Below are 63112 nucleotides of genomic sequence, written 5' to 3'. Positions count from 1 at the left end.
GAATGATCTGCGTCGGGGGCATCCATCCCTTCGGCGTGCCATCCTTCTCAGCCTCAAACAGCCTCATTGCCCGCATTTCGTCCTCTTTAAGATAGACCCTCTGGGCGTCCATCTTAAGTTTATTACGGGAGACATATTTATCATGCTCCCCCTGATTCTCACACCGCAAATTGACGCGGCTCTGGAAGGACCGGGGCAGTGGATAATCCTCCGGAACCTCGACGTACACCCACCGCCCCTTCCAGTCCTTGCAAGATGTCAACTTGGAAACGGTAACGTAACCCGGCTCCGTCTGCACGCTGTACCACCCCGTGCCACCTAGGGTAGTCTGCCGAAGATGATGAAGCCGGCGGAACAGGTTAACCGTTGGGGCCTCCCCCTTAAAAAGACAAAGCCACACAAAACCAATAATCGTCCTGATGGCCAACGGATGCAGTTGTGCCACGACGTCGTTCATGGCTTTAATTATGGCAGCAACGTGTGCATTCAGAGGAAACCGGAGCCCATACTCCAGGTGTCTGATGTACACGCCGATACAACCCTCGGGAGGGCAACAGACTACCTGATCACCCTTAGGGACAATAATTCTATACTCCCTGCCGAAGGAGTAATGGTCTTCAAAAAGTTCAGGACCGGAACAACTAGCGAACTTGTTCGTCCAAACACGATCGGGATGGATCAAACAGGCTTCACCGTGCCACAAGAACTGCGGCCTCTCTACATCAGAATGGGTCGCCTCATCATCCTCATCATCAAAACCCTCCAAAAATTTTGGATCAATTTCAGGAGAAGGCGACTTGGGACCCCCAAACCCTATCGGGGTGACAACCAGTGGCTCCTGTTCATCAGGATGCGACGGTTCGCCCCCGGCGAGGTCTTGGGTTGAGCATCGCGAAGACATGGTGACAATAAATAAAAAATAAAAGTTGAAAAATTTGTTTGTTTACCTTGGAAGAAAGTGTTACGCCGAGTAACGCTTCGAAAGTTAGAGAGAAAACGCTTCAGAAAAACTAGAGAGAAGAAATTTTTTAAGAAAATGAAGTTTGATGGTCAAAAAAAGGGGCACACTGCTCTATTTATAGAGCAAAGCCCATTCAATTGACCAATCAGAGCAAGGCCCATGAAGCGTCAACCAATCAGCACCAAGCCACGTGTCAAGCATGCAGCCACGGAATGTCAATCGACATACAGTACCAATCTTATTCGACACGCTCCTTGGTATCTACTTGCCAACGGCCAGCTGATCAACCAAGCTTGACAGCACCGGCCTGGGGCAATCAAAAGCACACGACACTCAACCTTGGTCTCGGCCAGCGCCATTTTCTTTTCCACATTCGATGTCCATTACACATCCATGTGGAGGGGGGATATGGTACGGCCTGAACAGAACCAAGCCGAGGAAGAAGTTCAACTTGCGCATAATACGCTCAACACTCATCGAAGGTCCATACCACGACATAGACTACGCTGGGGGCAAATTGATGGGGCATATTCTGCACCTGCTGACCGGGTCAACATATTGAGCAAGGTCAAAGCTAAAAGACAGCAAGTCAACACATTAACATCCTAACCGACGCAGCATGTAGGCCTGTCACTTGGGTCTCGGTCTCGGCAACTAGCCGGCCGAGAAGCATATCCGCGTACTCACATCCAGTCCCCTCGGCATGGAGTCAACCAGGCCTGCCGGCCTGCCATGGGTCCTTCGGCCGAGGGTAAGACAGTCTTTCCACCTGCTCTGCCACTTGGCCACTACGTGACAAAAGGTGAAAGTCTATAAATACTCCACTTCTCTCATTGAGAAAAGGATCCGAAAACTATCGAAATATCATCTAAACATCTCTTAATCTGGTATAAACTCCCTTATCTCTCTACAATATACTTTGCCAAGTTAACACACAACTTATCTCTTTTAAGTTTACTGACTTGAGCGTCGGAGTGAGTACGCTCGGTACCAAGCCGAGCCCTCAGTTTGTTCATCTTAAACAGGAAAGAGTAAAAGGAAGAGACAAGCAACGACATCATTCTACAAGCTTACGTGGTCACAAATCTGCTCCGAAATTACACCCGGAACAGTTGCATTATCTTATTCCTTCACCCTGATTTTTTTTTTCTTAAGGAAAGGAAACTAGGTTAATCTCGGATCAACCTATAACATCCTTGCGGATGAAAAGTGGAAAAAGAAATCAGAGAGATTTTCAAAATATCCACAACAAGAAGGAGGGTACAAAGAAAAGACTTTCACAAAAAAAGTCGGGACACTTTGAAAACCCAAGAAGAGGAAAACTGATACCACAAACGCAACCCAACACACAAACTCATAAGAAGTCATAACACAGCCAAATCTATTCCTTCACCCTGGTGATTGACCATATTTACATGTATTTTTCTTCGTTATTTTCTAGGACAATAAATGGTTTATGGTAAGATACAAAAAATATACCCCTTTAGTATATACTTAATTGACCTTGTAGTCAAATTTAAGAGTGATTAAAGATTAGTTTTGCAAAAAACATGGTAAACAAAACGGTAGAGGTGTAAGGGTGGCGCTTATATGTCGTGGTTGTAGAGTTGAGAATTTTTTTTTTTCCGATGTGAAATTAGCATGGTAGTGACTAGTGAGACAAGTGGAATAGTGTATAAATTACCTTTTTGATTATGAAGTTTTACATGGAATAACACCTTATAAAGAATATAGCTCCTGCCCCCAGGCCCTGACAAAGTTTATTGGAATACTCTATTTTCTATTGTTTACATTGTTGTGAGAATTCGTTATCTTTGTTCTAAGATGGTAAGGAGTAACATAAACTAGAGTAACTTTGAAATCTAAGTCAATTGCTTGCTACTGGAGCAAGAACATTAAAAATTAGATCGGACCAAGGATATTGTTCGTGCAAGCTAATGGTTTTCTTAGCAAAAAAAAACGGTAAAAAAAAAAAACTTGAGAGTACATGAATGACACCTGAAACTTCCGCAAGAGTTGCTAAAAATAATAAAAAAAAAACAATACAAAGATTCACTCAAGATAACATGGGAGATAAATATGACACTAAAAGTAGGGAAGTCTTGGGGTGAGAGTGTGAGACTAGGGATGGCAGTCCCACCCTTACCCTGTGGATATCCATCCACCCGAAATTAAATGGATGGGATATGGATGACGAATTGTTTTTGAATTTAGGGTAGGATATGGATATGGGTGAATTTAGGGTGGGATATGGATTATCGTCTCTCACCCGCTTAACCACCCTGTGGATATCCGAAATTTATATTTATAATTAATTTTTTACCAAGTTAATAATTATTTAGGTCATTAATGATTTCCCTTCAAAAGTATTTTTTTTTATCAGAAATTTTACTTAATTTTAATATCATACTGTTATTTAGGAAAACTAAAACTTGTGTTTATGTGGATATTGTTATTTTCACTAATCAAGGTAACTTACTTTTGTTAGTTTAATCAATAATATAATGCGTTGGTGGTTTCTTTGTTGTTGGCGTGACATATTTGTATGGTCACTTACTTTGCAAAGACACTTTGTTGTTGGATATGTTCCGGGTGTAATTCCAGAGCAAGTATTGTTACCACCCGTGGCTTGTAGAGTAATGTCTTTGGTTGGATTCTTCTCGTCCTTAACGTTCCTCGCGGCCTCTCCTGCAACAATGAACGAACTGAGGGCTTGGCTTTGTGCCAAGCGTACTCACTCCGACGCCCAAGTTAGTAAACTTAAAGGATTAAGCTGTGATACTTGGCTAGAGGTGTATTGTAGAGAGATAAGGGAGATATTACCAGATGAATAGTGTATTTAGGTTAAGTTGTGGGATTTGTTGGATCCTTTCCTCAATGAAGGTTGAGGAGTATTTATAGGCTTTCACCTTTTGTCACGTAGTGGCCAAGTGGCCAAGTGGCTTATCAGGTGGAAAGACCGTTCTACCCTCGGCCGATGGACCTACGGCAGGCCGGCCGAGGGTCTTGGATGTGAGTACGCGGATATGTGCCCCCGGCGGCGGGTTGCCATGCCGACACCCCCACAGCTAGCGGCCGATGGGTTGCATCGGCTAAGCGATCTAAGTCGTTGACTTCTTTGTGGATATCTTTGACCTTGCTCGGTGTGTTGACTTGGTCGGCGGTGTGCGAATATGCCCCATCAATTTGCCCCCAGCGTAGTCTATGCCGTGGTATGGGCTCCGATGTATGCCGAGCGTATATTCTGCAGAGTAAATTTCGAGAATCTTTCTGTATCGGTGTCTTCTTGTGTACCAGCGTGGCTTTTGCTAGGCCGCTCCATATACCATATCCCCCCTCCACATGGATGCGTAAAGGGTATCCGATGTGGAAAAGAACATGACGCCGGCGAGACCGGTGAGAGTCTTAGGTTGATTTGGATTGCCCCGGCCTGCTTCCTGGCTTGGTTGATCGGTGGCCGGGGAGACTAGATACCTAGGAATTTGTTTGAGGGAGATGAACAGTCGAAGAGATGTGAATAGGCGTGTTGAAGACGTTTGGTCATTTGTTGGATTGATTGACATTCAACTGTGCGGCGATTGACATTCCGCGGTTGCATGCTTGACACGTGTGTGTTCGCTGATTGGTTGACGCTTCATGGGCTGTGCCCTGATTGGTCCTTCTTCATGGGCTTTTCTCTATAAATAGGGTAGTTATTCCGTGATTTTGGCCTCCATTTTATTTTCGAAAATTTTTCTCTTAAAACCTTCATCTCTCCAAACTTTCAAGGGTTTTCTTCTTCTTAATCTTCGGAGTATTTGATCCGGCGAGTGTTTTTCTTTAAGGTAAGCAAGCAAACTTTTCATTTTCCTTAAAAATCTGTTGTGAATCATGTCTTCTCAACGATCTTTGGACCTAGTAAACTGCGTCGGGGGGCCCTAGGTCTCCTTCTCCTGAAGTTGATCCTCAAATTCTGGAGGAATGGGAGGATTCTGACTCTTTTGGTGATCTTGGTGATGATTTTGGTGATGATGCGGAAAGGTCTCGCCCTAGTGAGGGGAGACGGTACGTCATGGATCACGGCTATGTCTGTAAGATCCACCTTGATCGTGCTTGGTCCCGTAAGCTTGCCCGTTGCTCGTGGAAACTTCTCGAGGATCATTTTTCTTTGGTAGGGGTACGAAATTGTTATCCCCGAGGAGGGTCGGGCCGTATGTTGTCCTCCGTCGGGCAGACTTGGCGTATACCTCCCAGCATTTGGAGTACGGGCTCCGGTTTCCGCTGAATGGGTACGTTGTGGCCATAATTAGAGCCATGAACGTTCTTTGCCGCCAATCGCACCCGCCGCCATGAGGACCATCATTGGCTTTGTCTGGCTTTGTCTTTTTAAAGGAGAGGCTCCGACGGTGAATTTATTCCGCCGACTCCATCATCTCAAACCGTCACTTTTTGGCCGTGTTGGATGGTACAGTGTACAGATGGAACAGGGTTATGTCTCTGCTGACAAACCTTCTTGCAAGGACTGGCAATGTCGGTGGGTGTATGTTAAAGTGCCGAATGACTATCCGCTGCCCCGTTCCTTTCGGCACCAGGTTAATTTGCGGTGTGAGACTAGGGCGGAGCATGACAGATGGGTCACTCGGAAGCATCTTAAAATGGATGCTAGCAGGGTCCCTCTTACGGAGGATGAGAGGCTGGCAATGAGGCTCTTTGAGGTGGACAAGCGTGGGATGCCGAAAAGATGGATTCCCCCGACGCAGATCGTTCTTCAGGATGAGCCGCTTTGCTATGTCGGCCTCATACCGGCCCTAGCACGGGGTGAGTGGGGTCGGTGTGAGGCCCTCCGCCGCTCTCAATGTTTCTTTGTCTTCGAATTTCGATTCATTTCTTCTTCTTGACTCTTGCTTTGTTTCTTTCGTAGACCACTTTGGACCGGACCTATCCGAGGATCTTCTTCGAGAATGGGGCGCACAAAGATAAAACCGTTGCTTGACTTGCATCCCAAGGTCGGCCCATGACCATGGGATGTCGCCGAACGATCTCATGGAACAATGGTGAAGGTCTTGAGCAAAGAGGAGGCGCAGCGAGGTTGTTAGCGGCGTGGTGCGTCGGACGCGAAAACAAGGCCCTTGGTGGCACCGTCGACACCGGCTTCAACTCCCATCCCCTCCCTTAAAAAGATGGAGATTGTTGAGATTCCCGATGAGGGGGATTCTCGACGAGAGGGATCTCCCCTTATCCGTAAGAGGAAAGGGACGACTTCTACATTTGGCAAGGAAGTGCCTTCTCCGGTCAAGAAGGCCAAACATGGTACCTATCTAGCTCGTGGCTTAAGTTCAGCCGTGCCACTAGGTATTTCTGATGGGTCGATACCGATACTGATGTTTTAACTGAATTTCTGCAGATCAGCCGCAGTCGGCTATTGCCCACGTTGGGCAGCAGGCGGTGGGGTCCTCTGCACAGGTTGGTGGTCAAGGCACCATCGTCAACCCCTCATCCCAGAAGGCTTTCGTCTCCCAGCCGCAGGCTAGTGGCCCAGATTGCCACCACCGTCCCTTCATCCCGAAGGCTTAGTCTCCGAGCTTATAGAGGAGGGTACGAAGCTTATTAGGGAGGCGGCGAGGTGGAACGTGGCTACCGCCGCTCGTCTCGGGGAGCAAGAGAAGGCCGTGGCTCGGCCGTTCATGAGCGTAATGCCACTAAGCGGTGGTCGCATCGGCGGCCGGGTCTCCTCAATGAGCGGAGGCTTAGGGAAGAAGGCGAGAAGGCGCTCTTGGCGAGGGAAAACTCAGGGAGGACGCTGAAAAGGAGGTCCTTGCTGAGAGGGCTAAAGCCGAGGCTGCGGCTGCCGAAGCTGCGGAACTGCTGAGGAAATGTGAGCTCGCTCAGGGGCGTGCCGACCTCTACCTCAAGCAGAGGAACGAGTCCCGGGACCTGTTTAAGGCTCAGGCGGAGGTGGTCCGGGGCAGAGATGCCATTATCAAGCAAAAAGAGGCGGACATCGAGATGCTGCAAACCGACATGCTTCCCAAACTGTGCGCCAAGTTCCGGGATTTGGCCGAAGACGCTGCTAGGGAAGTTATCGGGGAGCTTTTCCCTCTTGATGGTTCCTTCCCGTGGGGCAGGTTCGACGCGCTGCTTGATGACAAGCTCGAGGCTAAGGAGAAAGCCGCGGTGGAGGAGGCCAAGGAGGCGGTGAAGGCGAAGATGGAGAGGGAGGCGGCCGCGGAAAAGGCAGCTCTTGCTGAGAAGGCTAGGGTAGCTAAAGAAGAAGCCGAAAGGATGAGGGCAGCTGAGGATGCTGAGGCCAAGGCTGAGGCTGCTAGAAGAGCTGCTGGGTTGCCTGCTGAGGAAGATGCGGCTTGATGAGAACAAGTTTACAGCAGATCTGTTTCAGCTCCTCACGTGCTACCACGTGCTGCTTGATGAGAACAAGTTTACAGCAGATCTGCTTCAGCGTCCGGGGCCAACTACTCACCCTTCCTTCCTTCCGCCGCCTCTTGATACATGAACATAGTGATAGTTTTTGTCTTCTTTTTGTACAATCTCGGTAGGTCGTGTTTCGGCTTATCCCTATGGGGACGGCCGTCGTCCGTATTCTTTTCACTTGTAATTTTGTAACTTATCGTCTAATAATGGTTCGTTTCTTTCGCCTTCGGCTTGGCGAGTCTTTATCTTATCCTTGTCGAATTGTCTTCTGTATTCCTAATTGAGCTCCCCTTTTGTTTCCGCCTCGGCTTGGCCGTGGTCATTTTAGAGTGCGTATCTCAACCGTGTTTCAACGCTTCCAAGACACTTCCGTGCATTTTTGCGAGTGTAGTGTGTGATGGCCAATTCTTGTCATGGTATCCGCCTTATGAGGGTGATTGCGCTCTTGTCGGATGGGCGTGTGGGCGGCATCGGTTTCTTGACAGAGACCGCCGCTCTTGTCGGTTTGGATGTGAGCCGTACGTTTTTATTGATAGAGACCGCCGCTCTTGTCGGTGTGACGGTGTGAGCCGGCGTCTGTTTCTTGATAGCGTGTTACGTGGCGTCTACCACTTGGAGTGATCTGCGACGGCATCAAACCTCTTGGGGTGATCGCAGTGGCGTCTACTACTTGGGGTGATCACGACGCGCTAACTTCTTGACAGAGAATGCCGCTCTTGTCGGTATGACAGTGTGAGCCGGCGTCTGTTTCTTGATAGCGTGTTACGTGGCGTCTACCACTTGGAGTGATCGCGACGGCATCAAACCTCTTGGGGTGATCTGCCGTGGCGTCTACTACTTGGGTGATAACGACGCGCTAATTTCTTGACGAGAGTGCCGCTCTTGTCGGTATGACGGTGTGAGCCGGAGTACATTTTCTTGATAGCGTGTTACGTGGCGTCTACCACTTGGAGTGACCGCGACGGCATCAAACCTCTTGGGGTGACTGCCGTGGCGTCTACTACTTGGGTGATCGCGACGCGCTAATTTCTTGACAGAGAATGCCGCTCTTGTCGGTATGACATGTGAGCGGCGTCTTTTCTTGATATAGACCGCCGCTCTTGTCGGTATAACATGTGAGCCGGCGTCTGTTTCTTGACATAGACCGCCGCTCTTGTCGGTATGACAGTGTGAGCCGGCGTTCATTTCTTGACATAGACCGCCGCTCTTGTCGGTATGACAGTGTGAGCCGGCGTCTGTTTCTTGATAAATAACTGATGGGAAAATTTTGTTTTGATGGAAGGCGCGGGTGGTTTTTCACTAGGTAAAAACATGCGTTGGGGTGTCCACAGCTATCTTGGACACCTCCGTAGCTACATAAATTTTACAAGATTACCAATGCCCTAACGGCTCATCCTAGGCACATCCCCCCCCAATCAGCCACTAGTCGCATCCATGAGGTCGCCTCCCGCTGTGGGACGGGCTTTTTCCTTTTTCGGACTTCTTCGCCTCTTTGAGGGATTGCATGCGGCCCTCGGGCGGCTATCCGGACGTTGACCACCTCATCCTTCTCGTCTTTGGAGACGAGTTTATGCGCTTCCCCCCGGTCCGAGACATACATCAGTGTTAGGGCCCGGATAGACATCACTGCGTCAGCCTCGCTCAGGGTGACTCGGCCTATGAGAACGTTGTAGGCGGATGAGCCGTCAATGACGACGAACTCAGCTAGGATATTTTTAGCCGCGTTCTTCTCGCCGAACGTCACCGGAGTTTAATTGATCCCGGCGGTACCCGGCCCTACCCCGAGAAGGCTGTATAGGGGTTGGTGCGGGGGCTTAAGTCCTTGATCTTTAGGCCGAGGCCGAGAAAGCACTCTCTAAACATGATGTTCGTGTATGCACACTGTGTCAATCGTGGCACCTCTTGACCAGGTGATTGGATATGTCCAAATTAACTACAAGCGGGTCGCTGTGAGGGGCGATGACCCCTTCGTAGTCCTTTCTTCCGATAGTTATATCGGGGATGCTTGCAGAGGGGATCCTCGAGTTGGGCACAAAGTTGATGGCCTGATATAGCTCGTTTAGGTGCCGCTTGTGCCCATGAGCGGACCCTCCGTTCTCGTTGCCCCGATGACAACATGAATCACGCTATCCGCTCGAAGACGGACTTCCTATCCGAATTCTTTGCGTCGGTCTTTTGGCCTTTTGCAACGTACTTGCCGAGGCTTCCCTTCCGGATCAGCTCCTCTATAGCATTCTTCAGGTGGCGGCAGTCGTTGGTTAAATGGCCGGTGTGGCCGTGGTACTCACAGTACTGGCTCGTATCACCGTCACTTTTGGGCTTGGGGGGTCTCTCCCACTTCTGGCCCTCGCTTTTGCTCAGGGCGAAGACTTCGGCGGGCGATACGACGAGAGGGGTTTTTTCACTATACCGCCTCGGTGGTACGTTCTCAATTCCACCGGCACTGCCGAGTCTTGTTTCCGGTCGGATCTGTCCGTTCGTGATCTGTTATTCTCACGGCGTCGACTGTCGGACCGCGAGCCGTTGTTGTCGCGGCGTCCTTCGTCCTGACTGTCCTGCCTGTGACTCTTCTTTTCTGATTGCTCGGCTTCGCGGGGATCTTCCCAGGTCTTGTGGTAATCTTCCACCTTGATGGCTTGGTCGGCCAACTTTCGCGGCGTCCGGGCCCGTGCCTCCGCTCTTGATGAGCTCGTTTTTAAGGCTCCCCGGGAGGCCCTTCATCGATCGAAGGCCGCCAGCTCGGGGTTAATTTCTCGAATCTGCTGGACCTTTCCATCGAACCTCTTCACATAGCTCCGGAGAGACTCCCCCCCCTCCTGTCTGATAGTTAGGAGGTCAGATGTCTCTACGGCCCTTCTCTTGTTGCAGGAGTATTGGGCTAGGAAAGCGCCCTTCAGGTCGGCGTAATAGTACACCGAGCCATCAGGAAGCCCTTTGTACCAGCTCTGAGCCATCCCATGCAAAGTTGTTGGGAAAATTCGGCACCAGACCTCATCGGGCTGCTCCCATACCGACATGTAAGACTCGAAGGCCTCAGCGTGGTCGACTGGATCACCATCTCCCTTGTATGACAGAGGTGGCAGCTTGAGTTTATTCGGCACCGGGACTTCGAGGACGTAGGCGTTGAGGGGTTGCCTAACCACGTGTCGAACGGCACGCGGCGATCGGCTCCGTGGGTCCCTAACCTGGCTCCTCCCCCCGTAGCGGGAGGGGCTCCTTCTTCGACTTGGACTTCTTCTCCAACTTTGCTGAGTCGGACTCCTCTGGCTTCTTCGGGGTGAGCCTCGTTCGTGCGGCGGGGACGCTGTCCTCCCACGAGTGCGGGAAGGACTTAGGTCTACCGCGCCCACTTTGGGCTCCCCTGGCGGCTTGGCTGGGTCAGCTTCTCCTAGTGCTCCGTCCAAATTTCTCGGAGTCACATTTTGGGCCCTGGTCTCCCGGACAGTTTCCGCCGCTCTTGTCGATGTGACAGTGTGAGCAGGCGTACTACTAATTAGGTCTAGGAGCATTTTCAGTTTTGCTATGTCAACCACATGTCCCATGATGGTGACCTGGTTGGCTGGCAGCGGCGTGTCGGGTATCGATGGCATCCCGAACTCTGGTTGGACTACACCGGTGGAGGGGTCGTATGACTCCAGAATTGTTGAAAGTATCATCTTGGTAAAATGCAGTTTCGTCGGTTACGACTGCATCTTGTTGTTTCGACATTTTCTTAGCTTTTTGGGTGGGTTTTTTGTTGGGTTTTTTTTTTTTTGTTTGGGAATGAATGTGACTAGCTTCTAGTGTCTTTCCCCACAGACGGCGCCAATTGTTCCGGGTGTAATTCCAGAGCAAGTATTGTTACCACCCGTGGCTTGTAGAGTAATGTCTTTGGTTGGATTCTTCTCGTCCTTAACGTTCCTCGCGGCCTCTCCTGCAACAATGAACGAACTGAGGGCTTGGCTTTGTGTCAAGCGTACTCACTCCGACGCCCAAGTCAGTAAACTTAAAGGATTAAGCTGTGATACTTGGCTAGAGGTGTATTGTAGAGAGATAAGGGAGATATTACCAGATGAATAGTGTATTTAGGTTAAGTTGTGGGATTTGTTGGATCCTTTCCTCAATGAAGGTTGAGGAGTATTTATAGGCTTTCACCTTTTGTCACGTAGTGGCCAAGTGGCCAAGTGGCTTATCAGGTGGAAAGACCGTTCTACCCTCGGCCGATGGACCTACGGCAGGCCGGCCGAGGGTCTTGGATGTGAGTACGCGGATATGTGCCCCCCGGCGGGGGTTGCCATGCCGACACCACAGCTAGCGAGGCCGATGGGTCGCATCGGCTAAGCGATCCTAAGTCGTTGACTTGCTGTGGATATCTTTGACCTTGCTCAGTGTGTTGACTTGGTCAGCGGTGCAGAATATGCCCCATCAGGATATATACTGGGTTGCTATTTGCTAACACATATTGTTACTTAGATTATGTATGTCTTTTAATTTTATCGCCACAATTTTTTTACGATATATTATCTTTAAATTTTATAAGCCGTAAAAATATCCAACGGGTACCCGCTCCACCCGCTTCACCCGGTGGATATGGATATGGATGGACGAAAAAATATTAAATGGATGAGGGTGGGATATGGATGAACATAAATTAAATGGATATGGATATGGATATGGATATGGCTCCACCCCATCCATATCCCACCCATTGCCATCCCTAGGTGAGACTCTCATGACGGTGGTCGGTGGTAGATATAAAATTCACCACATTGTATCCAATGACGATTTTAGGGTTCTATTAATGGGGTTCGAGTTTTGACATTTTATAGAAAACTAAAAAAATAAAATAAACGAGGAAATTAAAATAAAAATAGTACCCAAAATTAATTAATAATTAAATTAGAATAATCAAACAACTTCTAGTTTGATTTTGAATCTAAGGACTTTGCTTGGATTGAGGGTAAAAAGAAGGAAACGAATTGGGGAGTGATATGTAAGGTGCATTTTCCATGTTAGGTATTAGAGTAATTACTCACCTCCCGAATCTACACAAATTATCATTATAGACGGGAGATATCCGTCTATAGTTATAGACAGACCAAATATCCACCCACTTTAAGTATAAGACAAACAACAAGTTGCATGTTGGGGTAAAAAAATGTCACCACCTTAAGCATATTTGACTCGTCTTTCACTGTAGACGGACATATCCGTCTATAGTGAGACTTATTGCCGAATCTATTACCCTCATAAAAGAGTAATACACTACCCGCCCTCCCCTATGAGGAATGGTTATGAGAGTAAAACATCTCCTTAGTAATCATTACTCTTATATGCTAAATCTATTATATGCCAAACATATAATCAAGGAACTCATTATCCAAGTAATTAGCTTCCCTAGTAATCACCGATTAAAATTTACCAAAAAAAAAAAAGAGAATTCAACAAAAAAAGAGAAAAAAGAAGTAAAATATAGCTACTGCAAGTCAAACCCACAAGCCACAACCTCCGGTGATCATTTCAAAGTACACACTCCACCAACTTAACATTGCCGTCGGTAGGGGCATGGAAAATTTGGTCCGCACCGGAATTTATCGGAATTAAAAATTTCAGTCTAGTCGCCGATCTAATAATTCATAAGATTTCGGTTTCCGGCTTGGATCGGAAAGACTGAATTATTGTTTTTTTTTTATTTGTTTTTTCTAAAATATATTATAATCCGGACCAATAGACCGGAATTTTTGGACCGAAATTTGGAAAAGTGGGCAAATTATGGTCCAATCGGTCCGGTCCCGTCTTGGACCAGAATTTTTGTAATCCGGTCCGGTCCCGGGTTCGGTTTTTTTGTCAATTCCAGTTCCGATCCAAACCAGTTCCAGTCCGGTCCGATTTTTGATCAGTGCATAGCCCTAGCTGCCGGTTTCCTACGCTAAAATGTATCGTAGATATCAGTTTTCAATGGGGGTTCAATTGAACCCCATTAAAAACACCACCAAATGTATCTCATTAAATTATACTCTCCCCGTACCAGATCAATGGTAACACTTATCTAATACGACCGTACCACACAAATGGTAACATTCCTTATTTGACCACAACATTACCAAGTTATTCTTACACCCATTTGATATTTACACAAAATGCCATTACATACCCCACATATCAACTCATAATTAAAGGGGGCTGATTTATATCGACGACGTTTTAGTAAATATCGACGACGTTTTTCATAAAAAAGACGATGAATGCCCTTTTGACTTTATCTCTCTAAAAAAAATTCTCTCAAATTCAACTAATTAAAAAACAAAAAACAACAACAACAACAACAACAATTAACAATATGTCGGATCTCGATTCAACGGTATGTAAACAACTTAATCATTTGCTTAATTTTTCAATTTTTTTTTTGCGCATCGTTCATTCTATTCGATAGTTGAATTAATTGACGTATTAACTTAATAGTAGCGAATGTTAGAATTTGTTGCGTAATCTGAAAAATGTCCCCGAAAGATGAACCATGGCCAAAGTTGGAAACCAACGTTGGACCACGGTCCAAAACGTTGGAAACCAACGTTTGCCCGCGGACCAAACATTGATTTCCAACGTTTGGCCATGGTCCAACATTGGATTTCAACGTTTGGCCATGGTCCAACGTTGGATTTCAATGTTTGGCCGTGGTCAAACGTTGGAATTCAATGTTTGGCCGTGGTCAAACGTTGGATTTCGTTGTTTGGCCGTGGTCAAATGTTGATTTTCATTGTTTGGCCGCGGATTAAAGTTGGTTTTCGTTGTTCGTCCGCGGTTGATCGATGGAAAGTAATGTTTTTCCGCGGTCGTTTATTGAGTCTCGTTGGAATTCAATGTTTTAGGCATGAATTACTCGTTTTTACATGTTTTTCTTTCGTTTTACGCAACTTATGTTGTTTATTAATCCTTTTTATTGTCTTACTATAGTCCTTATTGCTTGTAACAGGAATCGTGGGAGGATTTTGGCGAGAATCCAATTGATTACAACCCGTTGTTCGAGACCACTATAGATTTCAAACGCGTGACGATGCTTTCAATTGGGCTCGAAAAATCGCATTCGAGAATGGGTTTGCTTTGGTTAAAGCAAATAACGGAGCTAAAAATAGGAAAAAGAACGGGTTGTTGGCAAGTTATTTTCGGTGTAAAAGACATGGTAAACCAAAAGAAACGGACGATCTTGAAAAGCCAAGGAGGTCGCAGAAGTGTTCATGCAAGTTTCGTATTCGTGCCGTTCAAAATTTCGTGTCTAAAAATGATAAAGAGGCGGTGGTGTGGAACATTCTAACCTCCGAGGGTGGTGGACTACACAACCACAACGTAGCCGTTTATAAGGACGGGGATCGGCACTTTGCGGGATTGGACGCGGAAGAGAAGGCATATGTTAGGCAACAAACATTGGCCGGGGTTCAACCGAGGGATATTAAAAATGGTCTTCATTTGAGATCCCCCGATAAACCTCAACCGTCAAGCACCCAACTGTATAATGAAACAAGGAAAATTAAGAAAGAAGAAATGGGTGAAAGAAACACCGCTCAGCAAATGTTGGCTCTAGCGGTGGCAGCGAAATACGTCCACTTCTACGAGATTTCTTCCGAGGAGTCAAAAGAGTTGACTCACATTTTCATGGCTCATCCTGAAGCGATTAAGTTGTTCCGGGCTTATCCTTATGTGGTCCTCATGGATTCGACTTATAAAACCAACATTTACCAGAATCCACTCATTGAGATTGTTGGTGTGACACCCACGGGATCGTCCTTCTTAATTGCATGTGCGATGATTCCTTCCGAGTCTGACGTGAATTACAAGTGGCTGTTGAGAAAGTTAGCTGCGATTTTAGATGCCACCGGAGTTGCGTCCCCTGCTGTATTTGTCACCGACCGGGAAATGGGTTTGATCAGCGCTCTTGAGCAAGTATTTCCCCGGGCTGAGCATTTGCTGTGTAGATGGCATGTGAACAAAGCCGTCAATGCAAGAGCCTTGACAACTTACAAAACTGAAAGTATGAGGAAATTTGTCATCTCAAATGATGAATCCGGTTGGTTTAAGGTGATCAATTCAACCACCGAGGAATCGTTTCAGCGTGCGTGGCAGTGTTTCCAACGTAAGTGGCCCAAAATGGTGGATTATGTACGGACAACTTGGGGTCCACACGCAGGGAAGTTCGTTTTATGCTATACAAACGAGGTCTTACATTTTGGTAATACGGCAACTTCCCGTGTTGAGTCAGCACATTCTCTATTGAAGGCTTGGTTGAAGTCAAAGCATCTCACACTTGACTCCATGTGGTCCCGTATCCACGGCATGCTTGAAAGTCAACACTCGAAGATTAAGAAAGAACTCGAAGATGAAATGAGTAAACCTAGGAGAACATCTCGTACTTTCTCCTTATTGCAAGGAAACGTGTCTACTAAGGCCATAGAGTTAATGGAGAAAGAACTTACTAGAGGCCTTGGTTTGGGTATCGGATTGAATGATCGATGCCGACACGTGATGCGAACGACTCATGGATTACCTTGTGCATGCAATTTGGTATCTTTGCACGGAAAAGGTAGGAGGGTCCATCTCGAGGATATTCATGTCTTTTGGAAGACATTGGTGTATGATATTCCTATCGGGCTCTTGCCCGAAATCCAGCCTGTAAGTCCCGTTCGCGGGCCGAGACTCCTTCACCGCAATAGGCATCGAGGCCGGGACATCCTGACGGTACCCAAACTGACGCATGCATCGATCCGGCTGGTACGGCTCTACTATATCAAGATGTCTGATAAAACCCGAGTAAAGCGATACTCTGCAAGCTCCCTGAGGACGGTTCCCGTAAGGCAACCATCGGACATGCTCCGCCGTAAGATCGTCCAAACTATGACGATACAACTGAAAAGTAAGAGACTCGCCCTTACTCCGAGGCAAGTTGGCCCAACCCTCAACAAGAGGACGGTTCTCAAAAAGAATCCAAAGACCGGTCGGAACACGGGAAAGTACTCGTATATCCACGCCCGGAGTAACGGTAGACACCCACTAACACCAAAGACTATCTCGGCGCGATGCTATCCCTAGCTGTCGGTACAAGTAAGCCAAACAAGCCGCACCCCAAGCATATGAACCAACCCGCTCAAGACTATCAAACAAGGGCAACAACTGAGCGGACACCCTATCACCACTCTTATCCATGAAAAGAGTCTGACCCAGTAACATCAAGAGGTAAGCCCGTAACGAGTCATGCTCGTTCCCTAGGTAAACAACCTGCCTCAACTCCGATGTTAGTATACCGCCATTCTTGTAGAGCGGTGGTACAACATCGGACTCAGGAAATCCAAAAAACCTCGCAATCTTGCCCCGCAAACCACTGTCATCATCCTCGCCCGAACCGGCCACAAGAACCCGATCACCACTAACAGGTATCCCAAGAATATGCTGGACATCATGGAGCATGATACTAATCTCTCCAAAAGGCATATGGAAAGTGTTAGTATCCGGTGCCACCTCTCGATAAAAGCACTAAGGAGGTTATCATCTAGACCGGTGGTAAAACACTCCTTCAAAACCCCAAGCCCGCTCGCTTTGTACCCTAGCCGCAACACCTTCATGAGAACCATGTTCCTAATCTCCCTCGCAGCTTTCGGCCTCTCGTAGAGCTTGATCAACGACCTCATATTCTCCGGGTTAGGGTCCGACCAACTCTTGAACGCAACGTGACCACCAAAACTCCGTAGGGTGCTAATGTTCCTAGGACCACCAGGAACGGGCTCTCTCAAGATCCAAGAACTATCCTTCCTCGGCCTCCTCGACCTATCGGTGCTAGAGGACTCTCTAACACTCGAATAACGTCCACTCCTATCCCTACCCAACTTCACTCAACACTCTCGGCGGTGCAGGGTTCGGTTGGACCACATACTCTCCAACATCCTCCTCCTCCTCCCGGAACCGTCATCCGACGCGGCCATCCTCTCTATCATGCTTTGGTAACTACCAAAAACCTCTCGAGACCTCGGCTCCTCCGACTCGCTAACGACGTGACCGGGAGTAGGTATCATAACCATTCCGGACGTCTCTCTCGAAGTGGGGGTGGCTGCTTGGGGCCTCGCTTAACTCAGAAACGACGCTTCGACCAGAACATAACGCCCGTGATACGGTCGTGTATGTTAGGCGGAGCCGAGCATTCATGATTGCCTTTCCTCTCTCATTTCGATCTGCCATCTGCATTAGGAAATTGGAAGTTGTTAGAAAACACGTTAATCGACTAAATATCATATAAAGTAACAAAAAACGGCAAATAATAGCATAAAACACGGTTTTTTTAAAAAAAAAATTAATTTACCGCGGACTAACAAAACAAACCCCTTCTTTGACCGCGGTTGAACAAAAAAATCCCTTACTTGACGGTGGCTAAACATTTTTTTTTTTTTTTTACCGCGGGCAAACATTTTTTATTTTTTTTAAACCGCGGCCAAACATTTTTTTTTTTTTTTTAACCGCGGGCAAACAATGAAAATGGATGTTTGACCACGGCCAAACAATTATTTCCAACGTTTGACCACGGTCAAACGTGAGAATTAATTGTTTGACCGACAAACATTCATTTCCCACGTTCCCATCAGCTTTGACGTTGGAAATCAACGTTTCACCACGCCCAAACATCCATTTCAACGTTTGGCCGTGGTGACGCCAATCGCATCAAATTCGCTCCCAATCCGATTAACAACAACTAATTTCGACTCAAAAATCAATCCCAATCAACTATATTTCGCAAACAACATATAACAATACCAAAATTTACATAATAACAACTAATTAACATGAATTTTAATAGAAAAACTAACAAATTCTAAACTAATTCAATTAATTTTAATAAAAAGCTAACACATAACCTAATTTAGTCTTTACTAACTAATTCATTTCTAAAACAAAATCCAATCAATTTAATCGATTTACAATAACAATAAGGGAAAGAAAACTATTTAATTTCAATTTCTAAACTAATTTAACAAAAAAAAAAAAAAAAAAAAAAAACGTGCAAAAACGTACCTTTGTCACCTGGCAGGTGAGTGGTGTCGGCGGCAGTCGTGTGTCGGCGGCAGTCGAGTGTCGGCGGTAGGGCAGTGGTGGTAGAAGCGGCGGGGGTGTGGTAGTGGTGGTGGGTGAATGGATTGAATGTTGGTGGAAGTTGAATGTTGTTGAAGGTGAGTTTGGAGTTAGAGAGAATAGAGAGAAATGGTGAAGTGAGATAGCAGGGGCAAGGTCGTCTTTTTTTTGAAAAACGTCGTCGACGTTTACTAAAACGTCGTCGATATAAACGAATCCGGTAATTAAATACCCCACTTATTTTCTTCCCTCCTTACCATTACCCTATTTTCTTAAAAACCTCATTTTTTATCATGTTACCATTTGTATAATACGAAAGAAGTATTCATACATATATTCGGCTATTCGCCCCACTCCCATGATTATAGGGCAAGTTTTCAAACTGGAATATAAAACCTACATTAATTAAGACAAATGTTTGATTGTTGTTACTTATTACTCCCTCCATTCAACTCCACATTACATGTATTCCTTTTTCGTCCATTCAACTCCACATTGCACATTTCCTTATTTGGTTGTACTTTTATTACTATAATACTACAATTCCACTATTAAGGCCCACAAATTACACAAAATCCTAACACTTTTTATCCATTTGTTGTACTTTTAATACTATAATATAGTTTTCTTAATATTTGTGCATAAAGCATATATGCAAAGTGGAGTTGAATGGAGGGAGTAGATCTTATGATTGATGACTACCAAGAAAAACGTGACAACTCCAAACTATTCAAAATTTCTCTCTCGAAGCATGCAATTTGCTAGTACTTTTTGTTGGAATTTCTATACAATTGGCCGGTAGTGTTAATAAGTTGTTAACTAACCTCCTTTGAAACGCGGATGCAGTAGTTAGTAGTAACCGGCAACTTGCAACTTCAAAATCCAACTTTATTATTATTATACTTAGGGGTCGTTTGGTTGCATATAGGAATTTGTATTACCTAGTAAGTTATAAAACACGTGAATTTGGAATTCATGTGAATTACAAAAATATGTTTGGTTGCCATGGAGGAAGTGCAATTCATGTAGGCATTCTAACTTACCTAGGGAGGCCTAGGTAAGCAACTTCCTCCATTATGGAGGAATTGGAATTCATGGGAACTTCCAATTCATGTGAATTGTGGTAACCAAACAACATACCCATTTTGCAATTCACATGAATTTAAGTTCCTGCATTATTTAGTGGGTAACCAAACAACTCCTTAGAAAAAAAGCCCCCATCCATTGCACGCCTACTTTCCTCAACGACAGCGACACTGACACACACATACACTGACACCCCACCTTTCAACCAACTCCCCCTCCTCAATTTCACATTCCTCTCGTAATCATCCCTCCCTCCATTATCGAAGAGTAGGGGTGTTCATTGGTCATGATCCGGGACCGGATTGGACCGAATCAAACTCTCTGAACCGAAGACCAAAGAAAGGTTAAGAGGTGGACCGAGGACCAGACCATATTAATATTGGTCCGGTCTGGTCCGGACCATAAAAACACGTGGACCGGACCAAATGGACCAAGTGGACCAAATATTATTTGTCATTGACATGTTTTAGCATATAAAACTAGAACTCGAGAAGTTCGTAACAATCAAAATAAACAACATTATTTTCTTACTAGATCTTACGTGTAAACAAAGTAAAAAAAAAAATTAATAATATTACAAATTTAATTTTTTTTTATTATATAACTTCGGTCTGGTCCGGTCTGCGGTCTATTCGGTTTGGTCCAGGACCGGACCGAAGACCAAAGTAGAGTAAATAGATGGACTGTGGACCGGACCAAACAAAATCCTGACCAAATGATCCGGTCCGGTCTTTAGTCTGAACCACTGAGTGAACAGCCCTACCGAAGAGTTCTTATTCTAGTGGTTAAGACGGTTTTATTTCGACAAATTTCCGATTCGAATCCCCCTACCCCATATATTGTATGAAAAATAAAAATAACAACAACAACAACAATAATCACTCCTTCCTCTCTCAACCACTATCTACCACTAATGGCGTCCGCCGCCCACGGCGATGAGAGAGAAACAACCACCACCTCAACCACCGCTGCGTCAACCTCTCTACAACAACTTCTCCGCAAAATGCTTCCTCCCGGTGCACCATTCCTCGACGAAGATCACCTCGATTACTCCTTCGCTGTTGATTACGACGTCGCTTCGTTCTCTCCTCCTCCTCCCGCCGTATCCTCCGCTGCGGTTACGAAGCCGGTGACGACGAATTTTAGGTTTAAACGAAATGAGAGTTTTCTTCACTCAACTACCTCTAATGGAAGTAGTAGTTACTGTACTATTGAGGATTCTGAAACGACATCTAATTCTAATTTGAATTCTAATTCCTTATTTAGTGTTGATTTGCGCAGTGATCATTCCGAAAATCGACGCGAGGAAATTCGACAAAATATCGATAATTTGAATGAGAATGTGGATGAGAAGCGATTAAATGGAGTGACATTTCGGTCAGATGGCGAGGAAGTTGAGGAGGATGAGGATGAGGACGAGTCGCGTTGTTCTAGCGCACACGAGGAGGAAGAGGAGGAGGAGGAGGTGGTGGTTTCGCCGATTGTGAGCGGAGAGAAGAGAGTATGGAAGAAGAGAGGACCGTGTAGTAGGTGTAATAAGGGAAATAGGTTGAGTAGAAGAGAAATGTGTATTGTATGTGATGCTAAGTATTGTAAAAACTGTGTGTTGAAAGCTATGGGATCAATGCCTGAGGGAAGGAAGTGTGTGAGTTGTATTGGTAAAGCGGTTGATGAGTCGAAACGTGTTTACTTAGGCAAGTTTTCGAGGATTTTGTGGAAGGTTTGCAGTGATTTGGAGGTTAAGCAGATAATTAAGGCGGAGAAGGAGTGTTCTGCGAATCAGCTTAGACCGGAGCAGATAGTTGTGAATGGGAGGCAGTTGGTGATGGAGGAATTGGTTGAGTTGTTTGGTTGTTCGTTGCCTCCTCGAAATTTGAAGCCTGGGAGGTATTGGTATGATAAGGATTCTGGATTTTGGGGAAAGGTAAAATATGATTGATTTTGGATTATGTTTTGTTAATGTACTTAGATTTGATGGTTTTATGCATACAATCAATCCTTTTAATGTTGCATTGCTCATTTTGGCCTTGTTTGGATAGGAAAAAAAGAGGGAAAGGAAGGGGAGGGGGAAGGAGGGAAGAGAAAGGAAGGGGAGGGGAGGGAAGGGAGAATGGAGAAGATGATTTTCCCTCCAAATCTTGCCTACGCTGATGGGGAAATAGTTTGCCTTGTAGGAGGGAAATGGAGGGATCCAATTTCCCTCCCCTCCAAATCCCTCTACCTTCATCTTGCTAACCAAACAATGGATTTCTAATCCTTCCAATTCCCTCACCTCCCTTTCCCTCCAAATCCCTCAATCCAAACACACCCTTTATATTACGGCTGATTGCTTGGTTGTATGCATACAACGGTCTCATTGTGGTTTTTAATGTGGTGGTGTTTGGAGATTATATGTTGATATTACGATTGTAATGTGGCTTTGTGTATGCACGCGTTTTTGTTTTTAGGTAGGGGAAAAACCTGATAGAATCATATCATCAAAACTGAATGTTGGAGGTAAGCTTCAGGCTGATGCTAGTAATGGAAACACAAAGGTTTTCATCAACGGACGCGAGATCACCAAGGTCGAGCTCAGGGTGTTAAAGGTAACATATTTAGGTTCTCATAGAAGGATGATTGCTGTGTATATGGCTTGTTATATGGTGAAGACGACGTTGTTTTACTTGTTTATTTATGTATTTTTAATGATGTTAATCTTGGTACTATGGCGTATCATGGACTCTATTTGAAATAATGAACACACAATCATTAATTTAATTTATTTTTTGTTCTGCGAGGGGTATTCTAATCAAAGGTAAACAAATGATTGGATGAAGAGAGTGTGTTGTATTTTAACGGTATGACTCTCTCTTGGGAATGAATTTTTACGAGCCTGTTGATTACTATACCCCTTCTATAGACAAAGAGGAGTGTAAAAAACAATCCAGGTTCCAGGGAATGTAAAAATCATCAGGCAAATGTTGTTGCTTCTCGTTGATTGTGTAGTCTAATGTTTTTTTTTGGCCACTGTGGCCTTCCTTGCTAGTTGCTATCCTAGTTTGTCTAGCATGTTAAACACGAAAGAGAATATATAATTGGAACTAAACCTGTTATTTCATTATCTGATATTTTACTTTTGGATTTAGTTTTATCATTGTCAGCTACTTTAAAGCGTGTTTAAAGACTGAGCCCAACAACAGGTAGAACGGTCCATAGGATACTCTATGGTGTTATAAATTTTTACCATGAAAAATTAGTTGTGTTCTTATATTTGCTGAACATTATACCCAATTACAACGTCTTGAAACTGTTGTATGTTACTTAAGCATTATTAGAAGTGTTAGTGTGAAAATTCTCATTGAGAAACTGCGCACGCTTTTCTTGTTCCGCCATGGGCAAATGTCATGCATCTGGAACACAGACTGCTTTGGTCAAGTTGTTATCACTGTAAATAAGATATCATCTCACTTGCTCCATATTCTTTTGCAGCTGGCCAAGGTGCAGTGTCCTCAGGATACTCATTTTTGGTTGTACGACGATGGTTCATATGAGGAGGAAGGCCAGAATAATATAAAGGGGAACATATGGGGGAAGGTTTGTAATATGTTTTTTTTTATCCTATGAACTAGGCTAACATTAAGTTTTTCCATTTTACTGCGTGAATCATACAAGTATTCCTCTTGGTTACAAATGCCGGAATGTGTTTCAAAATTTTCCAAGTCACATATAGGGGGTTTATAATATGCTTAATGTTGTACATGCGCAAAATTTCCAACACCCGGAGGTAACATTGCGTAGAAGTCTCTAACACCATGGACATCTTGCATGCAACACAAAATTAGTATCATATGTGTATTCTCTGTCCAATTTCTAAATTTTTATGTTAACAATTTAGAAACTCATGAGCTATCTGTTATCTCTATAATAGTTCTTTTTTCCATTATGATTTTTTCTATAATTAGTTTGGTAGTGGTTCTTAGAATTTTGATGTGGTGTTTTTGCTAGACAGGCATCCACTCGTGCCCTGTGCTCATTACTCTCGTTGCCAGTACCTCATGGAAAGATTGATGATTCAAGAAATGACCCCACAACAAATTCTGGTGGACTAGTCCCAGATTATATAGAACAAAAGAAGATTTATAAACTTCTTTTGTTCGGGTTAGAAGGATCTGGAACAAGCACCATTTTTAAACAGGTACTTCTTTAGACATGTGGTGCTTAAAACTTGATATTTAGTAATGATTTTATGCCCCTTACATTAATGATGTGTCATTAGCTGAAACGACAAACCAAAATGTAAACAAATTGCTGACTACATTTTTCTTCCGGAAACCCCCCTCTCAGTTTTCCCACCCAAAGAAAGAGGAGGAATAGTATAAACTTTCATTGGCCTTATATCGAAATACCATACTTTCCATTTGTAGAATACTGCTCTTCGAAACTTTTTATTTGTAATTTTTTTTCTGGAGCAACTTTGGAAAATGGAAACAGGTTTCTATGCGATTTAGAGTTTAGGCTGGTTTAACACTTCAACCAGCTATTTTTCGTGCTTCTATTCTCCCATTGTCCATTTAGGCTGACAGTTCACGGTTGTGGTCCATAGAGGTGTGGAGTGTAGACTATAAGTGGTTCTTATCTACCACAATTTCCTGGCTTGAGCAGACTGTGGGAAACTAACAGTGATCTTTTGGTCTGAGGACCATGAGAGGTGCGTTTGATTATTCCATACAAGCAGATCTATCAATTCCCAACCTGAAACTGTCTGCTGCCTCAATTCCTTATCCTCTTTACCCGATTTTATCGTCTGCACTACAACCAAAGAGCTGCTAGGATATAGACAATTTGTGCTGCTGTGGTGGTATTGGATTAGGGCAGGGATACCGAAATGCTTCCATTTTGTGGATGTTTTGGAGATCACCATGACCGCACTTTATCGATTTTAGACTGGTTGTTAGCACTTAGCAGGGGATCTTTCACTGTCTGAGTTCTTCTCCTCTGGTTTGTCTGGCAGTTCAACCACCGCCAATGATACACTAGAGATTTCACCCTAAGAGATAAAATTGCATAATTTGTGCCACTAACATGCTATAGTTTCCATTACCCAACTTTGCTATAGTTCTAGTTGAATTAGTAATATCAATTATAGTTACTTGATAACACCGGAGTCTATAGAGTCTCAGTTTGCGGGCTTTTACAATTATTTTTGAAACCAGGTCAATATTGGACACAAGATATACAACCTCTAGCCTTTCTTATACCAATGTTGAGAATTTGAAGGCTTTGATACGAGGAATATTGATTAAGAAGTTAGTAAACTTTGAGCGTATAGAGTATTAATTAATGTGATAAACGGACAGAGATAAGCTCAAATAGAAACTAGCAAGTGCAGGGAAATGTCTAACTAGAGAGGGATAAATGTACAAAACTAGGATAAGTCTCGATATTTAATCAACGTCTAGTAATGTTCGGTTTAATAAATGACAGCATAAATAGCATAATAATAATAATGTAAATTGTGTGAGCCTTCTGTTTGGCTAAAACTTCTCCTGTTTTTATGCTTCTTTGACATGATCAGGTTAAGTTTGTATATGGGAATATGTATACACCAGAAGAGCTGCAAAATATCAAGCTTAAGATACAGAGTAATTTATACAAATATCTTGGTGTTCTCCTAGAGGGAAGGGAGAAATTTGAAGACGAGGCTCTAGATAAGGAGAAAGACACCGAAGATGGTACCGCAACTGATCCAGAGTTTCGCCCAGGTTTTTTTTCCGAAGTCTTTTGTCTAATATTTTTTTATGCTGCATTGTGTATAATTTTAGTCACCAAGTCACTCAAGGTTTCTGGCCACCAGTACTTTGTTAGGGTACATGAGAAACACACTTGGTTGCAAGTTGTAGCATCATTCTTGTTATAGGTTGTACATACTTTTTGATATTGCAACTATGATGATTGTTTTCTTTTGTGTATGTATGTGCTTATTTAGCAATGTTCTAATGTCTGCACTCCATTGCATGTTTTTGTTCCTTTTTGGGCTTTTGTGTACCTTATCAACATGACTTTTAGTCCGGAGTCCTGCAGACTAGAGTTTTCTACTTTTCTTCACGTTTCTTTTGTAGGGTAAATCTATGGGTTTCGTCTTATCATGAATTTGGATGCTGTGTCCTCTCCAGCAATGCTGGGAAACAATTCATTTTTCCCCGTTCTATTTTCAGTTATTGCATAAAGAAACTTGGACATGGGTGTCGACAATGGGCACTACATTCTTAGCCAAAACACGAATTATTTAGCAGGTGTACAGTGCATTCTAAGGTCATAGTCATATATGTTGAATGCTTGCCAAGTACGAGTCACAGAGAGCATGCTATATTTTCATGTCTTCATCAAGTCTCCTGTGATTATGACCACCTACCGGATATGGTTGTCAAATAGCTGGCATGAGAGGTCCACATGCCATCATAACATAGTGTGCATGAGATTTACTTGCCCAGGTGGCACATGTGACTTACTCGATGGAGTGATCTCTTAGTAGCTGTATTTCTGGTCATTGGAAACCTGTTAGTAGCTGTGTTTTACATTTGGTCATTGGAAATCTGTTAGTAGCTGTGTTTTACCTTTGGTCTTTGTTTTTTTCTTCTTTGGGATTCCTGGTTGTAACTTCTAGTTTTATTAATGAATTCAATAAGTAGTAATAATGGGTTGCTTTGAACAAGCAGAGCCATGTATTCAGCAACTGAATGGAAGAGTTTGAAGTATGGTTAAATGATTAGGAAAGTAACTGAATTATTAGCAGATTCAGTTTTTTTGTGACATATCTTGTTATTTATTTCTCTATTTTGGAATCAATAGTGTATCTACTGGCGACTGAATGCACTCTCTGTTGTTTCTTAGTAGAGCATCTTGATGCACATCATTTCTAGTTATTCTAAGCACAAAACTTTAGAACTCATGTTATCTCCATGTCTACATGAGTGCTTCATGAGGTGTGTAAAAGATCACGTGAGATGAGACCACTGTCATGGTTCAATCCAAATTCAGTCATCGTTATTGTCTGGGGCTTGTAATTTCTTCTGGTGCTACACCTCGCTATGGTGGAGGCTGTTTCTCCTGTTTCATATCTTATCCTGTCTATTTTGTTGACAAACTATATGTAAGTTTTTTACTCCGAATTTTTTTCTACTGTAATCCAGTCAAACTCTTGTCAATTGTCATATAATCTGGTTGTCTAAAAGAAAGGCAACTTCGTATGGCCTACGATAACAACATAATCTAGTTGTGAAATTTGAGTTGCGATGAGCAAGCAACATCCTTTTATCGAGTGAGAATTAACTAGGGAACTTTATAATGAATATGCACCTGGGTATTTTAAGGGATATGCAATGTATTTTTACCCTTTTAGTCATATGGTCACATAATTCTAACTTCGTTTCAATATAATTAAGTTTGTTGTTGTCCTCTGTCATAATCAAGTGTTCATGTGGGCGTGAGTGCGTGACACACTAAAACATTTTTGAACTGTGAATCTGCATATGCACTTCACATGATCATACTTGTTTCAATTAACTTAACCCATTTAATAATAGAATCATGCTTATTTGTGAATTTCTGGGTGTAGGTACACCGTACTCCCGCTACTACAATAGTGGATTGCTCATTCTTGGAAGCATTTCCCATTAGATGAGAGATTAGTGTTTTGTAGAGCCTACTGAGGCATGCTTTTGGGGCTTCCTGAACAATCCCTGTCATAGTAGTACAGTTTGATACCATTTTCTTTTCTTTGGCTGCTTTTTTAGTTAGAATCATGGTCTCACTGTGATATTTTTTTCATTCATGAAACTTTTCAAACCTTAGAAATCGATGATGCTTATTCATGTACAGGTAACATGTCAGTTGACGGGAGGAACCACTGTATCTATTCTATCAACCCGCGGCTTAAGAAGCATGCAGATTGGTTGCTACAAATTATGGCCACTGGAGACATGGATGCATTCTTTCCAGCTGCCACACGAGAGTATTCACCTCTTGTTGAAGAGCTTTGGAAAGACCCCGCCATTCAAGAAACTTACAAGAGAAAAGAAGAATTGAATTTTCTTCCGGATACTACAAAATATTTCTTAGATCGGGTAAGCCATGACTGCAATCTGATATTAGCAGTACCTCTACTTTTCTATTCTACTAATTATATTTACAGCTGATATCTGTAAAATCCTGGGTCCACTTGTTGCAATGACAGTTATGCTATCTGAATTGTACTTAGAGACTTAGAGTTTTGTTTAGCTACTCATGATAGTTTGAACTGTTGATTTGTGAAAATAGAAGGTTATGCTAGCTAAAAAATTAGTGATATCAATAACTTAGTGTCTGCTGTGATGATCGTCTTGTTTGATTTGTGACTCATGATTGGATTCATTTCCATATGGTGTAAGAAGTTTTAGTGGTAAAGACACGTCAATTTTATAATAGCATTGGTATAGGAATCTGGAAAAAAAAAATTGAAAGGAAGAAGAAAGGACAGCAATTCACATATTGAAGTTTTAACCTAAGGCAGAATTTTACCTTCTCTAGTAGCCAGTAGGGGACTAGGGTCTGATTGTCACAGTGCCTTCACCGATTTGCACACGATTAAGACTGGGTTGCTCTTTGGGCGTGTGAGCATGTATTATGCTTACCCGCATTATTTTGTCGTCAAACCTCGATTTTATTATTCGTCCCCTTGTTTCCATCCTTTGCAGACTGCCTTCTTACGAGGATTCGTAGGTATTGCAGTCTTGCTTTCCCTTTGTTCTATCGCGGGGAAGTTGGAATGGTATATGAGATGGAAGTTTTCCCAAATAGGTCTTTTCAGACATATATCGGGTGTCTTGGATCCTGTATACTCTAATTTCTTCTGCTGCTGGTATGCGAGTGGGAAATTTGCCGAAATAGGTGTTTGCAAGTTGCAACACATCTTGGCTCCAGTATTCTCATTCCTCATTTTCACAGGTTATTGAAATTTCTAGCAATGATTATGAGCCATCGGAGAAGGATGTCCTATATGCTGAAGGGGTCACTCAGAGCAATGGTCTTGCATCTGTGGAGTTTTTACTTGATAGTAGAAGTCCCTTGTCGATCGCTTACAGTGAGAATCATGACCATCCACCTCCATTAACAAAGTAATTTTCCTTGTCCTATTTTTCTCTCCGTATTTTTGTCAGCGTGATTCCACATTGCTATCAACCGATTTTTTAGCTTTATTCGTATATTGGCTATTTATCGTGTTTACATTTCGTTTTTCACCATCTTTCCTATTTGTCTATATTCTTTTATTTATCTTGTCTGCCATCAACGGTTCAAATAATGATTCACGTAAGCCGATCCTGAGTCAATTTCGGAGTAAGGCTCTCCTGTTGTTGCTTACTTCTAGCTGTATAATGGTCCCTGTTTCTTCTGTTTTCTGATATAGGTACCAACTAATTCGTATTAAATCTAGCGGTCTTCAAGATGGATTCAAATGGCTCGGAATGTTTGAAGATGTTAGAGCAGTGATATACTGCGTAGCTTTGAGTGACTATGACGTATTATGGGAAAACGGTATAGACTCTTTGAGCAATAAAATGTTGGCAAGCAGGCAAATGTTCGAGAGTCTGCTGAAACACCCTTCACTTAGAGACATCCCCTTTGTGTTACTATTAAACAAATACGATGTTTTCGAAGAAAAGATAAGCAAAGTTCCTTTGACGACTTGCGACTGGTTCCAAGACTTCTGCCCTGTTAATCCCCAAGGAAGCAATCAGTCACTTGCACAACAAGCATATTACTACGTGGCAGTCAAATTTAAGGAACTTTATGCCGACATTAAAGGTCAGAAATTATATGTTTGGCCGACTAAAGCGCTTGAGCGTTCCTCAGTTGATGAGGCATTTAAATTTGTTCATGAAGTTTTCAAGTGGGACGACGTGAAAGAAGAACACGTCTACGGTCTTAATGGGGATGAATCTTTCTACAGTACAGAAGTGAGTTCTTAGACGATACAAGGTTAGGTTACTCCTCAATCTCTTGACGACTTCCAGCACATGGGATGCTTGTAGACCTGACAAAATAGAACCTGCCGAAGTAACCCGACCAAAAAATGCAAACATGAATATGACTTGTAACTTCGATTGACCTTGATTCATCCTGGATTTTGCTAGCCCCAAATGGCGTCTTACCCCTGCTTAATTCGATAATAGCTTACCCAAAACATACTGAGCCTTCCGTATCTGACCCGGCTGAACCCATTTATTAGGTAGTGATGATATATGTTAGGTCATGCACATAAAACGCTTGCAAGTCCTGGCTCAATTGATTTTTTGTAAGTTTACAAGAACAACGTATATCGAGTTTTATAGTTGGTTGAGCCGGAGAAGGGAGAAACGCATGTGTTTTATGTGGCGTTTCGACGTTTGTATTTAATTCTTGTAAATTTGATTGTAACCATATTCCTTTGTTTAGTTCACATGATCCATAGTTTTGTTAGCTAAGGTGAGTGTAGTTTAAAAACGGTGGTGTAACATTGTTTGATTAACCGTTGCCAATCCCGTTAATTGATGTATTGTAGCGGTTTAATGAATGGCCCCGGAGTTGAATATCCTTCTCGAAATCTAAGATTTGAAGTGGTCTATAATTTACCGAGTACTCAGTATAATTTGCCCACATTTGTGTACAAACCAGTGCAGACAAAGCAACATAAATATCTCCGGCAGTCAATCTATTTCCATCAGCCGGGCGGTGGGAGTGAGAAAGTTGGGATATGTTTGGTGTTTCTTCCATCAATCATCTGGATCTACACCGTATATTAACAGGGTCGTTCAAGAGGTAATTTATGTGCAACAAATTGAGCTTCAAGTATAATAAAACTCACATGACCTTTAGTAGATTCAATTAAAAATGAACTGCGAAAGATGGAATTTATATACTTATAATGCAATCGATTGACATACGAGAAATTCATAGACGTAATACATATACACATTTTAAAGGGTAACCATCTATTTAAGTACCGGAACCCAGGCTCAAACCAATGCTTCGGGAATGACCAGGGTGATCTTGTATACGAGCATCTTTACAATGGAATCTGGTCAATTTAGGGCCACCGCCATCCATGGTACAAAAGCCACTAAAACAGCCAATGTTTTTTCCTGGGTAATCTAGTCGGGACGTCTGTAACGCAACATAAAAAAGTAAAATCGGAGTTAGCTGCCCCATCAGGAAAGAATAAAGCTGAGAAGAAATACGGTTGAAAATCACTCGTTACCTCCACTATCATACAAGGAATTATAATGCACTTCACTCCAGAAGCTCAGCCAAATCTCTGAACAGATTAAAAGAATTGTAAGACAGGTGCAGCAACAAGTAAATACAGGAAAGCAAATTGAAAACGGCTCGAAGCAGGTGGATTTGCGGCATGCTAGCTTAACATATCAACCAAAATACCATTCAACTCGAATAGCGGAACTCGAAATACATTGGAAAGATGCTAAATCCAGATTATTTCTAGCAGGAAACAGAATTTTATAGCAAGGTTTATGAAAAACATCAAATGCATCGATGTAAGCTACCTGAGACATTATCTCCTGGTAAACGAAGTAGTAATTACATGGTGAATAGCGGAATTCAAAAAACATTATACAGATGCTAAAATCAGATTATTACTATTTATGAGAAACATCAATAGCAACATCTACTATAAAGGTGGAAGCAAGGTCATGTTCACTATTTGTCCAAACGACACAAACACGCAGCAACGTCTAGAAACAACAAAGAAGAATTGATGATCAGTTTTACGGGAGGGAATATCAACAAAATTAGCATCAAAGTGAAATACAACAAGGAAACGAATTATGTACCATCATTTCGTGAAATTCATTGAGATGATTTGATACAACAAGGCTTTGTCTTTAAACATAGAGATTAAGTAAACTAAACAACTGTTCAATTGAACTTATTTCAGACTGAATGGAGAGACGAGAAAGTAGAGCGTATAAAAGAAAACAAGGCTACAATAAAGAGATGTTTGTTTACCTTTAGAGAACTTCTTGTCATAGGGCAAGATCTCAATATAACAAGTCTCTCGAAAAGAGGTCACCAGGCAAATTTTAGCTTCAAACTGCAAAACAGCAACAAGGGACTGAAAGAGTATGTATAACATTACGAGAACAACAGCAAAAATATCTATTCAAAAATAAACAAGCTGCGTCACAGGAAATTTTTAATCTTATAATATAATCAATGGACTCCATCCTAATAAAACTTTGATTCTCATTCCGGTATTAATGACTACGATCTCACCGAAAAATGAACTAGAAACTAGAAATAGAAGGGTTACAAGAACGGAAGAATTTAAACGAAGGAAACAATTAGTCAGTACTGTTAGCTATGAAAACTATATTATGCAGGATGGCCGATAATTAAAGTAGTAGTGACAGTAACATTTACGAAAGGAAAAAGTACACTCACAGAGATAAAAATTGCTCATTTTTCCATAGACCGAAGCAAACATAATTTCTAGGGTTTCCTTTAAACGATGCAACGCATTTGTGTCAGACATCTTTTTCCTCTTCCTTAGAGAACTCCTAATCTATGTCATTTGGAGTCTTCCAATTTTTCTCAATTACAGTATCAAATTCTCATTTCTCAGCCATTCAACATAGGTACAGACACATCAAACTTGTTATAAGGTAAAAAAAATGTTCTATAATAGCCTTCACTATTATACAGCCTCATAATTTGTCTTGCTCTAGAAAGCCCTCATTCTTTATAAACCTTTAATGTTCATGTCGGCTACTGGAAAATAATTAGATGTAAATGATGTTATCTCACGCAGATAAAACCACCTGTTTCATCAATGAACAACATCAAGATTACCAAATATGCATCTACTTGTTAGGATTTGTTATGTATTATTTTTTATTACAGTAATGCGACCTAGCTCTTGTCAATTATCCCGTCAATTAGATGTATCCCTTGTTAGCTCATAGTTGACTATTCTATTAAACAGGTTGAAAGTGTTGAAACAGCTTCAAAGTCCATAGATAAAAAGTTCACAAGCCACAATGACCCACAAACTTCTACATATAACACTTCATGCATTTGGTTTGTAGCAAAAATAGCATTAAACAAGCCGGCAGTTACCCATTCTTCCAGATCAAATCACAAATATCTGTTTGCCACATGATAAATGTGTTCCAGAAACAAACAAACTACTAAGAAAAGTAAACATACAGAACAAGCCCCAAATGTTACTTACTCGATCTGCAGCTGCTTGCAAGGTGACGTGGTCTCCCCATTCCCCATTTCTGCAAATGAATTTGTGTGATATGAATAATCAGGAATATAGTCACACTTTCCAGCATAACTAAAAAAAACTCACATGAGCACAGTGGTTCAACCTTTTCATCTTTTTCAAGTAATCCCCATACTTCATTGGCACATAGCTTTCATAAAGCTTTCTAAAGTTCTTTAGCTGAAAATCAAATGTAAGGACAAATATAAAAACAAGGAAGACGATATCTTTTATTGATGTCTAAACTCCCAGGAGCACACATTTCCCTTTATATGTCTCGTTGTCAATTTGAAGCTACAGTGCCAGATAACGCGGCCACACAAATTTCTGTTGCTAGTTACATGTTCTAAACATACTATATTCAAAAGGCTTCTCCAAGGAATCAAGTGTTTCTAATCTTAAGAAACACATCTTTATCTAAGTGAATACGGAAACAACAGATTAGTCACCACTCACCAGTGTGCAGTGTACATTGCACCAAAAGCTGTCTTGTTGATTTTATGATCTAATATGGTGTTAGCGTTCATGTGATATTTGCTTGCATCAACTTTTATCTTATTTAAACTCGCATTTCTAACCTGTTTCACAACCTGCTTTCTCACATGCCGATGATATTCTGGATTGTGGAACAACTGATCTGCTAATGCTCGAAACTGTGAAGCATATATAGCAGTTTGTCAGATACTAGGAAACTGTCTCTAAATTTGCTTCCTTTACAATTATTGTTCTCAACTTCTCATTATAAGAAAATAAGAATGGTATCAAGGAAGAAATCAACAAAGAGCAATGAAAGCACTCATGACATTAGACTAGAGAGAAACTAAAATTATATATTTGTATCTAAATATAATCTGAACGATGAGCTATTCTGAAAAAATAAATGCAATGCACCTAAGACAAATGCTTAGTCAGTCTGAAATAATTAGAAAGCATTTTCCATCTAACTGTTCGCTGACTTGTGGAAGCTCAAATGAAAATTTTCAGAGAATGCACTAATAGCTAAAGCTGAAACATAACATAGGAACAGTTGGGATCTGCACTTAGAAATTCTCCAGATCAAAACTAAGCACGGAACTAAGTAAGAGTAAAAATCCACCACCTTTAGAAGAGAGGAAAGTCTTACACTCCCAAATACCACTCATCGCTTAGCTTCCAGGTGATATTATAACTTTACTACAATGCGATAGAGAGGATTCAAAACTGAAGATCCTGAAACACTTTCTTCTCCACATAAGGCATACACAACCATTGTCACCCTTCTCCATTTATCATTCTTTTCTTCCTAATTTTTTCGCCTTTGGCGCGGGAAGCTAACGGTTTTTCTGGATATCCATCTCAGGACTAAACAAGACTTTTCAAGTTAGAGCTTTTTGGATATTCTTCTGCAACTTTCTTCAGTTTGATTTTCAGGTGGGTTTAGCATATCAATCCTCCTCCAAGTTAAATATGACTCTGTTATCACTAGACAAATTTTACCTTGTATCTCCACACATATTTGGCGAATATAACGGTCAAAGTCAAAAGGTGTTGACCGCAAAAATAAAATATGGACAATATTATTTGACTATCTTTGGTCAGATAAATTTTGTTCATTTTCTTTTACTACGATGGCGTCGACTCACCTCTAACTAGTGGCTGCGTAGGTGGGGGTAAGAAAGAGAAATTGGAGTACTCTGGAGCTAAATTTTTCATTAGGACTATGGGACTTGGAGAGAGAGAAAAACCCAAGATATCTCCAAAAAAAAAAAAAAAAAACAAGTGAACGGTCGAGAAAATATGCACCTACGATCCCTAACCTGGCAATTTCCATCTCCCTCGATCTGTAGTTCGGCCAAACCGTATGTAGTCAATCTGATTTGGAAGAAACGCAACTGATTAAAAGAAGCATTGAAATATATATGTACTAGACTACCCTACAAATATAATAGATAAATAACATATGCCAACAGAATAATGAAGTGAAAATTCTGCTACACTGAATTATGAGTATCATTAAATGTCACTGTCTAGCAGGCGTACAGGATGATCTAAACATTGCTTTCTATAAGATAAAAGAAGTCTCATAGACAGGAGTCCACAACTTGCAAGAATAAAAAAAATGAAAAAGTTTGTTTGTCACACTAAAAAAAAGGAACAAAATTCTATTAAGAAGATTTTCAAGTGGGAAATCACATGACCCAGGGCCATCCAAGGAAACATTCAGCAGCCTGAGATCATATAAAAGGATAAACTCTACATGTAACAACCAGTCTGAACCAGACAGAAAACTTGTCAGATGCTCTAGAAAAATAAACGAAAGATCCAAAACATAGACAGCACTTGAAAGTTGTGAACTATCAATCAAAAGCAACCCTAATATGTGTGCAAACGAAAGGGACCGTACTAGATCCGTCATTGCCTCAGAGCAGGTGTGTAGGTGCTATACCTAATTATTCCTAGAAACGAAACTGCCTAAGAACATGTGTGTGCATATGTAAGTGTGGCTTACATGGGCTATTGCCGTGTATCAAATTACGGTATCGGCAAAGTACACATTAAGTCGTGGTCATATCAGTAACAGCAATAATTTACATGTTGGAAGATGCAGCATTGCAGATTTGCAGCTGAAATATTGGAGTTTTTAACGGGGCATTATACAACAAAAAATGTGACGGTGGCCTGGAATAGCGGAATTTTGCTAAGGAGCTCATTACGTAATGTGACTGTTTCCATACAAGAGCACATGAGAATATGAGATCATTCATGCCATTTATATATGGGTTGCAAATAAGTCATGTTCCACCTTGAAGCGGACAGTACAGCACAATTTCAGTGATTTTGTTCCACTTTTGCTTGAAGCACCATCACTTTTGTTTTTCTTCCAACCCCTTTACAGGGGATGAGGTGTATGGTTACTCCAGCTGCATAGATTTTTCTTTCTTTACTTTTTTCCACACATATTGTTGCTAAAACAGCTAAGTCAAAAGATGATACTCAGTATACATCTTAACACCAATGAGTTCATGCATCTCTAAACTAAGAAATATGATTTCAGGCACTGTTAAGTAAGTAGTTAAGTACAACCTTTCTGCTAGCCGATTGTGGTCAAACGTTGCATCATTTGGATTGGGTATATCATTGATGACTCGAGGAGTGTGCTGCACACAGAAAAAAACAGAAGTAAAAAGAGATCACAACTTTTTCCACACTTTCACTTTGTATGATCACTATGAGAGTGCGATAACAGCATAAGCATGTAAAACAAGGCTGCGCATTTTTATGTGAACTAGAGTACGCGATATCTAAACTGCATTCGTGCACAAATTAACTATCTTTTGTTACACCGCTATCTTTGTATAATGCCGTAATCAAGCTAGGAAAAAGATACTGAAAGCCAACATCATTCCATCAGCAGATTGTTCAGTTGGGGAAGAATCACTGAACCCTATCTCACCAATTACCAAAGATGCTTTCGAAGGGCTACAAACAGTTTGGCAAGTTTGTGAGACCAAAGAATTTCATATTTCCTCTTATTTCCAACACATAGATATTGCCAAGAGCCACAGTCTGATTATCTAATCCAACTACTCGTATTTTTTACCCAACTGAGAAGTTAGATACCTGATGGATTCTAACTCCCTTCCAAGTTCCAACCCCTTGGAATCTCATACCCACCTCTCCCCCCAAGTTTCCAACTCCATTCCATCCAACACACTATTATTCCCATTCCCGGATTGAACCAAACAACTTTAAAACATGTATGAGGTTCTAACTCCATACATACCTGAACTCGATTCTTCTACAACGAACTAAATAAATGGACCGTCTCACCCTATAAGACGGTCTTATTACTTATCTAAATCACCTAATACAAAATAAACAATGATCATTGTGTTAGAACATCCATATCAATGAGAGTTTAACCATAAATGGACCGTCTCACCGTATAAGATGGTCTTATTCTATAAGACTATAACTTGTCAAACCCCAAACAGAAAGAAATAATCAACATCCTATAGAATTCTTGTGATTTTGCTCACTATATAAAATACAATAAACTAACTAACAAAGTTGCAAATGTCGGGTAGCTTAGTTGGTAAAGTCATGAGCTGGGTTTAAAAACCCGTCAGCATCATATTCGCCCTCGTGACTCCCTTAAAAATAAATTAACAAGCTTCAAACTTTCATTACATACTTGATCAACAAAACAAAATAAAAAAAAGAAAACATAATCCGAAATTCCGAAACGAATAAAAAAGAAGTAATTAATACTAACCGGGATAGAATTCAAATGAGAGAGCCTCCTAGCAAGATGATTTTCATTTTCAAAATTATTATTTTGATTTTGATTAGCTAACATTTGAGCAATTGTATGATCATCTTCAATATCAGATAAGCTAATAGTATTAGCACTTGAGCTTGAACTTGCACTTAAATTACTTTGATTTGTAGCCATTAATTACACTAATTTATTTGATAATTCAACTTAAAACACACACCACCAAATTATGTGTGATAAATTGGGTAATTAATTAGTATAATTACCAATTAATTGAACTGAAAATGGATTGTTTAATTGATATGAGGAAGGTTGAAAGAGGGTGAATTTGAGCTGGGTTCCATTTTCGTGTGTGTAAAAGATGAAGTGTGTGGGTTTTGTTAAGAAGAAAGATTCTACTGTGTATTTAAACGCTACTAATTATGCTGTTTAACAAAGACTTGTTATTTGGGCTGAAATTGAAATGGGTAATTTTCGAATCGACTCCGTATACGTGGTTAAAAAACGGGGAGAAATGGAAAACGTGACCCGGTACGACCTTGCGAACGGCCCAAATTGAATATATTTTCGAAATTTGAAAGCCCCTAAACAAAATGTTCGTAAATCACACGGACGGTTCCTAAAGTCAGTTAAAGCGACCACACATTGAGCAGCAATATAGGACGTTTGAGAGTGCCGGTATGGGAAAAACCAATCCCGGGTAAAAAACTGAAAATCCTGAACAATGGATACTTGTTGTTTCGGCTGAAATTAGGTAAAGTAACTTCCAAAGCGACCCAGGACTCGTGGTAGAAAAACAGAGAGAAAATGAAACGCGACCCGCTACGACCTCCTGAACAGCTCAAATTGAAGTGTATACACGATTTTCGGATTTTAGAGTCACAGAACAAAATTTCTGTAAATCATGTAGACGGTTCTTGGGGTCAGATAACGCGGCCACACAAATTTTGAGGAGCAACAGAGGACATTTAAGGGTGTCGGTATACGATAAACCAGTAACTAGCAACCCCGGAAACGAAGAAAAACCGAGATAAAAGAAAAATGACCCAGTACAACCTCCCGAACAGCCCAAATTGAAGGCTGAAATCGAATAGGGCAACTCATAAAGCGTTGAATACTAAAAAGAAGGAAAATTTTCTTTTTGGCGTTTTTCAATAACTTCTCATCTTTGTAAAACCAAGCAATTGGGAATGATCCAACATTAATTATGGCATTGTCGGTGAGGAAGACTCATTCCACATGCAAGTGATTAGAAGCAGCAGCAGCATGAGAAAAACAGGCAAGTTTATCGAACAGCTATTGTAATGTTTTGTCAAGCTACAGAACTAACACAAGTACAGAACAGCACAAGCATTTTTATCTGAACAACTGTATACTGCGAACTACAGTAAAACACTAGAAGAATACAAAACTGTCAAAAACTTGAAGTAAACTGTCAACATTCTGCTTAAATTTACACCACAATAGTGTTTTGCAAACTTAATATGCTAATCTTCTCATGTTGTATAGCTCAATACACGAACCATCTACGCTTGGCTGATTTTACAAGTCTTGGTTGACGTGAGAAGCGGACAATCATCGATCAGAACTCAGAAGTCATTCCCTTCAAGCTTTTACAGTCTCTAGTCCCTGAATAATGTAGATGACAAAGATTAGTAGTTTCACAAAAGACGATTAAATTTTTTTTCACAAATTCGGCATCGCTGGGCATGAAAAGGTCATCAAATCTCAGGTCTCAGTTAAACCCCTTCCACCAAAGGAAGACGCCTTATCTAAAATCGACTCGGGGTCTTGAGTAATAACAATACCACAAGAACCTCTTGTCCTCAAAAATGTATAATACACGACATGAAGGGTCTAACTATGTTAATTTAAACACTAATGTCAAACAGGACTTCTGTACAACAGAAGTCGCACATAAGAGGTCATCAGCCTGATCGGATCCCGAAAACTTGTAGACATACGAAATACATCAGTTAAGCAGACAACTTTATAGAATGCCAAAATGAAGAAACTAATCCACAAACAGGAAACCAAGGATCAAAATAGTTATGTATTAATATGATGTTCTATGCGTCATTGTAAGGCATCACTTATTCACTATAAGCAAGTTTTAAACACGGAAAAATGACACTACATGAAACTTTTAGTCGCGGAGAAAGATAACAAGCCAGTTAATCTAACTACTTAACTAACTACACGGGAAGAATAAAATTCTAGGCACTTCCTATAAAGTAACTGAGAAGGCGCATCAACAGCACTGCAAATGAAAAGCAAAATTTAAATACAACAATGTGATTCAATTACCACAAAGGCAGGCTTCTGCCTTACCTCAAAAAAAAAAAAAAAAAAAAAAAAAAAAAAAAAAAAATCCTAATAAAAACCTACTCCCTCCCATTCACTCAATTCACAGCAAGTTGACTTTGGTCCATTTTTAAGAAAAGTCAACAATGTGTGTAGTTTGAAACTTCTATCCTCGTCTTTACTCACCTTGTCACTTCACTCCACAGCCACACACCAGTCCATCTCCTCCCCACCCCACAAACCCATCACCCATGACCCACTGCACCTTCCTCATCGCTCTGTCGGCCGCCCTTACCACCATTACCAGTGCGGCAGCGCCTCTATATCGCCAGCGATATTTACTCTCCAACGCCGATCTGCTCAACTCTCTCCTCCATGGCCCCACCTGAAATACTTACCCACCCTCAAAACCGCCACAACGGCACAATCTACCCGAAATATTCCCATCCACCTGAAAACCACCCCTCAACGACTCAAAAAAGCCCCCTGTCCTCGAAAACCCAATCCCCACCACCCAAGAAATCCCGTTCCCCACCCACAAAAATCCTAGAAACCCTAGATCTAGGGGTTTTATGGGTGGGGAACTGGGGATTGGACTTTAAAAGTGAAGGATGACGTCATGGTGGTTAAGGGAGAAAATCGACATTGTAAGGTGTCATCAGGTTGGTGCCTTGGTGGTCGTCGGTCATGTCGTAGGGTGAGGTGGTTACGAAGGTGAGTGGCGGTGGGAAAGCTATTGTCAAGAGTTTAGGGGAAGGTGTGGTGGTGTGAACTGTGAAAAGTGGTATGAATCCACAAGGGACAGTTAGGACTCAGCGAGACCAGATACAACCATTATAGACTATCCAGTATCCACATCCGTAACAAAGGGACCATCAAATACATTCACATACAGGGTGATAGTAGTGTGATACTACTAATTCTAATTGCATCAATTTCCCACTTCCCAGTTCCCAACTTATTTCAGCTGTAAAACACAAAAATCGAGCATCAATCAGCCTAGCACGACAAACACCACTTCATAACTACAAATCTTAAGCTACCCACTGCATACCACCTAAACCTAGGCAAGAATGGACGGGGACTAACATGGAAAAGCAACATCATCATGAACTATATATCGATACCAAATTACCAACTACGCGTCATACTAGCAAAAAAATACTCGGCAATCAATAAATTTCATGTAAAGTAACAAGAGTAAACAAACACAAACATATTAACCAAACAAGTGAATATATAAGCCACTCACCAAAACTTGATTAAACCGTCCCAACCACAAGTCGCGACCTTGCTAGTTTCCAATGGATGCCACTCACATCCAATGCAAACACCCTCATGACACTTCATAGACCTAAAAACCTTACATGTCTTCCAATTCCAATACCACATTTTCCCCTCACCGTCTCCCGACATAACAAACCGTCCATCAGGTGAAAAATTAACCTGACAAGCATACCCAGCCGCGATATGTCCAGCAAACCTCTTCTTCTTATTAAGCTGAAACCTCTCCCTAGTACTATATATCAAAATCTGATTATCCAAACTCTGAGCAGCTAACCAATTACTATTAGGGTGCACTGCAATAGACGGCATTGAATGCATATGAGGCTCACTAATATACTTAATAACAACAGGTATCCCAAATTCCCAAACCCTAAGACTCTTATCATCACTAGACGTTACAAAACGACGATTATCATCAACAAAAGTAATAGTATTCACTGCACCTAAATGCTGATCATACTCTTGAGTAATCTCCCCACTATTCATATCCCATTGTACAATTTTCTTATCACTCATCCCCGCTAACAAAACATTCTGTTTATCATCATCTGGGTTTAATTTCACAACATACGGAATCTTCCCTGTCGAAAAACTCGATATCACCTTCCCTGTTTCAGTATCCCAATACTTTATATTCTTATCATACCCTGCACTCAAAAACTTACTACCATCATTAGTAAAACAAATATCTCGTACCGCCTTTGAATGTCCCATATACGTCCTCATACATTTCCTAGAATTATACACATCCCAGATTTTCACCTTAGTATCCATCCCAGCTGACAAAATCAAATGCCCAAATTTCGGAAAAAATCGAATCGCGCTCACACCCTTAGTATGTCCACTCCAAGTATGCTCCAATCGTTTCGGAATATAACAATGTTCAACATCCGCTTTCTTATCTTTAGGCGGTGTAATCCATGACCTTCCTTGATAATCCCTCTCTTCTTTCCCATGAAACATACTCTTTTCCTCGAAAATCTCGCCTTTTTCGACTTTTTCCCCTCTTTCCTCAGCTTTCTTCTTCGCATGTTCTTCCGCATACTTCTTCTGCTCTTCCGTCAACTCCTCCTGACCCACATTACCCTTCTTCCCCGCCCACGGACTCTTCCGGTTCCTCGACAGCCACGTGTCGGTAGCAGGATTATCCTTATCATCATCATTTTCAATTGCATCATCTTCATCGATTTCTCTCTTATTTAATACGCGGCGTCGCTTGTGTTCCGATTGCGGGATATTGAACACGGTGACGCCGCGGTTTGTTTCAAGTGAATTAAGATCGCCGACGAAGTGAGTAGCGGAAGGGTCGGCGGCGTAACCGAGAGACTGAAAAGTATTGTATTGTTCATCGAAATGAAACGAAGCGATTGAAGCGTCTTCGACGGAACCGAGTTTATGATTACGGAGACCTTGGGCTAACCCGTCTTTTGCAAACGGGTGGGCTGGACCGTAGATTGGGGCCCATAGTTGGTCGTAGGTTGGGTTGTAGGTGACCACATGTTGGGTCGGGTCGAGTGGTTTGGTTAGGGATCCGGATGAGGATGTTGGGTCGGAGGAGATTAGAGAGAGGGCGGTGTCGTCGACTTTTGGGGCGGCGGATTTGGTTGGGAGTTTGATTATTTGGGTTTCCGAGTCGGAATCGGAATCGGAGTTGGAGGTTGGGGAGTAGGATTGGAGTAAATCCATGGAGTTTGATTGATTTGGAGAGTTGATGATAAACCCTAATTTTGATTTTGATTGATTTGGGGGGAAAAGGAAGGAGGATGCAAGAGAGGGGAGAACCGGAGATTTATGGAGTACAACTTTCGTATTTCCTAAATCTTATAGGACAATGATATTAATGTTTTGCGAGTATATAGCCGATAATTTTAAGAAAATTGAACTCAAATATTTAGTTCAACTCAAATTAAGCAATCACAAAATCTCATTGAAGACGGGCGATATCCGTCACAAGCTTGTGACGGATACCGTTTCCTCTCACAAAATGTTCATTGAGAGATGAGTGAAGAAGCTTGATGAAGTCTTGCACACTGTCTCCCCTCTCCTTTTTGTGAGAGGTCGCATGCTCGCGACGAGTTATTAATCATCACAAGCTTCAGTTGCACCAAAACGGACACGGACACGACACGGACACGTGATACGGCATCCCATGAAATTTAGGACACGGGACACGCTATTTAAATTTAATAAAAAAACATATTTTATGGTTATAAATAACGTATGACTTTATTTTTGTATGTATTTGATACTAAATTTAGGTAATTGAAGGTAAAATTTGACCTTTAACTATAACTATTTCTCATTTCCCACCCAAACCAATCTTCTAATGAATCTCTTTTGACAATTTATTCCTCGTCTAAATTATAACATATTTAGGCATGTGTCCAACGAGTGTCGGGTGTCCGGGTGTCGGACACGGGATGGCTAGTAAGGAGGAGTGTCCGTGATACCTAGGTCACAAGCAAGACTAGCTGGCAATCACAATGACGGTAAAGCGTAAGCTATGTCGTACAATATTCAATGTAAAAAATGCTTGTCAAACTAGAAAAAAGATGGTTTTGATTCGATTCTGGAATATAAGCATGATTTCAAGTGGTAGTGTAACTGGATTGAGAAATATCCCGAAAAAAATGCATTCGATTTCAGTCTCTTGATAGCCGTAAGAATGTAAAATCACTGTTGTGAATTGATCTCAAGCCGTGGAGTATAAACCAAACACCTCCAAGCCGCGTAAATTGTAATTGAGCTGATTCACAAATAAATCTCCACTCATAACTGTTGGAAGTAATGCAAAGGCTAGCACTGTCGTCTAGATAAATTACATTGTAGAGAAGCCTTCTATTGCCTCGTAAGAGAATCTCTACACTCTCTCCACTACTTGCATGTTTATAGCCACTAACATCATGTTTGACCCATGTTTATGGGTATTGGTTATGCCATTAACTTTGTGGTTATGATCAGGGCCGTCTCGAAGTTTTCGGGGCCCCTGTACAAAATCTAAAGATGGGGCCCTATATAACATTTTACGAAACTATTTTATAAAAACAATGAAAAAAAAAGACATAAATGTTGGTATTTGGTTTTGAACTTGAGTGTTGTGTTTAAAAATCTACTTACTAACCACCAAGACACTAGCTTTCAATAAGTTTTTAAAGGCCCAAAGTTTATTTATCCTTATTTTACTTTGGTTTTCTGGGCTAAATATTTTGGGGCCCTGTGCAGCCGCGCGGCCCGCACAGGCCCAAAGACGCCCCTGGTTATGATGTCCATTTCTACCACTATAAATATGAGAATGTTGTAGTATTTGACATACACATCTTCATATATCTTTACTACCTTCTCTATGATAATTTTGAGCATACCATATGAATTCCAACTCCTAATAGTTGAGTACACAACTTTTAGGAGTGTTGTGTGACCTTGGGGGACGACGCCTATATCGATTTGTACCGTAGTCGGGGCGATTTCGTTTCTCATTCAGTGGCCTACATACCACGACACAACATATATTCTCTCAATATATCTTCGCCCCTACAGTGACCTATATTTCCAACAATAACCAATCCAAATTGTTATTGAGATGATACAACCCACGTAAACTGTTTCTGAATTGATACACAAATAAACCTTCACTTAAAATTAATATAGTCGACTCACGACTTTGATCATACAAACTTATCCTAACAATCATCCTAATGAATAAAAACAATAATAATCTACTAAATAAATCAAGGGTTCTTCACTTTAATTCTCAATTTCCTTCCAATATGCGGGGCCTTAGGATGAACTGGTCGTTTACTAGAATCACTTTGCTCGACTTGAACCCAATTCATGACCTTAAGGATAAGACTTTTCGGCACTTTCCGAACATCAACATCTGCTTTGTCTTTCTGATGCGAAATAAATCTCAACAGAAATAGATTCGCAGGAAATGAACAGATCGAATGCAGTTGAACAATCGATGAACCTGTTGCGTTTAACGATTCTGGGTTTAATTAACGGATTTGGAGATTTTTATGTGTTTTTTTGTTTGATTTGTAAATACCAAAAACAGTAAAAGGGATAAGCAGACACCAAGTTAGACCTATAACTTGATGAACGAGATTGGCTAACCAAGAACTATTGGTTCCAATCGAGTAACAATTAGGAAACGTGTTAAACGAATGACTGAAAGGAAGAAGGGATAGAATTGAGGAAAAATTGAATAGAATTTTATTGATAATGAAACTGGTACAGAGGATACGATTATATAGGCATGAATACAATATTTACTTCCCTAAAGCTTAGCCTATATAAAAGGAACTAAATACAATATAACCATAAATGGTTAAGATACATATGATACACATGAGACGTAATAATATCCCAAAGTTCTCGATATTATTCCGTAATACCGTTTATCACTCCCCCTCAAGTTGGCGCACTTGGTGAGCTAATGCCCAACTTGGATCGAAGAAAACGGAAAGCTTCACCTCCCAATGCCTTTGTAAAAATGTCTGCCACTTGGTCTTTACTTCGTATATAAGATGTCGAGATTGTCTTATTCAAAATATGATGTCGTATAAAATGACAATCCACCTCAATGTGCTTCGTACGATCGTGAAAAACCGGATTTTTAGCAATACTCAATGCAGCCGTATTATCACAAAACACTTCGATGGGCGAATCATGTTCAATACCGAGTGATTGGAGAAAGGACTTGAGCCAAATTACTTCACTGGTCACTGCACCCAATGCACGATATTCCGCTTCTGCGCTAGATTTCGCAACGGTTGTCTGCTTTCTTGCTTTCCAAGAGATTGGTGATTTGCCCAACATTACAAAGTACCCAGTTAAGGACTTCCGTGTCAAAGGACATCTAGCGTAATCTGAATCCGAGTAGCCTCGTAACAATAAATCTGAATCTCGCTCTATCACAATTCCTTTGCCCGGACTTCCCTTTATATATCGAATGGCCCTTAACACTGCATCCCAATGTTCCTTCCTCGGGGCATGTACAAATTGCGACAAAATATGGACAACGTAGACTAAGTCGGGTCTTGTTATGGTCAAATAAATGAGTCGTCCAACAAGTCGTCGATATTTAATGGGGTCGTGTAACAAGTCTCCATCAGCCAAAGCTAATTGATGATTGGGTTGGATAGGAACATCAATTGGTTTTGCACCCTCCAATCCTGCTTCTTGCACAATTTCTAAGGCATATTTTCGTTGACTAAGGAAAAGCCCTTTGGAACCGGTTGCAACCTCGATCCCCAAGAAATATTTGAGCCTCCCGAGGTCTTTTATACCAAAACTACGATCAAGAAATAATTTGAGACGGCTACTTGCGACATCGCTATCACTTACAATGATCATATCATCAACATAGACCAAAATTCCCATAAAAATTCCATTTTTATTGTAAGTGAATAGCGAGTAGTCGGCCATAGATTGAACAAACCCATACCTTGTTAATGAATCCGTCAATTTAGCAAACCAATTGCGCGAAGCCTGCTTTAGCCCGTACAAAGATTTCATTAATTTACAAACTTTGGTCGAGCCTCCCCTTTCGAAGCCAGGCGGCATTCGCATGTAGACTTCCTCATCTAAATCGTCGTGAAGAAAGGCATTATTAACGTCTAATTGGGTAATGGACCATCCCTTTGAAATAGCCACAGCGAGCAAACAGCGAACACTCGTCATTTTCGCAACAGGAGCAAAGGTTTCATGGTAGTCTACTCCCTCAACTTGGGTATAGCCTTGGGCGACCAATCTCGCTTTGTATCTTTCAATTGTACCATCCGCTTTATACTTCACTTTGTATACCCATCGGCACCCAATGGGTTTTTTATTTTTGGGAAGATCCACAATTTTCCAAGTCCCATTCATTTCAAGAGCATCGAACTCTCTTGCCATTGCGTCTTGCCATTCCTTGATTTTCGAAGCCTCGTTGTAATTTCGTGGCTCACGAATTGCATCCACTTTGGCCAAAAAAGTCCTGTAATTACCAGAAAAACAATCGGTGGTAACGTAATTAATCAAAGGATAACGAGTACCTTTCTTCTTGGATGACGATTGAAGCGAGTGAGCAGTGACAGTGGAGTGTATGAGCTGAGCTGATTTGCACACATAATCTTTCTTCCAAAAAGGGTCAAACTTCTGACGGGCACCTCTTCCTACTGCTTCTGTATCAATGACACTCTCCCCCGTAACCGACTGCTCAACATTATCTGAAAGGGGTATGTTTACTGCCTCATTATCGAGACCTTCATCCACTTCTTCCTGGTCTATTTGCTTTGTTCCAGGAACATGCAAAATGTCTCCCTGTACTTCATCCAATCCGTTCTTGTCCTTTTCATGTGGAGTATGACACTCATCCACAAAAGGCGTAGTGGCAGGTGGATTAAGTGGTTTAATTATATTCTGATGGGTGCACTCAACATTTGCATAATGAAAAACGTTCTCATGGAAAATTACGTCTCTTGACTCGAAAATACATTTCTTATTTAAATCGTAAACTTTCCACCCTTTCTTGTTACTAGAATAGCCAACAAAAATGCACCTTTTTCCTCTTTCACTAAACTTATCTTTGGGTTTATCTTTATTATGCGCATAACGAACACACCCGAAAACCCGAACATTGTCCAAAACAGGTCGTGTACCGTATAAAACCTCATAGGGAGTTAGCCCGTCAAGTAGACGAGTTGGTGTCCTATTTATTAGATACGCAGCGGTTAGGACACATTCCCCCCAAAAATCAATGGGTAAGTCACCTTGGAAACGGAGGGCTCTCGCTCTTTCTAATATGTATCTATGTCGTCGCTCTACCCGTCCATTTTGTTGTGGGGTATCAACTTGGCTAGTCTGAAACAACATACCGTGTTCATTGTAAAATTCTTTCATAGTGTTTGACAAAAATTCCGTGCCATTATCGCTTTGCACCACTTTTACCTCTTTTCCAAATTGTGTCTTAGCCATTTTACAGAAATTAATCATGAGTTGACTCACTTCTCCCCTATCCCGCATTAATCGAACCCAAACATGTCTACTTCGGTCATCAACAATAGTAAGGAAATAATGTGCTCCCGACAAACTTTTAGTATGATACGGCCCCCAAATGTCGCAATGAATTAAAGCAAACAAATCCTTACTTCTCTTATAATTTGACTTAAAAACCGAACGAGTTTGTTTGGCCCGATAACACGGGTCACAAATATTATTTGAATCCCAAGACAACGTAAAACCAACTAAGTCAGAAAAAAGAGGTAAAATACTGCTAGACGGATGTCCGAGCCTTGCGTGCCATAAGCGTGAATCGATGCTTGTACTCGCCTTCGCCACCATATCTTTGTTGCTCAACCTTGAAATAATAAACTCCGTCATCAGTGCTCACCCCTCCCAATCTTCATCCTCGTAGATTGGTCCTGTATTATACAATGATCATTATAAAACGTCACGACACAATTATTCTCGGTAATTAATTGTTGTATAGAAATTAAATCACAGGTTAGTGACGGAACATAAAGCACGTCTTTAAGTGTAAAATTGTCATTTAATGTTACTCGTCCATGTTCTTGCGTCACGATTTTTGACCCATCGGGTAGGCTGACCGTGGAGACCTTTCCTTGCCAAATATCATCTAGCAATTCCCGTCTACCTGTCATGTGATGCGAACATCCGCTATCAAGTAACCAACGACAATATTTGTCATTTTTCATACATGTTTGACTGATCGTTTTTCGGCCTTATTATTCAACAGACTACGTAATTGTATCATCTCATCAGCAGTAAAAGCTTGACTTTGGGACTCTCCTTCTTTCACAGCAGCGGCATGTGCCTGTTGGTTGAAACCACCACGGCCTCTACCACCTCTACCACGGCTTCCATGTCTTCCACGGCCTCTTCCTCTGCCTTTGATGCGTAGCTTTTCCCAGCAATTGTCTTCCGTGTGCCACAATTTATTACAATAGGTACATCGTATCACTTTTGTGTTCTCACCATCTTTGGCAGATTCACCATCGCTATTGTTCACACTTCCTGTAAGTCTCACGGCCATGGCTGCTTCGGCCAACTCCTCCTTTTCTTTGGTAATAGCGCGGTGACGTTCTTCACGCAAGACAATAGCATAGACTCGACTCAAAGAGGCAACCTCGTCTTCCATTAATAAATTGGAACGAACATGGCCATAAAGATTATTGTCGAGACCCATCAAAAATTGATGGACTTTCTCTTCTTCTTTCTCTTTAATTATTGCAGCCGACGCACCACAAGTGCATTGAGGAACGGCACTGTAATTTGCCAATTCGTCCCAAATGCTCTTCAATTGAGTATAATACTCAACCACCGACTGATTCTTCTTTTGCTTGCATTCGTTGAGATCGTTTTTGAGTTGGTGGACTCTTGGTGCATTACCGGTTGCATACCTGTCACGTAACTCCTTCCATATCTCCACTACGGTTCCCGAAAAAGCTATGCTAGGATGAAGCTTGGGATCAATGGCATTACGTAACCATGCTTTGACCATTGCGTTACACTGCCGCCAAGCAACAGCCTCAAGGGTCTCTTCCTCGCCTTCCAAAATCACCGGTTTCTTGACGGTACCCTCGATGAAATTCAGTTTGTTTTTAGCATCGAGACCGTTCCTAATAGCATCCGCCCACAAGGCATAATTATTCCCATCGAAAATAATTTGGGATAGAGAAAGATTGGGGCTTTCACTTGGATGAAGGTATAATGGTGAAGAAGGGGGTATGGACTCATATTTTTTATCAGATTTAATGGGAATTCCGTCTTCCTTTGTCATCGTAATGATCTTCGTGGTGAAAGAAAAAAAGAAACCAGGATTAAACCTGCTCAGATGCCATGTTAAACGAATGACTGAAAGGAAGAAGGGATAGAATTGAGGAAAAATTGAATAGAATTTTATTGATAATGAAACTGGTACAGAGGATACGATTATATAGGCATGAATACAATATTTACTTCCCTAAAGCTTAGCCTATATAAAAGGAACTAAATACAATATAACCATAAATGGTTAAGATACATATGATACACATGAGACGTAATAATATCCCAAAGTTCTCGATATTATTCCGTAATACCGTTTATCAAAACGCGTCCTAATTAATCACTAGTTTTGGATCGAACGCATCAATCCGACTCAGTAATTGCACACAGCAAATACCAAACAAAGCAAACAACTTTTATTTTTCTTAAAATCAATCGTAACAATGATAAACTGAAAATGGCCTTTAAATAGCCTTACAAATCCTATAAAAACTGAAAAGAGCATCTCAAAGGTCTAAATAATTGCCATACTTATTAGGCAATTTAAACCCCCTACTAAATAGCATTTAAACCTCCTAATTGATGCAATTACTAGGCTAAGAAACTTCCTAATAAGGCTCAAACTTTCAGCTTATTCCAACATTACAAAATTATAAAAACAAAAGTAATAAGTTGTAGATGGGCTTTTCTTAATTCAATGAATTCAATTCAACGAATGGAACTGTTTGATACCGCTATGCCCATGCCCAGGCTTACCATACTCATATGGAACGTGTTCAAGTAAGGCTCACGTCTTCAATGAAAGCTCGAGATGCATTTAATCATTCCCGAGATTCCTTCCACCGTCCCCCAAATAATCATCGGGAATGCCTTGAACTGATCTCCGACATGCATTGAATCCGCTCCTCCATTGACCCGTATCCAACTCGTATCACTTTCGACTTTTTCATCCCTGTCTCAAGCACCTTTTCTATGAATTCCATGAACCAATTCCTGGTTTCTGTCTCTATCTCCCGACACAATTTCACCATATTGCTCAAACAACCTGACCCGACACCAGGCTGTTTGTTTTCATCATTCTCATTATTACCGTTATTATTACATTCGTTAGGATGAACTTTTTCCGATGCCTTGGATTGCGATCTCAGTACCCCCTTCCATTACTTGCAGAAAATGATGCAATGGACTTGTACAAGGCTAATCTTGTAACACTACGGATTTTGTTATGTTGTATACTCGACCGAGTAGAGCCTACTCGGCCGAGTAGTGTTAATTGTGGAGTCTGTTTTGGTTCTGCCGAGTAATACTCGGCCGAGTATGGAGAATACTCGACCGAGTAGATGATACTCGGCCGAGTATAGCCTTACTCGACCGAGTATCCGGTCTGGCGAATGTTATTTTATCGGTTTGATTAGGGAATGTTAGGGTTATTTTATATTCGACGTCAGTTTCTAAAACATCACTTCCAACCCTAATCATTCTACGATCTCTCCCTAATCACTCCCTAATCATCCCCTAATCTCGTTGTGTGTGCAAATCGTCGTGATCCTTGCGTGTAGTCTCTTATTCTACTGTTGGTAAGTTTCATTCCCTTGTCATTTGTATTCTTTTGGGGTTACTGTATATATGGAATTGGGGAAAATGGGTTTGTGCAATGTGTAATTGTATTATGTGATTATTGTTGTAGGTGACGATGTGATATTTGTTATGCATTTGTATGGTTGATTGCAGCGTAAGCGGATTGCGAAAAGGTAGGGTTTCTCCTACTCAGTACTGTTAATTGATTGAGATTGCATATGTTCATAATTGTTGTTATCTGCTGATCATCGGAGGATGGGTGTGGTGGAGACTGTGTGGTGTGGTTGTGTTGTGACGGTTGTGGTGTTGTGACAGCTGTGATGCTGTGTGTGTGTGTGATTGTGGTGGGGTCACTTGCGGGAGTGGCTTCACACCCTAGTTCGCCCTCCGTGGAACCCGTCACGGGAGGGGATGTGCACATTAAGGGACAGGGATTGTTAGTCGCTCGTTGATGAGCTGGACTAGGTGGGGATGGGCTGCGGTCACCCACTGGCGGCGAGGATTACCTGTTGCGATGGGTAATCTGGCAGGGCTACACACTTCGGTGTGTAGTCGGTTACTCTGTGAGATCGATGATCAACTGGTTGTATTGTTTGTTGTCTTATATTGATTGAGTAGTACTGACCCCGTGTTGTTGTTTTGTAAAACCTGCGGTGATCCATTCGGGGATGGTGAGCAGATTGTGACAGGTGATACATTTATTGAGCTTGGGGCAGTCATGGGAGAGTCACCACGCTGGATTAGATGACACCATCATGAGCCTTAGTTATTGTTTTGGTAGTTGTTGCCATTTGGATAATTCGTTTATTAGATTTTGGAGACTATGTAACTTTTATAATTACGTACATTAATAAATGTGTTCGGACTGTTGCTTTTGATATATACTAACCTCGGGCAACCGAGATGGTAACAACCTTTCATGCTAGGGTAGTCCTGGTAAGGTACCTTGGTATGAGGGGGTGTTACAAAGTGGTATCAGAGCCGAAGATTCCGGCACCTAAACAAATGAACCTAATGAACTTAGGGAGTCTAAATAAAATGAACCCGGAGAGAGTTGTTTGGAGCTACCGCAAAGACTTGGGAGACGTCCCGAAGTCGCACTAAGGCCCTTATAATCTCAAGCCGGTCACATGGGGGGAAAATTTTGTATGTTGAGTCATGTGTGTGTAATACTTGTAACTTGAGCCTTGTATAGTTGTTGGATGAAATGAAAGGATCTGACCATGGTGGTATATGAAAAAGGAAGTGCGTAGTTGCGTGTGACAGAACCTGAAGCATGTTATGTGGTTACTGCTTGGCTTTTGAAACGGGGTGTGGAGTGTCATATATAGATGGAAAATCTTGTTTAATTGTGTTAACGAATGTGAAATAATTGGAGTATATGTAATGTGAGGTAGGATGTGTTTATATGATCATGATGATGTTAATGTTTGGTTTGTTGGTAGTAGCATGTGATTAAGGGCATGTGTCTATATATATATATGAATGTTGTGTTTAAATTTGCATGTGGGTATGATAAGAGTTCAATTATGTACTAGTTTATTGAAATATCTTGTTGTTGTCATTGCCTTATATATGCATGTTCAAATTGTTTTGGTTGAGAAAATTTGATTTGTATGAAAACCGATTACGGAAGGGTTGTCTTAAAACTGTCATAAGTCGAGTTATAGAAATTATATTGCTGTGATTCCAAGTTGAGGTGATAGCTTGTCCTCTTAAGATTCTAACGATAGGTCACACGCCCAGAATGACCAAGTAACGAGTGAGATATGACTGTTTTACGAAAACTGGACGGTCTTTGAATCTGCGAGATACTCGACCGAGTAGTCCCTACTCGGCCGAGTATCTTTTATACTCGACCGAGTATTCCATATTCGGCCGAGTAATATCTCTGTGATAATACTGTTTAGCGTCTGGAGTCGTGAACTCGGCCGAGTAGTCTCATACTCGACCGAGTAAGGTCTACTCGGCCGAGTATTTCCAATACTCGACCGAGTAATCCTTCTGCGACAATTGAGTTTGCTTCTGGAGTCGAAAACCCGACCGAGTAATATAGTTACTCGACCGAGTACCTTGTACTCGACCTAGTATGTTACGTACTCGACCGAGTACCTCTTTGGGCGGCCACTTTGAGTCGGTGGCTATGTTCTTACTTTTGTTTTGAGCCGGTGGCTATGTTTTTACATTGTTTTGAGTCGTAGGGTATATACACATGTATGTTTTGAGTCTTAACGCATTCTTTTATATGTGAGACGGTCTTGATACGTAAGTTACCGGAAGTTATGACATGGAGAATGATGGCTTATGAGGGACATGTGTTGGGTAAGGAAGACATGTGTTAATATGGTTGTGAAGGATAGTGGAAAAAGAAAAGGGAAGAATGATGAGCTAATCGAGGTAAAGAGCATGTTTTGTGAGATATGATGAGTGATATAGTCGTGTGTTGAGTAGTATAAAAGTAAGTGTATATGGGCAAGGGTGATGTAAGTGTAAAGAAGCATGAGAATGGAAGATTGAGATAAGGGATACTAATGGTGGCATATTTGGATGTGTAAGGATTTATGGAGGAAGACAGTTAGGATAGAGTTGCTTAAGGATATATGTAATGGAAGGTTGTTGTAAGAAGATAGGAAAGAGAGGTGTATAGTGAGCTTAAAGGAAGTTATATCGCGATGTGGATTTGTAGATAGTGGCAAAGTTTGGGAAGTGGGAATATCAAGGGGTGAGCCTAGTGTGTAATTCTTTGGACAAACGGTATGGAGTGAATTTTGGTTTTTAGAGATGCGAAAGGGAGATATGACTAGTTGAAGAGTAACTGTTAGTGCGTGGACTTGATGGTGACAAGGGTGAGTGTGAAGCAAGATAAGAGATGACAAATGATAAGAAGAATGATAAGATATTGATATGAATTAATGGAATTAGGGTTGTGGAGCTATGGAAAATAAACAAATGACTAAAGAGTTAGGTAGAAAGAGAAAGGAGATGACTTATTATTTGGCATTATTGAGTAAAAGGGGGGAAAGAGGGATGGAATAAGTTGAGAGAACGTTGACCGGAGTTAAGGAGCATGAAGGTAGGAAATTATGGAAATGTACGATAGCCTCACTAGGGGGTGTGAGTTGATGGTCATATAGGAGAGCAGGACGACATGTTAGCCATGGGTTTCGAGGTATTAAGGGAATAAGGAGCTTGTAGAGTGTTTGCAGGATCTGAGATTTTGGTGGAGAGTTAGGTAACGATATGATAAAAGATAGAATTGGGATTAATGTTGAGGTAAATTTTGTTGATGGATTGGATGTTTGTTATTTGGGATGATAACCAAAGAGAGAACACGGATTGTGATATTAAGAAGTGATAGTAAGAGAGTAGTCACATGAAGGATGTTGGTGTCATAGTATTGTCACTAGTGGTTGAGGATGATGTTACTTTAGGGAAGCTAGTTGTTCTAATGAGGTTGATTTTGTAGAGACCAGATTGATATGTATGGTTGTGAGAGAGAGAGAGAGTAAAATGTGGTTATATGAGACGGTTGTTAGTAGTTGAGTATTAATGGTATGGTTACACTTGGCGGGGGGTGATGGTTATGCGAATGGGAGAATATGTTATGAGGGGTGTACGAGTTAAGCTCGGGTGAGAGGTAACTTTTATCAAGTGGTAACTTACGTGATCAGGATTGACTAGTTGGATATGATTATGGGTCTAGGATGTGTATAAATGTTTGTGAGAGGTTCTGACCTCACGAGAAGCGGTATGGTGTGATAGTCATAAAGTTGTTATATGAATGTTTGTGATATATGTTGGGTACGACGATCTAATGGAATGAGGTTAAAAAGGTAATAATTTGATTGATCTGGCATGGATAGTTAAAATCGTAGGTGTATTGATGATACATGTTTATTCCGTGAAAAGGTATGGATGATATGCATGAGATTCTTGTATGTTTATTCCGTATAATATGTTGTGTTATGATCGAGTAAAGCAATTTTGAGTAAGTTTTCTTGTCCAGAGAGTTATACTGAGTTAGTGTTTGTGGGAATTATATGTGGGTGTGATGTTTATCGATGTGGTTGTTGTGCCTCGGGTGGTGATTCGGGTACGGTACTTCATGTTGTGACGCGGGCATTTTCGCGCTGCGGTGCGGCTGTTGGTGGCGGTGTTGCGATGCCGTCACCGGTTGTGGCGGAGTATACGGGGTGGTTACGATTTGAGTTTCGAAAGTACAGACCAATTATGCACATATTGTTGTTTTGTTGCTGTTGTTTCTCATGAGTTTCGGTTAGACATGTAGACTGTTGTTTTGTTGTTGATGTTTTCTTTACCAGGTTAAGTTTGGGAGTGAGGGTAGAGTATGATATGAAATAGAGTTGTATATGTTTTCGTTGTTGTCATGGTATAGTGATATTCTGTTGATGGGACACGTTTGTGAGAGGTTGTTACGGTAATTTTGATCTTGTTCTAGATAAGGCTTTGGTAGACATGGTAATGGCAAGCGATTCGTGGAGTATAGCCTTACTCGACCGAGTAGATGATACTCGGCCGAGTATAGCCTTACTCGACCGAGTATCCGGTCTGGCGAATGTTATTTTATCGGTTTGATTAGGGAATGTTAGGGTTATTTTATATTCGACGTCAGTTTCTAAAACATCACTTCCAACCCTAATCATTCTACGATCTCTCCCTAATCACTCCCTAATCATCCCCTAATCTCGTTGTGTGTGCAAATCGTCGTGATCCTTGCGTGTAGTCTCTTATTCTACTGTTGGTAAGTTTCATTCCCTTGTCATTTGTATTCTTTTGGGGTTACTGTATATATGGAATTGGGGAAAATGGGTTTGTGCAATGTGTAATTGTATTATGTGATTATTGTTGTAGGTGACGATGTGATATTTGTTATGCATTTGTATGGTTGATTGCAGCGTAAGCGGATTGCGAAAAGGTAGGGTTTCTCCTACTCAGTCCTGTTAATTGATTGAGATTGCATATGTTCATAATTGTTGTTATCTGGCGATCATCGGAGGATGGGTGTGGTGGAGACTGTGTGGTGTGGTTGTGTTGTGACGGTTGTGGTGTTGTGGAGGTGTGATGTGTGTGTGTGTGATTGTGGTGGGGTCACTTGCGGGGTGGCTTCACACCCTAGTTCGCCCTCCGTGGAACCCGTCACGGGAGGGGATGTGCACATTAAGGGACGGGGATTGTTAGTCGCTCGTTGATGAGCCGGACTAGGTGGGGATGGGCTGCGGTCACCCATCAAGGCGAGGATTACCTGTTGCGATGGGTAATCTGGCGGGGCTACACACTTCGGTGTGTAGTCGGTTACTCGTGAGATCGATGATCACCCCGGTTGTATTGTTTGTTGTCTTATATTGATTGAGTAGTACGACCCCGTGTTGTTGTTTTGTAAAACTGCGGTGATCCATTCGGGGATGGTGAGCGATTGTGACAGTGATACATTTATTGAGCTTGGGGCAGTCATGGGAGAGTCACCACGCTGGATTAGATGACACCATCATGAGCCTTAGTTATTGTTTTGGTAGTTGTTGCCATTTGGATAATTCGTTTATTAGATTTTGGAGACTATGTAACTTTTATAATTACGTACATTAATAAATGTGTTCGGACTGTTGCTTTTGATATATACTAACCTCGGGCAACCGAGATGGTAACAACCTTTCATGCTAGGGTAGTCCTGGTAAGGTACCTTGGTATGAGGGGGTGTTACAAATCTTCTCTTGGATGTATTGTTGGGTTCTGTGTTTTGGAATCAAAAATCCATTGAGTTAGGCCCAATCTCATGTAGGATTGAGCTATCTTCTTTGGTCTCGGGTTTGATTTCATTGGCTGATGGCCGCTTGGACTGACATCACAAACAGCCTGATCCGACACCAGGCTGTTTGTGGCATGTTTTGGTCCAAAGCATGGTGGGTTGACACGAGGCACAGTCAAACCCGGCCTCACTCCCATCACTACATTTGGGTTTGCACAGGCGAGGATGCGTTATTTCGAGTTTGGTTTACTTAGATGTGTTGTTATCAAATTGTTTAGGAATATGGCCAGTAGCCCAGTATGCCGACAATAAACATCCGTGTTGGACAAATGGGTTGGAACGAAATGTGACCGCCTCCAAATGTGATCAAGTTATTCTAGACGTTGAGGCGTCTGTTAATGTACTCTTTCACTCTTCTAACTCGAGGACACGATCTTCTAAAATATGATCACCATATCTCATTGTTTCGGATATAAATATGAAAACCGAATGCAGTCCGAATACAGAATCAACAAGGAAACGACGCAGGAGTTTTTTTTTTTTTTTTTTTTGACAGCAAACAAATAGCATAGCTTACAAAAGAGCTTCATGAGCAAGATTATGAGCTATCCTATTCACCCCCCTAGGACAAAAACTAAGAGAGCAACAGTGAAAACGAGATGCAATAGACTTAAAATCCTGGATAATGCAATTAATAGACGCAATCGCCTTCTCCGCTTCAGCAACCTGCATAACCAAGGTAAGACAATCCGTAACCAGTCTAACATGAAGATATCCTTCGTTTAAGGCCCATTTTAGCGCCATGATAGCAGCGTGTCCTTCGGCATGCAGAGCAGAGGAGGCAAACGAGCGAGCGTGAGCAGAATTCCTTAAGGTCCTATTACCATCCAACAAGCACCACTCCATGCCAGAACTTCTATCAGCCCTCCAAGCAGCATCACACTTGATAGTGCAAACATTATTGCACCCAGGTCCACCAACAATCCAAGAGGGAAAAGAGTTCCTAATACTCTTTACTAATTCAAATTCAGGAGATAAGTCCAACAAATGCGCTTGAGGAAGGCTAGCGTCCTTACTGCACGCCACCTCATTCATACATCGAATGTCACCAAGTATAGAATTGAAAGCACCCATAGGCCAAGGGCGGCGGTTCCTGAAGACCATATCATTCCTACAACACCAAATTCTCCAGAGAGTAGCGATAAGGGGATAAAGGAGGGAGTTAGGATCAGGGCCATTTAAAAAATAGGTCACCCAGTTAATGACCCATACCCTAACATCAATATCCACCCCTCCCGTGATTCTAATTCCTAAAGGGCAGCCAAACCATAGAGCCTTTGCAAAGCTGCAATCTCTGAAGAGGTGAGAAATAGATTCCACACAAGGAGATAAGCCATCGCAAAGAGAACAGGAGGAACGCCAATTCAAATTTTGTTTGAGGAATTCAGAACCCACGGGAAGGGCATTAGCCATAAATTTCCATAAAAACACCTTTAGTTTGCTAGAAATAGGCAACTTCCAGAGCTTTGATTTGCAAAATGCAGCGGTCAGCAACCGAGGTATGCCCATTAGATAAGGCCATTGCAGCAATGTAGTATCCCGACTAGACAGTGAAAGCACCATGTTTAGAAAATTTCCAATAGAATGAGTCATTCGAAGGATAAGACGGGATATAGGTTCCGAGGATTTTCTTTGAAACTTCCTCCCCCGGATCAAAACCGAGAGAGGAGAGATCCCATCTCCTATGATTATCATGAAGGTCACCAACCAGGAGCGTAAGATCCGTAGGAGCATTAATAAAATCCCCGCAAAGATCCTGAAGACTAAAGCCCTCTATCCATTTACTCTTCCAAGCATTAAGACGAGAAGACGAGCCAATAGTCCAAGCAATATTGCTGTAGATAAGATCGGATCCCCATACAAGGCTTTTAAGAGCCCAAGACGACGCATGTGGGGCCTTCCAACGATTCTGGAATAAAATATCATCTTGAGCACCAATCTTGGGACCAATAACTTTACTAATAAGGCTTTTCGGGACACTTAAAATTCTCCAAGCAGACTTAGCAAGAAGAGCTTGGTTAAAGCATCCAATATTGCGAAAACCAAGACCCCCTTCTCCTACAGGCGCCTACTAAGGAAATCTTTACTACACCAATAGAGTTGGTACATGGATTCATAAAAAAGAAGAAAAAAAAGCTGGTCCATTAAGGAGTTAATGTGAGTAATCGGACCGAGAAAAGCTTGCAAAACAAGAAGCAAACGGGACCGTATTAGAAAACATAAAAAATCTAAAATCAAACATATTTACAATGGTAGAATATGGCATACAGGATAACTACCTAGTAAGCTAGTTTCGAGTAGAACGCGTCTAACACAGTCCTTCAACTGAGTGCAAACTGGCATCTTGTTTCAACATAGCTCTCAACATCCCACAGGAAGGAACCAAATGTGACCGCCTCCAAAACAAGCCTCTTCAAACCGGTAAACCCGATCTTAATGAGTTCATCCCTAGATGAATCAATAGTACCCTGAGGTGTAAGCACTACCTCGGGTTTCCCAAACAATGCTTCGGTGTGCTTCTCAATGATTGTGACCGCTTCCTTTGATCGAATTGTGGCATATCTTGCAAGAGTTTCAGAATCGAATCCCATCACATAGCTTCTTAGACGAGATGGTTTTAGATCAGACCCAAACCCTCCTGGGCTAACACCACCAGCCCATGTAGAAACCTCTGGGTGTGACTGTGGGCCAACATCTTCTACCACACTTTGTTCAATAACTTCATTTTCTCTCTCGGATGCCCGTTCAGGAAGTACCTTCATGGCCTTCTCGAGTTGAAACCTCTGGTCAACACGCTTGAGGAAGTAACCATACATTACTGAAGCAGCATACACTTGTCCAACTCGAAGCTTGCTGATTTGTGCTATTGAAGTCGAATCTTCCAACCGGTTTCCGAGAATAAGAGCAAGATGGTTTTCGATCATTTCATATGCCTCAGGAGAGTGAACCTGTGCTAGATTCCCATCCACATTAGGCCATACGTCGACACGGCCACTTGGATGAGTTGAAGGTGAAATGATGGAAGGGATTAAAGAAATATTTGCAGACATGAACTTCTGCACAACCAATGTGTACAAGATTTCTTCCAATGCTTTTCTCCGTTCATTGGCTTTAAGCTCTGCAATCCTCCTGATAGCAGTATTGAAACATCAGAAACCAAGAAGTATCCTATGACAAACAAGTACCGACTCTTTTCATTTAGATTTACCCAACTTACATATGGCATTAACTTTAAGAAACGGGCAAGTGGGGACAGGGGAGGGTATTTAGGTCAAGTAGAGGGAGAGGATAGTAATGGAATAAATCAAAATGGAGCCAATGGACTCATTACTCTTTGGTTATGGATTATAATGGAATAAATCAAAATGGCTCACTAAAGTGGTTGTGCTTCTTTCTTTTGTGAAGTAGCAGTCCTTCGATGCAGTTCTCGACGCAATTTTCATCTTAGGTCATTCGGAAACAGCCTATTTGTGTTGCTAACACAAGGGTAAGGCTGCGTACATCCGATCCCCCCTCCCCTACCCCGCAATTTGCGGGAGCCATTGAGGCACTGGGGTAATGTTGTTGTTGTTGTAGAGGGAGAGGATAGTAAAAGTAAAAGCCGGTTGAGTGGTGGACAGTGAGACTCCCAAACTTTTAGTGGGTATGTTTGTACATTTTTAAGTAAATTTACCACGAAGCAAAACTGTATTAAATTGGTTTAAATAATATTACCTCTAATATCCATGTCTGACACTTGGGAATCCAACATATGTATGACCCTTGCTTACCTCATTTTAGACCAAATACACGAGACTTTTTCATAAAACAACCAAGTACGACATTAGGAAACACTACCCACGTAGGATACTTTTAATCGAGTTGAGTAACATAGTGTAAAACGAAGAGACTGATTCCATATAATCCATGACGAAAGTTGTATTGGGTATTTTAGTTTAACAAAACACTAACCTGTATAGCACCAGCTCAGTGCCAGAAGGAGATTGGTCTTCCTTATTTTTTTCAGCTTCAAGATCAGTCTGCAACTGCTCAAGCTGCTGGTCTACGGCAGCAGGTAAGAGATGTGGGTGGCTCGCCAAAATCTGAGACAAGAATTGGCCAACTGGCGACTCCAGCTGAAGCGGTGCAATTGGTGCCTCAGACTCGGAAGATGATGCCCTAACCATGAAGCTCTTCCTGCTCCGTAAAGGCACCCTTCCAACCCCAAACTTTGCATGAAATGGAGAGGCCGACTACATATCGTCAAAAACAGAGAAAAAAAGTTAGATTCATGGGCCTAAGTCCAGGGTAGCTAAATACAGCTCAAAGTTCATATGGAAACCAAAAATAAACTCAAATAGTCAAATATGATAATCTCCACCCATTCCCTCCAGATACTCTATTTCATGACAAAATTTTAATAATGTCCGACTCACGAGTCGCATTCGACACTGGTAGCCAAGTCTCAGAACCGTAGGCTGAGATATAGCACACCCCTATAGGCCACAACATATAACCCATCCCTAACTAGCAAAAATAACACTCTACTCAGCATGCAATGGATCAACATAAATGTTCTAAAATCACTAGTTTCACACAAGAGACATTGTAAAAGTACATCACAAGTCCACAACGTAGATCACTTAAATGAAGCAGATGAAGATTATTAGAATACTGATTGTGCTTTCTGACAACGATATCATTTCAAGATCACCTGTTCACCACTTAAAAAGCAAAATCCCGCACCACCAGGTCCTCAATTCAAATAAAAGAAAAAGCTGATCACCAACATACATGGAAGCTACTACCAACTACAATTCGCTTAAAAACATTATAGCCTTACACTCTGACTTCCAAACAATCAGAAGCTGCCTACAGCACAAGACAGTGCAAAAGTTTTGAAGTCTCAAACAAAAAGAATTCCATTCAGCTTTTCTCAAAGTTAAGCTCTCCATCAGTTCCCTCTGTAGTCCAACATATGGTTGTTCATCCCTTCATCAACAAACTACCCAACATTTCTGATACATTTCCAGCAGCTAACTTAATACTAAAACAACTTACTTTGTGCTCATGTACGTTAAGGGGAAATATTGCATCTATTAAATTGAACAGAACATTTTAAACCTTTCCGTCATGAAACTTCAAAACAGCTCCTCATCAGATAACTTAATCTCTCCCTAAGCACTAAGGCCAATTAAATTTCTGACTAATTTTCTTATTCATTTACACTTATTTGACAACTCTGACAATCACAGACTAAAAAACACGCTTCCACAACGGTGAAAATCCTCAGCACCCCACACAAAATTTGCCATCAAAACTCCGAAAACGCTAAATTCTCACCAAAACTCAACCAAAAAATCTCACAAATACGATCTAGAACAGGACATTTCGACAAACATGCCTCGGATATTACATTTTTCACTCCCAACAAAGCTTAAAACAACTTAGAATTCATTGTCTTGGAATTAAAATGAAATAAACAAAAATGGCAAATTCTTACTTCTTAAGAAGTTCATCAAGCATCAATTCAACACAATCACAATCACATACTCATTCATTCATATACAAAGGTGAAACTACATAGATCTAATAACAATAAAATCAAACAAAACAAAAACCTAGAAAAGTTAAGAAAACACACCTTAGATAAGCGATAATTAGCACTTAATCGAACCAAATTGTTACCATTACAAACTGAAATTGAAGGTCTTGATGCAAATTTGTTCGAACTTGCGATACTAATTGGCAATCTAAGCACAGCTGCGGCCTCCATCGCAATCTAAAAACCAAAACACACACAAATTCGTAAGATTTTACCTAATTTGAAAATGACAGAATTAATGGAAAAAATTGGGAGTATTGAACAGTATACCTGAGAAGATGAAGAATCGAATTCGGAAAACCCTAATTCCCAAATGAAAATAATTGAATGAAACGCGTTGAAGAGAAGAAAGACAAATTGAGTTAATTATTTACGAAGGAATTTTCTATTTCTTTTTCTTTTTTCTTTTTGTTGCGTGGAAATGAAGTGGAAATAGCAAATGATTTATTTCGCACGAGAATACGAGATGTTGAAGGGAAATAACGGTATTTTAATACGGTGTTAAGATGCATGAAAATACAGTTATGTCCTTGGAGTGGGTAATGGTGAATAGGTGACAATTAGACCTGGTAAACGAGTCAATCGTGTCGGGGTCAGGACGGGTCAGCTTGGATCGGGCCAGTTCGGGTCTCTCTTTGATTTTGGGTTACTTCGGGTCGCGCATTTCGGGTTTCAGATTTGTTTCGGGT

At 41.6% G+C, this 63112-nt stretch overlaps 6 protein-coding genes across 7 annotated transcripts; 1 reads left to right on the top strand and 5 right to left on the bottom strand.

Moving 5' to 3' along the window:
• The first annotated feature begins 19660 nt into the window (after positions 1-19660).
• On the top strand, positions 19661-30161 carry LOC141592700 (extra-large guanine nucleotide-binding protein 3-like). Its single transcript, XM_074413467.1, has 9 exons — positions 19661-19807; positions 20298-21464; positions 21988-22125; positions 23009-23113; positions 23529-23714; positions 25095-25281; positions 27398-27642; positions 28502-28671; positions 28962-30161. Exons 2-9 carry the CDS (start codon positions 20454-20456, stop codon positions 29521-29523), a joined length of 2604 nt encoding a protein of 867 aa, XP_074269568.1. The 5' UTR covers positions 19661-19807; positions 20298-20453; the 3' UTR covers positions 29524-30161.
• A 228-nt stretch (positions 30162-30389) lies between these two features.
• On the bottom strand, positions 30390-37511 carry LOC141592699 (OVARIAN TUMOR DOMAIN-containing deubiquitinating enzyme 11-like). The gene is made up of 9 exons (XM_074413466.1): positions 37075-37511; positions 35883-35956; positions 34616-34670; positions 33398-33472; positions 32926-32999; positions 32784-32832; positions 31559-31643; positions 30792-30848; positions 30390-30697 (listed from the first exon to the last, which is right to left on the bottom strand). Exons 1-9 carry the CDS (start codon positions 37252-37254, stop codon positions 30654-30656), a joined length of 693 nt encoding a protein of 230 aa, XP_074269567.1. The 5' UTR covers positions 37255-37511; the 3' UTR covers positions 30390-30653.
• An 833-nt stretch (positions 37512-38344) lies between these two features.
• LOC141592698 (uncharacterized) lies at positions 38345-42501 on the bottom strand. Of its 2 annotated transcripts, XM_074413464.1 has the most exons (2): positions 40634-42501; positions 38345-38706 (listed from the first exon to the last, which is right to left on the bottom strand). In XM_074413464.1, exons 1-2 carry the CDS (start codon positions 42352-42354, stop codon positions 38700-38702), a joined length of 1728 nt encoding a protein of 575 aa, XP_074269565.1. In that variant the 5' UTR covers positions 42355-42501; the 3' UTR covers positions 38345-38699. The 2 variants fall into 2 exon arrangements, with proteins under 2 accessions (XP_074269565.1, XP_074269566.1); XM_074413465.1 differs by lacking the exon at positions 38345-38706 and having other exon boundaries at positions 40630-42481.
• A 5860-nt stretch (positions 42502-48361) lies between these two features.
• Positions 48362-49450, bottom strand: LOC141590587 (uncharacterized). Its single transcript, XM_074411163.1, has one exon. It carries the CDS (start codon positions 49448-49450, stop codon positions 48362-48364), a length of 1089 nt encoding a protein of 362 aa, XP_074267264.1.
• A 7902-nt stretch (positions 49451-57352) lies between these two features.
• Positions 57353-58402, bottom strand: LOC141590586 (uncharacterized). Its single transcript, XM_074411162.1, has one exon. It carries the CDS (start codon positions 58400-58402, stop codon positions 57353-57355), a length of 1050 nt encoding a protein of 349 aa, XP_074267263.1.
• Positions 58403-58960: 558 nt separating this feature from the next.
• On the bottom strand, positions 58961-62907 carry LOC141592697 (UV-B-induced protein At3g17800, chloroplastic-like). Its single transcript, XM_074413463.1, has 4 exons — positions 62694-62907; positions 62463-62600; positions 60791-61071; positions 58961-59968 (listed from the first exon to the last, which is right to left on the bottom strand). The coding sequence occupies exons 2-4, from the start codon at positions 62592-62594 to the stop codon at positions 59161-59163; spliced, it is 1221 nt and encodes a 406-aa protein (XP_074269564.1). The 5' UTR covers positions 62595-62600; positions 62694-62907; the 3' UTR covers positions 58961-59160.
• Positions 62908-63112: the final 205 nt, after the last annotated feature.

This window comes from Silene latifolia, chromosome 7 (assembly GCF_048544455.1).
Source record: "Silene latifolia isolate original U9 population chromosome 7, ASM4854445v1, whole genome shotgun sequence".
Classification (NCBI taxonomy): Eukaryota; Viridiplantae; Streptophyta; class Magnoliopsida; order Caryophyllales; family Caryophyllaceae; genus Silene; species Silene latifolia.
The sequence above is the reverse complement of the archived record's forward strand: the minus strand, read 5'-3'. Positions and strand labels throughout refer to the sequence as shown.

Bases quoted from the DNA above. Each gene is read 5' to 3' on its own strand.
- LOC141590586 (XM_074411162.1), bottom strand. From the start codon at position 58,402: ATGGTGCTTTCACTGTCTAGTCGGGATACTACATTGCTGCAATGGCCT.
- LOC141592699 (XM_074413466.1), bottom strand. From the start codon at position 37,254: ATGGCTACAAATCAAAGTAATTTAAGTGCAAGTTCAAGCTCAAGTGCT. The intron at 34,671-35,882 runs GTTGTACTTAAC...CTTCCAAATCAG, and splicing joins CACAATCGGCTAGCAGAAAG to ATTGACTACATACGGTTTGG. The intron at 31,644-32,783 runs GTAAGTAACATT...GCTGTTTTGCAG, and splicing joins TGCAAGCAGCTGCAGATCGA to TTTGAAGCTAAAATTTGCCT.
- LOC141592697 (XM_074413463.1), bottom strand. From the start codon at position 62,594: ATGGAGGCCGCAGCTGTGCTTAGATTGCCAATTAGTATCGCAAGTTCG. The intron at 61,072-62,462 runs GTGTGTTTTCTT...GACGATATGTAG, and splicing joins CTAATTATCGCTTATCTAAG to TCGGCCTCTCCATTTCATGC. The intron at 59,969-60,790 runs GTTAGTGTTTTG...TACTGCTATCAG, and splicing joins ACTGAGCTGGTGCTATACAG to GAGGATTGCAGAGCTTAAAG.
- LOC141590587 (XM_074411163.1), bottom strand. From the start codon at position 49,450: ATGACAAAGGAAGACGGAATTCCCATTAAATCTGATAAAAAATATGAG.
- LOC141592700 (XM_074413467.1), top strand. From the start codon at position 20,454: ATGGCGTCCGCCGCCCACGGCGATGAGAGAGAAACAACCACCACCTCA. The intron at 27,643-28,501 runs GTAAGCCATGAC...TCATTTTCACAG, and splicing joins CAAAATATTTCTTAGATCGG to GTTATTGAAATTTCTAGCAA. The intron at 28,672-28,961 runs GTAATTTTCCTT...TTTCTGATATAG, and splicing joins CATCCACCTCCATTAACAAA to GTACCAACTAATTCGTATTA.
- LOC141592698 (XM_074413464.1), bottom strand. From the start codon at position 42,354: ATGGATTTACTCCAATCCTACTCCCCAACCTCCAACTCCGATTCCGAT.